This window comes from Tamandua tetradactyla, chromosome 5 (genome assembly GCF_023851605.1).
Source record: "Tamandua tetradactyla isolate mTamTet1 chromosome 5, mTamTet1.pri, whole genome shotgun sequence".
Taxonomy (NCBI): domain Eukaryota; kingdom Metazoa; phylum Chordata; class Mammalia; order Pilosa; family Myrmecophagidae; genus Tamandua; species Tamandua tetradactyla.
In genome coordinates, this window is record NC_135331.1 from 100,985,190 (window position 1) to 101,056,408 (window position 71,219).

Here is a 71,219-nt window from a genome sequence, read left to right on the forward strand (position 1 = left end):
ACTGTTTAGTAATTTGCAATTTACTCGTAGGTAGTCTGAGACTACATAGTTAGAAAATCTAGTTTTAGTCCATTCTTATCATTTGTCAGCCACGTGACTTTGAACCAAGTGCTTAACAACTACATCAGTTTCTTCATCTCTAAAGTGGGAATAAGTATAACGATTCCTGGCCTATTTTCCTAAGTTTTTGTTATGACATCAAATAGGATAATGTTTCAAAAATGCTTTAAAAGCTTTAAGCACTATACACAGCCAAGGTACCATTATCAATAATAAATAACTTAAACACACGCTTCTCCAGGCTGTGAAAAAAATGGGTATCACATGTAGTTATATAACATTACAATACACTTAAATCATATTTCTTAGGTTTTAGTTTCCCCCTGCTAATAGGATGTCTCTGGCTCCCTTAAAAGGGTCTCACAATTTTTAATTAATTAATTATTGTGAAGATTATATGCAAAAAAGCAATAAATTTCAAAGCACATTGCAACAAGTAGTTGTAGAACAGATTTCAGAGTTTGGTATGGATTACAATTCCACAACTGTAGGTTTTCATTTCTAGCTGTTCTAACATACTGGAGACTAAAAGAAATATCTATATAATGATTCAACAATCATACTCATTTGTTAAACCCTATCTTCTCTGTATAGCTCCACCATCACCTTTGATTTTTCTCCCACTCTTTAGGGGTATTTGGGCTATATCCATTCTAACTTTTTCATGTTAGGAGAGGCTGTTACTAATATGGGATAAGTATTGCAGGGTGTTGAAAATAGATGGTATATGGGGAAAAGTCCAATCAATGTAAGCTAGTGTCTATAGTCAACAGTAACATTGTAATATGCTTCCACTGAATCTAACAAAGGCATTATGCCAAAACTAAAAGTCAGTGGGGACAGGGAAGTGGGGGGATATTGGGAAAGGGATATGGATTCTTTGTGGAAGAAAGGGAACTGTCTTCAGATAGAGTATGGAGGCGAAGGCATGTCTATTACACTTTGGCTGGATTGTATGATGTGTGAATAAAACCGTTAAAAAATGGCCAGAGAGAAACAAGTGCTAGAGAAAATGCAGAGAAAGTGATGTACTGATTCAATGTTGGTAGGGAAATGAGAGATGCAGCCCCTTGGAGAGCAGTGTGGTGGTTCCACGGGAGACTAGGGGTGGGGTTGCCATATGATCCTGAAACCCTGTCGCTCAGTATATACCTGAAGGAACTGAGTGTGGGGCCATGAATGGACATGTGCACATTGCTGTTTCTCGCATCAGTGTTCGTGATCCACAATGATTGGAGGTGGTCTAAAGATACAACTACTGAGGAATTGAAGGGAGAACTGTGAGGTATGCCATACAATGGACTACTGAGCCACTGCTGCAAGAAGGAATGCAGTTGTGAGGCATGCAACTAGATGAATGAACCTTAAGAGCTGTATGTTGGATGAAAAATCAGGAACAGAAAGACAAATATTATCATGCTTCAATTATACGGGCTAACTATAATACAAAAATTTGGTGAACTAAAGTAAAGAGCATGGATTATCAGATTGGTGCTTATTGTAAAGGGTCCTAGATTGTAAGCTCTTACAGCAGTCACATGTATTCGGGAGGTGTAATTGTTATTTCTAAATTCTGAAATACTGAGCTGTTTGTATATAACCTGGTCTTTCCCAGAAACTTCAGGTATTTATGTGACACCTGAGACTGAGTCAGACTCTGAAGCTATGAAAGTCAGCAGTACCCCCTACAGGAACTGTTTAAAGGTTGAAAAAGTGATCAGACATCAAGTAGAGGCATGAATGAAGCTGATCTGAATAGGACTAAGGTAGATAAGAAGACTGGGTAAAGGATAATATCGCCCATATCTTAAAACTTCAACTTCTGTGTAATACTAAAGGGAGAGATGTTTATTTGGTGCAAAATTTATATTTAAATTAGTGCATTTCCTAATTTAACTTGTATGGTCAGTTTAGTTGAACACCATTAGTATAGGAAATCTTGAATAGGGCATGAGATTTTGTTGGTTTGTCCAGGTTAATGTGATGCCCTGATAAATCCCAGAGGGATTTAGACAGTGAATAAAGAAGTATTTGCAGGGCCCCCTTAGGGGAATGGGGAGAAAGGTGGAAAGACTCCACTTACCCATTTGGAGAATTTCTGATACTTTTGCAAGCTGACTCCCTGATCTTGGGGTTCACCCCTATGAAACTTATTCCTGCAAAGGACAGGATAAGCCTACTTAAAAATAGGCCTAAGAGTCACCCTCTCTTGTTGCTCAGTAGTGCACTCTCTCTCTAGCCAACATAGCAAGTGAACCCACTGCCATCCCCCGTTACATGGGAGATGATCCCAGGGATGTGAATCTCCCTGGGGAAGAGAGAAATGAGAAAAAATAAAGTGAAGGTGGCTGAGAGATTTCAAACAGAGTTGAGAGGTTATCCTGGAGGTTATTCTTATGTGCATTATATAGATATCCCTTGTGATGGTCAAGTTCATGTCTCACCTTGGCCAGGTGGTGGTGCCCGGCTGTCTGATCGGGCAAGCACTGGCCTGTCTGTTGCTATGAGGACATCTCATGGACGGAAATCAGGACCATGTTGGTAGAATCCACAGCTGATTGCAAATGAGAAACGCTTAATCTGAGGAGTGGAAGGCTTTTAAGGAGGACTCAGGAGAGACAGTCACTCTTCCTGCTTCAGTCAGTCTCTTATGAGAGTTTGTTGAGGCTTCATCAAGGACCCTTTTTTGTTGAGGACCTTCATCTGAGCTGCCAGCTCATGGTCTCCCCTACAGACCTTGGACTCTACATCCCCATGGTTATGTGAGACACTTTTATAAATTTTATATTTTACAGATATCTCCTGCTGATTCTGTTTCTCTAAAGAACCCTAGCTAAGACATCCCTTTTCAGTTTATGATGTATTTGAGTGGCTAAAGGGAAGTACCTGAAACTGTAGAGCTGTTTTCCAGTAGCTGTGTTTCTTGAAGATGATTGTATGAAGATATAACGTTTACAATGTGACTGTATGATTGTGAAGACCTTGAGTCTGATGCTCCTTTTATCTAGGGTATGGACAGATTAGTAAAAAATATGGAAAAAATAAATAATAGGGGGAACAAAGGTTAAAATAAACTGAATAGATTGAAATACTAGTGGCCAAGGAGAGGGAGGAAAAAGGAGTATGGTATGCATGAGCTTTTTCTTTTTTCTTAATTTTTTTGGAGTGGTGCAATAGTTCTAAAAAATTATTGTGGTGATAAATACACAACTATGTGATGATATTGTGAGCCATTGATTGTACACCATGTATGGAATGTTTGGATGCTAAGAATGTTCGTGTTTGTACGTTGTTTTGGTTTGTCAATTAAAAAACAACAACAGCAACAAATGCATGTTTGTTTGTATGTTATGTTCTTACAATTAAAGTATTAAAATTAAAAAATAATAATAATATGGCATGCGGGGATGGAATTAGTTGATGTTCTGGAGAGGCTGGCCCCTCTGCATTTCAGGATTTATCTAGTCCAGGGACCCATCTGGAGGTTGTAGGTTTCTGGTAATTTACCCTAGGGCATGGAACCTTTGTGGAATCTTATATAATGTCCTAGATATTCTTTAGAATTGGCTTGAATGATTTTGGTTGGGGGTTGGCAAGTTATGATAGGTAGCAATGTCTAACTGAAGTTGCATAAGAGTGACCTCCAACTCTTTCTGAACTCTCTCAGCCACTGATACCTTATTTATTACACTTTGTTTCCCCCTTTTTGTAAGCATGGTATTATTGATCCCACAGTGCCAGGGCCAGTCTCTTCCCTGGGAGCCATCTTCCAAGCCACCAGGGAGCCTTTCACCCCTGGATGTTACATCCCATGTAGGGGGGAGGGCAATGATTTCACTTGCAGAGTTGGGCTTAGGGAGAGAAAGGCCACATCTGAGCAACAAAAGAGGTCCTCCAGAAGTAATTCTTAGGCATACTTCTCCACTTCTACATAAGCTTCACAAGAGCAAGCCTCAAGATCAAAGGTTTGGTCTATTGATAAACCCCAAACAAGGGTTCCCTATGTTTGACACAGTATCAGGGGGTTGCCCCAGTGGTAAAATTTCATACTTTCATATGTCTTTCAACTGCCCCAGTGTCCAGTTCCTGTTGGAATTTCCTGTTGGCAGTGCTTGGAGATCCTCTTCCATCCACTGAGGACATTACTTCTGCTGTGCATTTGGAAAGTCCCCGGATGATGGCGTTGGCAAAAGTATGGCCAGCAAGGAAAATATATAAAATCGAAAATAAATTTACTTTACGGTGACGACAAATTGTTGCACCCAACACCCCCACCCCCACCCCATAATGGAAGGGGTCCAAGTTGTCAGTAGCCAGGTCCATCCTAGTGTGAGGAGGTTCATATTGTCAATCCCTTGTATAGCTCCCATCAATGGTCCATGGCTACTTTGTTCATGACCTTCAGACACCAGTGGTGCTAGAGACCCTGTGAGAGCAGATATAAGACTCTCAATCATCAATTAGTCTTTATACACTCCCAGAAGACATATTTTAGAGGATTGGGGGTAGGTAAGAATAGCTAAAGGCTTGGCAGTTTACCTTCAGGAGTCATTTTGCCCAGAGACAGAGAGTCCAATAATTGTTTAAGTCTAAGTTACCAAACAACCAGTGGGATTGAGACTGGTAAAGAAGATTTGATCAGTTATAGAAAATAAAGGAACGATATTTTCTTGGTACGGGTCATTATATAATTTTGTAACCAAACTACTATCATAAATGCATATTATTCTTATACTTTTCTGCCTCTGGAGGGAGCTTCTTTCACAATTATCCCCATTCTTTCATATTAATTTAAACGAGACCAGACTCTGTTAAAATGAAAGATCAGGCGGGCCGCGGTGGCTCAGCGGGCAAAGTGCTTGCCTGCTATGCCGGAGGACCTCGGTTCGATTCCCGGCCCCAGCCCATGTAACAAAAACGGAGAAACAGAATACAATAAAACAAGAAAATGTTTCCCTTCCTTCCTTCTGTCCTTCCTTCTCTCTGTCTTTCCTTTAAAAAAAAAAAAAAAAAAGAAAGATCAACCCGTCAGAGGTTTTTATGTTTTCCATTATGCCAATCATCCTCTTCTGATCTGATGAGACCATATTCATACTGTTAAGGAATATAGAAATGCCAATTACCACAGTATGATTAGGACAATAAATCAAATAAATGATCAAGCAAGAAAACTAATAAGAATTACAGATTTATTTTGAAAGTAATTTTCCCAGGAGATGAATCTTACATGACTCCTTTGTCCAAATTATTCTTCCAAGGATATATTTATATTAAGAAAGAACAGAGAAACTTGATAATAGTTTTGAATGATCACCAAGTCTCCATTTTGCACAGGAAAACAAGATTGGTATTTTTCTAATGTTCTCAATTTAACCCCTTATCAAATCAGATTCTTTGATATATATTTTTTTCTTTGATCTAGCTTTATAATGCTTGAAAATATTTCTCTCTCTGTTGCTCCCTTCCCCACATATCCTTCGTTTCTTTTACAGACATCTTTTCATTAATTTTCAGCACCAGGCCCTAGAATTTCACTAGTTAGCATTAAAAGCTAAATGCACCTTTGGATTTCAATTTGGCTGACTGAAAGGAAGAAAGAAATGAAAGGATTTTATTTAATAAGGAATGTATAGCATGGATCTTTCACTTAAATCTTCTGTGCTGGTTTGAAATGATGTATGTACCCTAGAAAATCCATGTTTTAATCTTAACCCCATTTTGTAAAGGCAGCCATTTCTTCTAATTCCTATCTAGTATTGAATCTTTGAAACTGTAATTAGATCATCTCCTTGGAGATGTGATTTAATCAAGAGTGGGTGTTAAACTGGATTAGCTGGAGGCGTGTCTCCACCCATTTGGGTGGATCTTGATTAGTTTTTGAGAGTCCTATAAAAGAGGAAACATTTTGGAGAAAGGAGGAGATTCAGAGAGAGCAGAGCAAAACGACAAAGCCAGCGACCGTTGGAGATGAAGAAGGAAAATGCCTCCCGGGGAGTTTCATGAAACAGGAAGCCAGGAGAAGCATCTAGCAGATGATGCCATGTCCACCATGTGCCCTTCCAGATGAGAGAAACCCTGACTGTGTTCACCATGTGCTTTTCCAGATGAGAGAGAAACTCTGACTGTGTTCACCATGTGTCTTTCACTTGAGAGAGAAACCCTGAACTTCCTCGGCCTTCTTGAACCAAGGTATCTTTCCCTGGATGCCTTAGATTGGACATTTCTACAGGCTTGTTTTTTTGTTTGTTTTTTTTTTTTTTTTTGGCTTTTAAAAGGGGTGATTTAATGAGTTGCTAGTTTACAGTTCTAAGGCCAAGAAAATGTCCCAATTACAACAAGTCTATAGTAATGTCCAATCAAAGGCATCCAGGGAAAGATACCTTGGTTCAAGAAAGCCTATGAAGTTCAGGGTTTCTCTCTCAAGTGAGATGGCACATGGCAAGCACAGTCAGGGCTTCTCTCTCAGCTGGAAGGGCACATGGCAAATACGGCATCATCTGCTAGCTTTCTCTCCCGGCCCCCCACTTCATGAAGCTCCCTGGGAGGCATCTTCCCTCCCCATCTCCAAAGGTCACTGGCTGGTGGACTCTCTGCTTCGTGGTGCTGCAGCATTCTCTGCCCTCTCTATATAGGCTTGTTTTAATTGGGACATTATCTCGGCCTTGGAACTGTAAACTAGCATCTGATTAAATTCTCCTTTTTAAAAGCCCTTCCGTTTCTGGTGTATTACATTCTGGCAGCTAGCAAACTAGTACATCTTCCATATTAGCTATTCCTTTCTTCCCTTTTTTATTGGCCTCTTTTTCTCTGCCTCAAAATGTGCAGATTTCATCTCAAAACCACCTGAATGTGATATATCCAAGCAATGGATTACACACAGCAGTGAAAGGAATGAACTACTGATAACATGCAACATTATGGATGAATCTCAAAAACATGGCACTGAGTGGAAGAAATCAGGTGCGAGATTATACACTGTGTAATTCCATTTATACATAACTCTAGAGAAAGGAAGAGACAGATATAATGACAGAAAGCAGATCTGTGGTCACCTTGAACCTGGGGTGGGGTGAGGGGCTGATTGAAAAGGGGCAAGGGGGAACTTTCTTGAAGGATAGGAAAGTTCTACATGTCGATTGTGATGTTATATCGATGTATACATTTGTCAAAATTCACCATATTATACACTTAAATTGGTGCATTTTTGTATGTAAGTTTATCCCTAATAAAGCTAATTTTAAGAAGTGAACTCTGGGGAGTATCATATGTTGGCATTCTCTGTATGGAGTCTGTATCATTTTCGTAATTGTCCTGTAAGTTTGAAAGTATTTTAGAATACAAAGTTTAAAAAAAGACATATGTACATTTAAAAAAACCTACATTTCAAGGTGACACATGGGAAATTAAAAATTTGATGGATCTGAAAGAAATGAACTGGAAAGAAATAGAAAAGACTAAAAGAATTACAAAAAGTTAAACTTCATTTATCTGACCCAGTGAATTAAGAGTCGAAGTTGAACTTTCTCACTGTAACAACTAAAATGCCATGAGAAACACTGAAAGAAAAATTTAAAACCCTACATAAAGAAATATTTCTTTTTGGAGACATGGAGGTGGAAGCTTCTCAGCATCTAAGAATATTCCAACTTATGAATCTCAGATGAGGCGGATCCCACTTCTTCAATATAGATTCTGAAAATGGCAATGCTTGTTTTCCCAGCCCCCTTTGTATCTAGGTGCTGACGCATGACCTTGGCTGGGTTAATCAGATGCAGCTATCCTAGACTCTGATTCTGGAATTATTGATGAAAAGAAGCATAGTCAATGGCAGAATGTTTCTGGTGGTGGAAACTTTGATTTCTGTGGCAAGTATGGCAGCAGTGCCAAATGCAGGGTGCTGGCCTGGTGGCAACGGCGATGCGAGGCATGGCATCTGGTGGTCAGCTCCGTCCTCACCAGAGGCTCTTTATGAAGTGGTTTTGGCTGTGGTTATAGCTGTTCAGTTTCTGAGCCTGGTTCTTCAGCTTTCCCAGGGATTTTGTGAGCTACCAATAGCTTAAGTGGGTCAAAATCTATTTCTGTTGCTTGCAGCTGAGAACTCTCCGGCAAATCTAACATTTCAGAAAACTGTTTTCTGTTCTTTCTTTCTTTATATCATCTAAAATCACACTAACCTCTTTATTTTGTAAACTTATCCTGCATTATTTAAGAATCAGTTTAGCACATTATCATTTATTATCTTATACTTTAATTTTTTTGTTTTCATGTATTTATTATGTCTGCTAGGTCTTTAAATTACATTTCTCCAACAATACCATTAACTACGAGAGCAATGAAATGCCAAATATATACCACTTTTCATACCACAGTATTTATTTTTTTAGGTTTTTCAAAAATTTTATTGTGATAACATAGTAACAACATAATATTTCCCATGTTAGCCACTTTGAGATCCAAGCACTAATTACATTTCACAACATTGTTGTCTCGGTCTGCTAAAGCTGCTGGAATGCAATATACTAGAAATAGGTTGGCTTTTACAACCCATTTTACTAGCTTACACGTTTGCAATTCTAAGCCCATGTAAGTGTTCAAATAAAGACATCAACCTTCTCTGAAGATTGGTTACTGGACAGCTTGGGCTCCTCTGTCAGATAGCAAGGCACGTAGTGATGGCTGCTAGTCCATCTCTCCTAGGTTTTGTTGCTCCCAGCTTATGGCTTCAGACTTCTTTTCAGCTTCTCTGGGGCTTTTTCTGTGAGCTTCTCTTAATTTCATCTCTTGGCTTCTCCGTGGCTTTTATCTTCTTATAAAGAATTTCAGTAGGATGACCAAGACCTTACCCTGGGGCACTCCTCAACTGAAATAACCTAAACAAAAGGTCCCACCCACAATAGGTCTACAGCCACAGAAAGCAATTAAAAGAACATGATTCTTTCTGGGGGACATATAGCTTCAAACCACTACAGTTATGCTACTATCACCAAGAACCACAACATTAATTTTTTTCTTTCATCGTTTATTCAATATTTTGAATACCTACTGGTATCAAGCACTGCAAAAAAAAAAAGATGAAGATGGAGATGGTCAAGACATATTCCTGACTTCAGGAACTTTGCTGTGGTGGAGGAGATAAACACAGACACATCACTAGAGCACAGGAGCTGGGCACTTGGGGTTGGGGTCAAAGTGCTGTGAGAGTCCACTGGAGGCTGCTGGGTGTGTCACTGCCATCAGGGAGCTGAGCTTCACCTTGGTCCCTTGGTATGTAAAGAATACAGGCCCACTTCAGGAGGGACACATGAGTTCAAATCCTGGCTCAACTACTTACTAGCTCTGTGACCCTGAGGAAAGTTATTTATCCTCTCTTCACCTCAGTTTCCTCATCTGTGAAATGAGGAGACAATAACCCCTATACTGCTAGGTTGTTTTGAATATTAAATAAGATAATATAGAAAGTACTTGGCACATGTGGGAAGGTCCTCGTGAATGTGATTATTCCAGTTTTTCTCCAGGAAACTTTCCCTGACTGCTGGCTATGCTCTCCCTCTTCTGAATGCCAGTAAAAGCCATGGTGCTGCTTACTTGGCTTTATTATCCACTGCTTTGCACTGTTAATGTAGTGGGTTTGAATCTCAGTAAATAAACTTTACTATGCCCAACATATCTCATGTCTTCATAGTCTATAAATCAAATGCACTTCCACCACTGGTCTCTATCTGCAGCAGATTGGATTACATCCTCCACAAAGACATGTTCAAGTCCTGTCTGTGTGAATTCATTTGTAAATAGGATCTTTGAAGTCAAACTGAATCAGGGTGGTCCTTAATGTGGTATGACTGGAGCCTTTACAAGCAAAGGAAATTCGGACACGTAAATACAAGACACAGAGAGAGCTGGCTGTGACAGAGGTGGAGATTGAGCTATGGATTGCTGACAAGCCACCACCAGAAAGCTACAGATTTTAGAGAAAGCACAATCCTGTAAAAAACCTTGATTTTGGACTTGCAGCCTTCAAAACTGTGAGACAATAAATTCCTGTCATTTAAACCAACCAGTCTGTGGTATTTGTTTTAGCAGCCCTGGCAAACTAAGACATTATCCCACCAAAATGGCTGCAAATTCAACCCTGTGGGTCTTCTCTGGATTATGCCAGTGTTCTGAGAAATGGCATTAGGGGACCCTAATGTCCATCCAGGTTACCACTGACGGCCCCAGCCCCTATACCCTAGGCTCACAGCCTTGCTGTGTTTCCTGTTGTACCTGAGGAATCTTTGAGGCTGGGAGAGCCAGGCATAGGATTCAGCCTCTCTGGGGGACTACACGGCCATCCACTCTGGAGTCCGGCCACATCATGGTGTCCAGTCAAGGAAGAGAGACTAGGATACAGGTCTTCACATCTCATAGCCCTGCAGACAGCTCTCTCCTCCTCCCTTCCTGAAGGAATCTCTTCCTAGCCTATGTGGATGTCTCTCTCTCCTCACATTCTTCCACTTAAGGTGATGTTTACAAACATGGGTTTTCCTAATTCCCGAGCCAAGCTGACTTCAGCAAGGCCACATTTTTGCCTGGAAGGAGAGAGCAATAGCAGAACCTTGAGGGCCCCAGACAAAATCCTGGCCTCTAGGATTTCTGCTCCTGGAAAGCTCCTCTCCATGCAGCAGCATCATGGGCTGCTCAATCAATGTTCGTTGCCTATGGCAACCACGTTTCCCAACTCTAAGGGTAAACTTGCTTATTGGATGAAAGGAGGAGCCAACGAGATGGAAAAGGGGTCCTGAAAGGAAGAACAGCATTTTTCAGCAGAAAGAAGCAATCACTAGATAGTGTATAAAATATGATCTAGAGAATTTGTGACCAAGAGACCAGCTCTGCAAGAAATACTAAAGGGAACACTAGAGGCAGATACGAAGACAGAAGAGAGAGGTGTGGAGAAGAGTGTAGAAAGGAAGACTATGAGTAAAGGTAAAAGGAAGGAAAATTAGATATGAGATATAAAATCCAGAAGGCAAAATAGTAGAAGAAAGTACTACCCATACAGTAATAACACTGAATGTTAATGGATTAAACTCTCCAATCAAAAGACATAGTCTGGCAGAATGGTTTAAAAAACAGGACCCAGGGACTTCCGGAGAAGATGGCGGCTTAGTAAGACGCGCAGGTCTTAGTTCCTCCTCCAGAAAAGCAACTAAAGAAACAGAAACAATATGAAACAGCTCCTGGAGTCACAACAGAGACCAAAAAGACAGTGTACCCCATTCTGGAACGGCTGAAGGGGCAGGGAGAATCCGCTGCGGTGAGATACCCGAGGGGCGCACATTTTCCCGGCCGGGGCGGCTGGCGACTGGGGTCCCCTCCACGCACGTGGCTCCCCGGTCTGACTGGGAACGTTGGATAGCGGGGCCCTCCCGTCACGCTTGGCGTCTAAGGCCAGCTGGGCAATTTGGACCGGCACTCCCGCAAGCTGCAGTGGCCGGCGACACCCCCCTCCACGCGCGGTTTCCCGGGCCGACTGCCCCGCAGACAGACGACCGCCACAAGCGCCACCTACTGGGCAGGAAAAGAAAAACAGAGCCCAGAGGTTCCACAGAAAAACCTTTCAACCAGCTGGGAAATCTGATCAAATGCCCAGACACCAGCAGAAAATAATGGATGATGCTCGGAAAATTGAAGATATGGCCCAGTCAAAGGAACAAACCAATAGTTCAAATGAGATACAGGAGCTGAGACAACTAATGCTGAATATACGAACAGAAATGGAAAAACTCTTCAAAAACCAAATCAGTAAATTGAGGGAGGACATGAAGAAGACATGGGCTGAACAAAAAGAAGAAATAGAAAATCTGAAAAAACAAATCACAGAACTTATGGGAGTGAAGGACAAAGAAGAAAAAATGGAAAAAACAATGGATACCTACAATGGTAGATCTAAAGAGACAGAAGCTACAATTAGTGAACTGGAGGATGGAACATCTGAATTCCAAAAAGAAACAGAAACTATAGGGAAAAGAATGGAAAAACTTGAGCAGGGGATCAGGGAACTGAATGACAATATGAAGTGCACAAATATATGTGTTGTGGGTGTCCCAGAAGGAGAAGAGAAGGGAAAAGGAGGAGAAAAACTAATGGAAGAAATTATCACTGAAAATTTCCCAACTCTTATGAAAGACCTAAATATACAGATCCAAGAAGTGCAGCGCACCACAAAGAGAATAGACCCAAATAGGCGTTCTCCAAGACATTTACTAGTTAGAATGTCAGAGGTCAAAGAGAAAGAGAGGATCTTGAAAGCAGCAAGAGAAAAACAATCTGTCACATACAAGGGAAACCCAATAAGACTATGTGTAGATTTCTCAGCAGAAACCATGGAAGCTAGAAGACAGTGGGATGATATATTTAAATTACTAAAAGAGAAAAACTGCCAACCAAGACTCCTATATCCAGCAAAATTGTCCTTCAAAAATGAAGGAGAAATTAAAACATTTATAGACAAAAAGTCACTGAGAGAATTTGTGACCAAGAGACCAGCTCTGCAAGAAATACTAAAGGGAGCACTAGAGTCAGATACGAAAAGACAGAAGAGAGAGGTATGGAGTAAAGTGTAGAAAGAAGGAAAATCAGATATGATATATATAATACAAAAGCCAAAATGGTAGAGGAAAATATTATCCAAACAGTAATAACACTAAAAGTTAATGGACTGAATTTCCTAATCAAAAGACATAGACTGGCAGAATGGATTACGACCCAGCAATACCACTGCTAGGTATCTACTCGAAGGACTTAAGGGCAAAGACACAGACGGACATTTGCACACCAGTGTTTATAGCAGCATTATCTACAATTGCAAAGAGATGGAAACAGCCAAAATGTCCATCAACAGACGAGTGGCTAAACAAACTGTGGCGTATACCTACGATGGAATATTATGCAGCTCTAAGACAGACTAAACTTATGAAGCATGTAATAACATGGATGGACCTAGAGAACATTATGCTGAGTGAGTCTAGCCCAAAACTAAAGGACAAATACTGTATGGTCCCACTGATGTGAACCGACATTCGAGAATCAGCTTGGAATATATCATTGGTAACAGAGACCAGCAGGAGTTAGAAACAGGGTAAGATAATGGGTAATTGGAGCTGAAGGGATACAGACTGTGCAACAGGACTAGATACAAAACTCAAAAATGGACAGCACAATAATACCTAAGTGTAATGTAACTAGGTTGGAACACTGAATGAAGCTGCACCTGAAATATGGTTTTTTGTTTGTTTGTTTGTGTGTTTGTATCTTTTGTTTTTGTTTTTTTCTTTTTCCTTTTTATATATATATATTTTTATTAGTGTTATTATTTTAATTCTCTTCTCTATATTAACATTCTATATCTTTTTCTGCTGTTTTGCTAGTTCTTTTCCTAAATCAATGCAAATGTACTAAGAAATGATGATCATACATCTATGTGATGATACTAAGAATTACTGAGTGCATGTGTAGAATGGAATGATTTCTAAATGTTGTGTTAATTTCTTTTCTTTTTTTTGATTAATAAAAAAAAAAAAAACAGGACCCATGTATATGCTCTCTCTACTCAAAGGTCGCGAGGCCAAGGACACAAATGGACATTTACATGTTTATAGCAGCATTATTAACAATTACCAAGTGATGGAAACAGCCAAAATGTCCATCAACAGACAGTTGACTAAACAAACTGTGACATTTACATAAGATGGAATATTATGCAGCTGTAAGACAGAATAAAGTTATGAAGTATGTAACAACATGAATGGACCTTAAGGACATTATGCTGAGTGTGATTAGCCAGAAACAAAAGTACAAATACTGTATGGTCTCACTGACATGAACTGACGTTAGTGAATAAACTTAGAATATTTCCTTGGTAACAGAGACCATCAGGAGATAGAAATAGGGTGAGACATTGGGTGATTGGAGCTAAAGGGATACAGATTGTGCAACAGGACTGAATATAAAATCTCAGATATGGACAGCACAATACTACCTAACAGTAATGTAATTATGTTAAAACACTGAATGAACCTGCATGTGAGAATGATAGAGGGAGGAGGACTGGGGACATAAATGAAATCAGAAAGAAAGACAGATGGTAAAGATCGAGATGGTATAATCTAGGAATGCCTAGAGGGTATAATAATAGTGAAATGTACAATGTACAAATTTAAGAAATATTTTTGCCTGAGGAAGAACAAAGGAATGTCATTATTGCAGGGTGTTGAAAATAGATGATAATTAATACTTTAAAATGTCACCTTATGTGTGAGACTAAAGCAAAAAATGTTTATTTGTTACAAAATTTATATTTTGACTAGAGCATTTCCTAATATAACTCATGTAGATAGTTTGATTGGATGTCATAAGTACTTGGAATCTCAGGTAGCACATGAGATTTTGTTGGTTTGTCCAGAGTGATGCCCTGATGAATCCCAGAGTGATTTGATCAGTGCCTAGAAAAGTATTTGCAAAGCCCCCTTCGGGGAATGGTAAGAACAGGGAGAAATGCAACTACCCCAAGTTGAATTCTTGATATTCTCACAAGCAGTGTGGACAACCAAAGCTATAGGCTGAGCCCCCAGGCTTGGGGTTTGTTCACATGAAACTTAACCCCACAAAGGATAGGTCAAGTCTACTTAAAATTTAGGCCTAAGAGTCACCCCCAGGAGAGCCTCTTTTGTTGCTAGATGTGGTCTTTCTCTCCAGCCAACACAACAAGCAATCTCACCACCCTCCCCACTCTGCGTGGGACATGACTCCCAGGGGTGTGGACCTTCCTGGCAACATGGGATGGGGATCCTGGAATGAGCTGAGACTCAGCTTCAAGGGACTGAGAAAAACCCTAGAATGAGCTGAGAATTAACATTAGGGGATTGAGAGAACCTTCTCGACCAAAGGGGGAAGAGTGAAATGAGACTAAGTGTCAATGGCTGAGAGATTCCAAACAGAGTTGAGAGGTTATCCTGGTTATCCTTGTTGTTCAAGATGTAGTGGAGAGGCTGGAGGGAACTGCCTGAAAATGTACAGCTGTGTTCCAGTAGCCATGTTTCTTGATGATGATTGAACAATGATATAGCTTTCACAATGAGACTCTGCGAATGTGAAAACCTTGTGTCTGATGCTCCTTTTAGCTACTATATCAGCAGAAGAGTAGAACATATGGAATAAAAATAAATAATAGGGGGAACAAATGTTTTTTAAAATAAATTTAATTTGAAATGCTAGTGGTAAATGAAAGCAAGGGGTAAGGGGTATGGTATGTATAATCTTGTTTTTCTCTGTTATCGTTTTATTTCTTTTTCTGTTGTCTTTTTATTTCTTTTTCTAAATTGATGCAAATGTTCTAAGAAATGATGAATATGCAACTATGTGATGATATTAAGAATTACCGATTGTATATGTAGAATGGAATGATCTCTTAATGTTTTGTTTGTTAATTTTTTTAATTAATAAAAAAAGTTAAAATAAATCAATAAATATGATCTGAGGCCACACCGAATCCTTGCTCGGTCCTTTATCAGTCCCCTGCGTGATCACAAGCACATCACTCCACCTCTCTGAGACTGGGCTTCTTTATTTGCAAATGACCACAGCAACAGTTATTAAACAACTATTATATTTCAGGCAATTTGCTAGATGTTTGGCATACATTATTTCATTTAACCCTCTTGCCAACTCTGTGAGAGAGACAGTCTATTAATGATCACACTTATAGATGAGCAAACCAAGATTCTTCAAATTCAAAGAACTTCCCAAATCACAGAAGTAAGGTCCAAACCCTTGTCTCTAAAGCCTGGTCTACTAACCATCATGCTCTATACCTGCTTTGCAGGGTAGTTGTAAGGATTAGAGATAATTCATGTGAAAGCACCAAGAACAACACTGGGCACATAATATACATTTAATCAGGTGTAGACATCACTGTTATTATATGTCAAAAGTGATCCTTCTAGCTGCTGATGTGGGTTGCCCAATCTCCCATTACAGGGCTGTTGAAAGAATGGATGGGAGCAAGGAAGTATTTTACATGTTGACCCAGGTTTCCCTATTCAGTCACTCGTTCATTCATTCATTCATTCAACAAATAATTTGTTGAGCACTTACTGTGTGTCAGACACTTTTCTGGCACTAAAGATGTGATGATAAGCAAAAATAATAAAATCCCTTCTCTTACGGGGCTTATGTCTAGTGGGGGAGGGAGACAACAAACAGAAAATAAAGTAATAGATATTACATCAAGCAGTAATATGTGCTTTGAAACAATTAAATTAGTTAAAGGGATAGAGAGTGATGGGTACAGATATACGCCTATTTGTATGGGTTAGGAAAGGCCTCCTTGATAAAATGAGGTTTGGCAGAGATCTGAAGGAAGTGAGGGATGAGCCATGCAGATATTTGGGGGAAGTGTGTGAGAGGCAGAAAGAAAGACCCTGAGGTGGGAAGGATGCTTGGTTTGTTTGAAACACAATGGAGGCCTAGGGAATAAGTATAGATAGAAGAAAGAATAGTAATAGTGTTTTAAATCAGGATTCCTAGAAGCGGAGCCTGAGGTGGGGATTTGGATTGCATGTGATTTTTTCCCCCACATTTTAAAAATATATTTTATTATGAATAATGACCCAACATACCAACATTCTTGACATACAAACATTCTTGACACGGTTACAATCAATGGCTCTGTGGTAGTTAGATTCAGTTGTCAACTTGGTCAGGTGAAGGTGCCTAGATCTATTGCTGTGGGCATGAGCCAATGGCATGTGAACCTCATCTGTTGCTGATTACATCTGCAGTTGGCTAGGAGGCATGCCTGCTGCAATGAATGATGTTTGATTTAATTGGCTGGTGACTAAATGAGAGAGCGCAATGTAGCACAGCCCAAGCAGCTCAGCATACCTCATCTCTGCACTCGCAGCTCAGCCCAGGCCTTTGGAGATGTAGAAAGAAATCACCCTGGAGAAAGTTGTTGGAACTCAGAAGCCTGAAGAGAAGGCCAGCAGAGATCACCCTGTACCTTCCCATTAAGAACGAACCTGAAGTTAGCTGCCTTTCCTCTGAAGAACTAACTAAATAAATCTCCTTTTATTAAAAGTCAATCCATCTCTGGTGTGTTGCATTCTGGCAGCTAGCAAAGTATAACAGGCTCACAATATCATCACATAGTTGTGTATTCATTACCATGATCATTTTTTTGAACATTTGCATTTCCCCAGCAAAAGAAAGAAAAAATAGGAAACTTGAACATACCATATCCCTTATCAATCCTTTTCATTGATCACTAGTATTTGTCTATACAACTTATTTTATCCTTTGTTTCCCCTCTTATTTGTTTATTTTTAATTTTTTTCCCATTGGTTTTTTATATTAATTTTTAATTAAAAAATATAACAGCAAACAAACACAAACATTCTTAACATATGATCATTCCGTTCTGCATATATAATCAGTAATTCACAGTATCATCACATAGTTGCATATTCATCATGATCATTTCTTAGAACATTTGCATCAATTCAGAAAAAGAAATAAAAAGACCACAGAAAAAAACTCATACATACCATAGCCCTTACCCCTCCGTTTCATTGATCACTAGCATTTCAATCTAAATTTATTTTAACATTTTCCCCCTATTACTTATTTATTTAAAAAATTAGCAACAAATGAACAAAAACATTAACATATGATCATTCTGTTCTACATATATAATCAGTAATTCACAATATCATCACATAGTTGCATATTCATCATTTCTTAGAACATTTGCATCGATTCAGAAAAAGAAATAAAAAGACAGCAGAAAAAGAAATAAAACAATAACAGAAAAAAAGATTATACATACCATACCCCTTACCCCTTGCTTCCATTGATACTAGCATTTCAAACTAAATTTATTTTAACATTTGTTCCCCCTATTATTTATTTTTATTCCATATGTCTTACTCATCTGTTGAGAAGGCCAATAAAAGGAGCATCAGACACAAGGTTTTTTCAATCACACAGCACATTGTGAAAGCTATATCATTATACAATCATCTTCAAGAAACGTGGCTACTGGAACACAGCTCTACATTTTCAGGCATTTCCCTCCAGCCTCTCCATTACATCTTGACTAACAAGGTGATAGCTATTTAATGTGCAAGAATAACCTCCAGGATAACCTCTCGACTCTGTTTGGAATCTCTCAGCCATTGACACTTTATTTTGTCTCACTTTGCTCTTCCCCTTTTTGGTCGAGAAGGTTTTCTCAATGCCTTGATGCTGAGTGCCAACTCATTCTAGGATTTCTGTCCCATGTGGCCAAGAAGGTCCACACACCTGGGAGTCATGTCCCACATAGCCAGGGGGAGGTCGGTGAGTTTGCTTGTTGTGTTGGCTGGAGAGAGAGGCCATATCTGAGCAACAGAAGAGGAGCTCTTGAGGGTGACTCTTAAGACTGCTTTTAAGTAGGCTTGACCTATTCTTTGTGGGGTTAAGTTTCATGTGAACAAACCCCAAGATTGGGGACTCAGCCTATTACTTTGGTTGTCCCCACTGCTTGTGAGAACATCAAGAATTCAACTTGGGGAAGTTGAATTTTCCCCCTTTCTCACCATTCCCCCAAGGGGATTTTGCAAATACTTTTTTACTCACTGTTCAAATCACTCTGGGATTTATTGGGGCATCACTCTGGACAAACTTACAAAATTTTATGCCCTACTCAAGGTTCCATGTACTTATGATGTTCAATTAAGCTGCCCACATAAGTTATATTAGGAACTGCACTAGTCAAAATATAAATTTTGTACCAAATAAACATTTTTTGCTTTAGTCTCACATATAAGTTAAAATTTTAAAATAAGAATTACCATCTACTGCCTGACTTTAAGGCATACTATGAAGCCACAGTGGTCAAAACAGCATGGTACTGGCATAAAGATAGATATATTGACCAACGGAATTGAATAGAGTGTTCAAATATAGACCCTCTCATCTATGGACATTTGATCTTTGATAAGGCAATCAAGCCAACTCACCTGGGACAGAACAGTCTCTTCAATAAATGGTGCCTAGAGAATTGGATATCCATATGCAAAAGAATGAAAAAGGACCCATATCTCACACCCTATACAAGAGTTAACTCAAAATGGACCAAAGATCTAAACATTAGGTCTAAGACCATGAAACAGTTAGAGGAAAATGTAGGGAAATAGCTTATAAATCTTATAATTGGAGGCGGTTTTATAGACCTTACACCCAAAACAAGAGCACTGAAGAAAGAAAGAAATGGGAACTCCTCAAAATTAAACACTTTTGCGCATCAAAGAACTTCATCAAGAAAGTAAAAAGACAGCCTGCACAATGGGAGACAATATTTGGAAATGACATATCAGATAAAGGTCTAGTTTCCAGAATTTATAAAGAGATTGTTCAACTCAACAAAAAAGACAGCCAATCCAATTACAAAATGGGAAAAAGACTTGAACAGACACCTCTCAGAAGAGGAAATACAAATGGCCAAAAGGCACATGAAGAGATGCTCAATGTCCCTGGCCATTAGAGAAATGCAAATCAAAACCACAATGAGATATCATCTCACACCCACCAGAATGGCCATTATCAACAAAACAGAAAATGACAAGTGATGGAGAGGATGTGGTGAAAGAGGCATACTTATTCACTGTTGGTGGGAATGTCAAATGGTGCAACCACTGTGGAAGGCAGTTTGGCAGTTCCTCAAAAAGCTGAATATAGAATTGCCATATGACCCAGCAATACCATTGCTAGGTATCTACTCAGAGGACATAAGGGCAAAGACACAAACGGACATTTGCACACCAATGTTTATAGCAGCATTATTTACAATCGCAAAGAGATGGAAACAGCCAAAATGTCCATCAACAGATGAGTGGCTAAACAAACTGTGGTATATACATACGATGGAATATTATGCAGCTTTAAGACAGAATAAACTTATGAAGTATGTAACAACATGGATGGACCTTGAGAACATTATGCTGAGTGAGACTCGCCAAAAATAAAAAGGACAAATACTGTATGGTCCCACTGATATGAACTGACATCAGTGAATAAACTTGGAATATTTTGTTGGTAACAGAGACCACCAGGAGATACAAATAGGGTAAGATAATGGGTAATTGGAGCTGAAGGGATACAGACTGTGCAACAGGACTGAATACAAAAACTTAGAAATGGACAGCACAATACTACCTAACTGTAATACAATTATGTTAAAATACTGAATGAAGCTGCATGTGTGAATGATAGAGGGAGGAGGTCTGGGGACATAAATGAAATCAGAAAAAAAGATAGATGTTAAAGATTGAGATGGTATAATCTAGGAATGCCTAGAGGGTATAATAATAGTGACTAAATGTACAAATTTTAAAAATGTTTTTGCATGAGGAAGAACAAAGGAATGTCATTATTGCAGGGTGCTGAAAATAGATGGTAATTAATATTTTAAAATGTCACCTTATGTGTGAGACTAAAGCAAAAAATGTTTATTTGGTACAAAATTTATATTTTGACTAGAGCATTTCCTAATATAACTTATGTAGATAGTTTGCTTGAACACCATAAGTACTTGGAATCTCAGGTAGGACATGAGATTTTGTTGGTTTGTCCAGAGTGATGCCCCGATGAATCCCACAGTGATTCAATCAGTGAGTGGAAAAGTATTTGCAAAGTCCCCTTCGGGGAATGGTGAGAACAGGGAGAAATGCAACTACCCCAAGTTGAATTTTTGATATTCTCACAAGCAGTGTGGACAACCAAAGCTATAGGCTGAGCCCCCAGTCTTGGGGTTTGTTCATATGAAACTTAACCCCACAAACAATAGGTCAAGTCTACTTAAAATTTAGGCCTAAGAGTCACCCCCAAGAGAGCCTCTTTTGTTGCTCAGATGTGGTCTCTCTCTCCAGCCAACACAACAAGCAATCTCACCACCCTCCCCCTGTCTACGTGGGACATGACTCCCAGGCGTGTGGACCTTCCTGGCAATGTGGGACAGAAATCCTAGAATGAGCTGAGACTCAGCATCAAGGGATTGAGAAAAACCCTAGAATGAGCTGAGACTTAACATCAAGGGATTGAGAAAACCTTCTCGACCAAAAGGGGGAAAGAGTGAAATGAGACAAAGTGTCAATGGCTGAGAGATTCCAAACAGCGTTGAGAGGTTATCCTGGAGGTTATTCTTATGCATTAATTAGATATCATCTTGTTATTCAAGATGTAATGGAGAGGCTGGAGGGAACTGCCTGAAAACGTAGAGCTGTGTTCCAGTAGCCATGTTTCTTGATGATGATTGTATAATGATATAGCTGTCACAATGTGACTGTGCGATTGTGAAAACCTTGTCTCTGATGCTCCTTTTATCTACCTTGTCAAGAAACGAGTAGAACATATGGAATAAAAATAAATAATAGGGGGAACAAATGTTAAAATAAATTTAGTTTGAAATGCTAGTGATAAATGAAAGTGAGGGGTTAGGGGTATGGTATGCATAATCTTTTTTTTTCTGTTATTGTTTTATTTCTTTTTCTGTTGTCTTTTTATTTCTTTTTCTGAATGGATGTAAATGTTCTAAGAAATAATGAATATGCAACTATGTGATGATATTGAGAATTACTGAATATGTATGTAGAACAGAATTATATGTTAATGTTTTTTGTTCTTAATTTTTTTAATTAACAAATAAATTTTTAAAAAAGAATTACCATCTACTTTCAACACCCAGCAGTAATGGCATTCCTTTGTTTTTCCTCATGCAAAAACATTTTTAAACTTGTACATTTAGTCACTATCATTATACACTCTAGGCATTCCTTGATTATACCATCTCAGTCTTTATTGTCTATCTTTCTTTCTGATTTCATTTGTGCTCCCAGCCCTCCTCCCTCTATCATTCTCACATTCAGCTTCATTCAGTATTCCAACTTAATTGTATTACAGTTAGGTAGTATTGTGCTATCCATTTCTGAGTTTTTACAATCAATCCTGTTGCACAATCAGTATCTCTTCAGCTCCAATTACCTAATATCTTACCCTATTTCTACCTCCTGATGGTCTCTGTTACCAATGAAATTCACTAATGTCAGTTCATATCAGTGAGACCATACAGTATTTGTCCTTTTATTTTTGGCTAATCTCACTCAGCATAATGTCCTTAAGGTCCATCCATGTTGTTACATACTTCATAACTTTATTCTGTCTTACAGCTGCATAATATTCCATTGTATGTATATACCACAGCTTGTTTAGCCAATCATCTGTTGATGGACATTTTGGCTGTTTCCATCTCTTTGCGATTATAAATAATGCTGCTATAAACATTGGTGTGCAAATGTCCATTTGTGTTCTTGCCCTCATGTCCTCTGAGTAGATACCCAGCAATGATATTGCCAGGTCATATGGTAATTCTATACTTAGCTTCCTGAGGACCCGCCAAACTGCCTTCCACGGTGATTGCACCATTTGACATTCCCACCAACAGTGGGTAAGTGTGCCTCTTTCTCCACATTCTCTCCAGCACTTGTTGTTTTCTGTTGTATTGATAATGGCCATTCCGATGGGTGAGAGATGATATCTCATTGTGGTTTTGATTTGCATTTCCCTAATAGCCAGGGAAGCTGAGGATCTTTTCATGTGCCTTTTAGCCATTTGTATTTCCTCTTCTGAGAAGTGTCTGTTCAAGTCTTTTCCCCCTTTTGTAATTGGGTTGTCTGTCTTTTTGTTGTTGAATTGAACAATCTCTTTATATGTTCTGGATACTAGACCATTATCTGATTTATCATTTTCAAATATTGTCTACCACTGTTCAACAAAGACAATAGGCTGCCTTTTTACTTTCCTAAAGTTCTTTGATGCACAAAAGTGTTTAATTTTGAGGAGTTCCCATTTCTTTCTTTCTTTCTTCAATGTTCAGGCTTTGGGTGTAAGGTCTAGGAAACCGCCTCCTAGTATAAGATTTATAATATATTTCCCTGCATTTTCTTCTAACAGTTTTATGGTCTTAGATCTAATGTTTAGGTCTTTGATCCATTTTGAGTTAATTTTTGTATAGGGTGTGAAATATGGATCCTCTTTCACTCTTTTGCATATGGATATCCAGTTCTCTAGGCACCATTTATTGAAGAGACTGTTCTATCCCAAGTGAGTTGGTTTGACTGCCTTATCAAAAATCAATTGTCCATAGATGAAAGGGTCTATATCTGAACACTCTATTCGATTCCATTGGTCAGTATATCTATCTTTTGCATTTGATTTTTGAGGCACAAAAGGGAGCAAAGAAGCAGGATAAGGCAGGGGGGATAACTAGGTAAGAAGATGGTCTCAGCTGGAGTCTATCTAGCTGTAGCCTGATCCCAAGGGAATTCTTCAGCATGAGTTACCCCACAGAGCTGGTTCCACCTTGGGATAAGGAGTTGGACATTTGTACCTCATTCAGTCATTGCAGGCTGGGGCTAGGGTGGTGAAGTGGGGGAGTGAGGGGGTGTGGGTGGGGGGTTGCGCGTGGTAGGCAGTGGTAACATTCCAAGCAAGACAGCTCCAGGTTGTGGAAAGCAATTCTCCGGAAAGGGGAAAACTGTGAACCATTAATAGCAAGCACTCACAGCAGCTAGGGGGTGAGTGCAACTATTCCCCAAAGGGGATCTAGGTGGGGCTTCAACAGCATCCATTACAAATGAGAAATCAGCCCTAAAGCACTCCAACAGTTTGAGATTAGGAGAATGAGGAGGAATCAGCAAAGCAAACTGAGAAGCCTCAATCAATGAATAAGAAGAAAAAAAGAAAGTGTGGAATCCTGAAAGTCAAGAAATATAAGTGTATTAAGAATGAGGGAGCAATAAGAAAAAAAAAATTGAGGAAGAATTCAACTGAATCATAGACCACTGTAGCAGCCAGCCTTCAAGATGATTCCCAGTGGCTCTCACTTCCTGGAATCCACATCCTTATGTAATCCCTTCCCACAATGAATACGGCTAACCTCTGTAACCAGTAAGATATTTCAGAAATGTGATTTAGAAGGCTAAATCATAAATGATGTTTCAACTTCTGCTTTGCTCTTTCTTAGATCGCTAACTCTGGGATAAGCCAGCTGCCATGTTGAGGGAATACTTAAGAAGCCCTTGAGGAAGTCTACACAGTGAATAACCAGGTCTACTACCAACAACCAGCATTAATTTGGTTATATAAACCAGGCATATAAATGAGCCATATCAGAAGTGGGTCCTCCAAACTCATTCAAGCCTTACGTTGACTGAAATCCCAGCCAACAGCTTGACTGCAACTTTATAAGAGAACCTGAACCAGTGCCACACAGCTAAGGTATTTCTGGAGTCACGACCATTCCAGCCCAGCACGACCCCGAGACCAAAGAACACGCTAGACAGAAGATTACCCATGAGTTTAATTACGGGCTTATGGACAGGAGGAAGATCTTACCCAGTGGCGGTCGGTTGGGAGATGAAAGTCTGCACTCCACTCACAACCAAGAAAGAAAAAGAGAGAGAGAGAGACGTGCCCAGGAACAGCTTATAAAGTTTAACGGTCTCCTGGGATTTGGTAACCATGGAGTTTAAGCAGACTCTCCTGAGATTTGGTTATTAGGGAAGGGAGTTGGTTTACATTCTTTGGCCTTAAACATCTGTCCAGGTCATGTAGGTGTCTGTGTGACTTTCTCTCAAAATACAGGAGGTAGCGGAGGAGGGAGCAGGCCCTGGGTACTTGCAATGACCTATAGAAACAGTGAGATAATAACTTATTGGTTTAAGCCACCAAATTTGGGGGTGATTGTTACACAGCAATAGATAACCAATTAACCAAAAGACTGTTAGGCGTGAAGCAGGCTGTATCAGGGAGAGAGGGGAGGGGAAAAAAACATGAAGGAGCCCTTGAACAAGAACGGTTAATCAAGGTTAGAAGGGCCCATGTCCTGGTCAGACAACCTGCCTGGGCTACCCACTTATGGGAAACACCTGGTGGCAGCCCACCCACCTAGATCAAACGACCCCCACCTGATGAGTCATCTCATGGTAGGGAGTCAACCAACCTACCCAGATGCACTATCTCCCACGAGATACCGTCCAGGAGAGAAGGGAGGGGAAGAGAAAGGCTGGATGGAACAAGGAAGTGGGGCGGTGTGTGTGTGTGTGTGTGTGTGTGTGTGTGTGTGTGTGTGTGTGTGTGTGTGTGTGTGTGTGTGTGTGAGTAAAGCTAACCTATAAGAGGAAATGGTCCCACATTGATTATTACCTCTCACATTTCTCACCTCCGTCTTTGTGATAGTGCCCACATGTCCTTTCACATGTGTTCTCAATAAATTTTCTGCCTGCTTACTCTATACTGTGTCCTTGGATTGTTTCTCATGGCATGGTGAAGAACCTGGAAGCTGAAATCTAACAACAGGTGAGATAAGGCCTGAGGGGTGACCACTGAATTGAAGAACATGAAGGCATGGGTGACCTTGAAAAGAGCAATTGCAGCAGAGTGTTGGGAGTAAACGTCTAATTGTGGTGGGTGTACAGAGAATGAGAGAAGAGAAAGACAGAAAATACAGAGAGTTTCTTCAAGAAGTTTTGCTGTAAAGAGGAGCAGAGAACTGAGTCAATAGTTGAAGAGGAAAGAGGGGCTGTTCTAGTTTATAAGCAGGTGGAATGTGATATACCAGAAACGGAATGGCTTTTAAAAAGAGCAATTTAAAATTAAAGCAAGCTGTGAAAAATGCCCCAATTAAAGCAAGGCTATAGAAATGTGCAATCTAAGGCATCCAGGGAAAGACACCTTGGTTCAAGAAGGCCGATGACGGTTGGAATTTCTTCTTCAGCAGGAAAGGCACATGGCGATGTCTGCTAGCTTTCTCTCCAGGCTTCTTGTTTCATAAAGTTCCCCCAGGGGCATTTTCCTTCTTCATCTCCAAAGATTTCTGGCTGTGTGGGTTGTAAACTTTTTCCAAAATGGTTCCCCTTTAAAAGGTTCCATTAAGCAACCCTATCTTGAATGGATGGAGACACATCTCCATGGAAATAATCCAAAAGCTCCCGCCCTACAAATGAAATCAGAAGGAAAGACAGACAATACAGACTGGGATGGTATAATCTAGGAATGCCTAGAGTGTAAAATGATAGTGACTAAATGTTTAAATTAAAAAATGTTTTTGCATCAGAAAGAACAAAGGAATGTCAATATTGCAGGGTATTGAAAATAGATGGCAATTCATATCTTAAAACTTTAATTTATGTGTAAGGATAAAGCAAAAAATGCTTATTTGGTACAAAATTTATAATTTGACAAGTGCATTTCCTAATATAACTTATGTGGACAGTTTAATTGAACACCACAAGTATATGGAAACTTGAGTAGGGCATGAGATTTTGTTGGTTTGTCCAGAGTGATGCCCAATAAATCCCAAAGTGATTTGAACAGTGAGTAAAAAAGTATTTGCAAAGTCCCCTTGGGGGAATGGTGAGAAATGGGGAAAATTCAGCTTCCCCATGTGGAGAATTCCAGATATTCTCATAAGCAGTGGGGACAACCAAAGCAACAGGCTGTGTCCCCAATCTTGGGGTTTGTTCACATGAAACTTATCCCCGCAAGGATAGGCTAAGCCTACTTAAAATTAGGCCTAAGAGTCACCCCCAGAGAATCTCTTCTGTTGCTCAAACGTGGCCTATCTCTCTCACCTAACATGACAAACAAACTCACTGCCTTCCCCTTCCCTACATGAGACATGACCCCAGGGGTATAAACTTTCCTGGCAACATGGGACAGAAATCCTAGAATGAGCTGGGACTCAGTATGAAGGAAATGAGAAAAACTTCTAGACCAAAAGGGGGAAGAGAGAAACGAGACAAAATAAAGTGTCAATGGCTGAGAGATTCCAAACAGAGTCGAGAGGTTATTCTGGAGGTTATTCTTACATATTATATATCTCTCACCTTTTTAGTTAAGGTATATTGGAGAGGCTGGAGGAAACTGCCTGAAAACATAGAGCTGTGTTCCAGTAGCCATGTTTCTTGAAAATGATTGTATAATGATACAGCTTTCACAATGTGACTGTGTGATTGTGAAAACCTTGTGTCTGATGCTCCTTTTATCTATGGTTGACAGATGAGTAAAACATAGGAATTAAAAATTAATGAATAATATGGGGAACAGATGTTAAAATAAATTTAGTGGGTTGAAATACTAGTGATCAATGAAAGGGAGTGATAAGAGTTAGAGAAAAAGATAGGGGAAACAAAGGCTAAAATATATTGGATAGATGGAGATACTAGCAATCAGTGAGAGGGAGGGGTAAGGGGTATGCTATATATGAGTTTCTTTCTTTTTTCTTTTTATTTCTTTCTCTGAATTGATGCAAATGTTCTAAGAAATGATCATGGTGATGAATATACAACTATGTGATGACATTGTGAGTTATTGATTATATACCTGGAAGGGAATGATCATACGGTAAGAATGTTCGTATTTGTACGTTGTTGTGTTTAAAAAAAAAAGCTCCTAAGCAATACTGAACGAGGATTAAAGAACTTGGCTTTTCACAACAGATTCAAACCAGCACAGGGGTTAAAAGGATTTTTTTTTTTTTTTTTTACTTTTGATTTATTTATTTATTTATTTATTTTTACATGGGCAGGCACCGGGAATCGAACCCGGGTCCTCTGGCATGGCAGGCAAGCATCCTTGCCTGCTGAGCCACCGTGGCCTGCCCTTGATTTATTTTTAAGATGGCAAATAGTATAGCCTGATTTATAAGCTGATGGGAATGAACTGATAGAGGGTATACAGGAGGGAATGGCTAGCAGGCCCAGAGTCCTCGAATAGTTGAGAGGGGAAGAAATCTAGTACCCAAGTCACAGATTTATATGTAAAATGTAAAACTACAAAAATTTAGAAGAAAACATAGGAGAAAATCTTCAGGATCTAGTGAGGAGTTCTTAGATTTGTTACCAAAAGCATGATCCATTAAAGAAAAAATTCGATAAATTGGACTTCATCAAAATGAAACATTTATGCTCTGTGAAAGACCCTGTTGAGAGGATGAAAAGAAAAACTACAGACTGGGAGAAAATATTTGCATAGTACATATCTGACAAAGGATTTATAGCTACAATACATAAAGAACTCTTGCAGAAGTCAACTGTAAAAATCAGTGTAGTTAGAAAATAGACAAAAAAAAAAAAAAAGAAGAGCCATTTCACTGAAGAGGATATACAGATGGCAAATAATCACAAGAAGATTTTCAACATCACGAGCTACTAGGAAAAAGCAAATTAAAACTGCAGTGAGAAATCACTACACATGTATTAGAACGAATAAAATAGAAAGCTGTGATAATACCAAATGCTAGCAAGGATGTGGAGAGACTGATCTTTTGTACATTGCTGGTGGGAAAGTAAAAGGTTATAGCCACTCTGGAAAAGAGTTTAGCAGTTTCTTAAAAAAAAAAACTATACATACCCTTACCATATGACCCAGCAATTGCACTCCTAGGCATTTATCCCAGAGAAATGAAAATTTGTATCCACACAAAAACCTGAATACAAATGTTCACATTTTTTATAAGACCCCCAAACTGGAAATAACCAAAATGTTCAATAGGTAAATAGTTATTCAAACTATGGAACATCTAGAGTACTGCTCAGCAATTTAAAAATATGAACTATTTGTGAGAGCCCAGGAGCCAAGCTGTTCCCTGAGTCTTTGTGAAACTCTAAAGCATGCAACTGGTTGCATGACCTTGGTCAGTTAATCTTTAAGCTAACCTCTTTACAAAGGAAGAGTGTTCAGATGGTCAATGTACATAAGAAGCCAAACCCCTCTCTGCATAAGATGTTACCCTACATCCTACTCCCCCTTCCCAGAATCATATTTACTCTAAACATATAATGTGATCTTTTTCACCAGACCCCTCTTGCTGTCCACTCTAACTGGCCCTGTCGATTCCCACCAAATTGCAGAACACTTTCACACTGAGCTCTGCAGCGGCTGCCATCAGAGCAGCTTGATTCCCTGATTGACTGCCTTCTTTCACTCCTGTAAGTAAGTTCCTATAATAAAGTTTCATGTCTCAGTCTGTGCCTAGCGTATTCTTTGGTCTCTCAGCTGGAAAGGCTCCTGCGGGCTGGGACACTATTGAGGCATGCAGAAAGCCTATCTTAAAAGGTACACAATTGCATTTATATAACATTTCTAATATGACAAAATTATAGCCATGGAGAATGGATAATGGATTGCCAGGAGTTAGGAATAAGTGGTTTAGGTATATGGTTATAAAGGAGTAGTGTGAGGGAGATCTTTGTGGTGATGGAATAGTTCTTTACTTTGCTTGCAGTGGTGGTTACAAATCTACAGGTGCTAAAACAATGTAGAACTTTATGCACATATTGTACCAAGATCCGTTTTGTGGCTTCAATATTGTAACTATAGTTATATAACATGCAACCATGGGTTCAAAAAGAGTGGAGAGGCTACTCTGGAGGTCACTTTTATGCAAGCTTCAGTTAGACATTGCTACCTATCGTAACTTGCCAAACCCCAACCAAAACCATTCCAGCCAATCCTAAAGAACACCTAGGGCAATATATAGGTGTTCCATGCATTAGGGTAACTTTCCAGAAACCTACAACCTCCAGATGGGTCCCTGGACTAGATAAGTCCTGAAACCTAGAGGGCCCAGCCTCTCCAGAACATCAGCTAGTTCCATCTCCCTACCCCATATTATTGACAACCCCTTCCAACATGAAAAAGTTAGAATGGGTATAGTCCAAACACCCTTAAAGAATGGGACAAAGACCAAAGGTGATGATGGAGTTTTACACAGAAGGTAGGATTTAACAAACAAGTATGATTGCTGAATCATTATACTGGTATTTCTTTTGGTCTCCAGTATTTTTGAGCAGCTAGAAGTAAAAACCTAAAATTGTGGAATTACAACGTAACCCACACCAAACTCTGAAATCTGTTCCACAACTAACTGTTGTGCTGTGCTTTGATATTTATTGCTCTTGTGTATATATGTTATTTTTCACAAAAAAGAAAAAAAAAGTCGATTGCGATGATAAAAAAAAAATTATCCCTTCTAGCCTCCAATATTCTGGAGCAGCTAGAAGGAAAGATCTGAGATGTTGGTATGGTAGCTCATGACAAACTCTGGGATCTGTCCTGTAATTACTTGTTGAAGAGTGATTTGAATACAATTGCTTTTTTTCTTTTTTGCTTTGTACATATGTTATATTATACAATAAAAAAAGTAACAAGAACAACAAAAAGATGCAACCATGGGGGAAACTGGGTGAATGGTACATGGGACCTCTGTACCATCTTTGCAACTTCCTATGAATCTACAGTTATTTCAAAATAAAAAGTTGAAAATTAAAACAAAAAGTTGAAAATAAAAGAGAAATGCAAAAAAAAAAAAGCAGGAAGGTAGAAAGGAAGGAAGGATAAATGAAAGAAAGAAAAAGGCAAAAAAAGAGAAAGAAAGAAAGCATAATTCCCTGGTGTGAAAAATTTCTGAGCAAGAAACAAAGCATGTCCTTTATTCCAGGCATCATGGTAGGAATTCACGTCTCTCCCCATCTTATACGTGTTTCTGTCATGAGCAAGCATGACTAGGAATGGACTATTTTGGCCTGTGTTTGTATCTTCTGAATTCAGGTATGTTATAGAGTGTGGCTGAAATGATGGTAAGTTTTACCTATTAACTTTCTTTCTTCTGCTCCCTGACTGCCATCAAAGAATGCATTGCTCCTGAGGGAGAGTCTCAGGAAAACAGAGCAAAGAGAAGGCAGACAAGTAATACAGCACATGAAGTTGCCATATTGCATTTAAGGACAAACTCATAGGAAGACTTCATGCCTTATCTATTTGGAATTAAATTTCAGAAATGACATGTTGTCATCAACTGGGTTCACATTAATTTGTTTATTTGAATTGAGAGATCTGAAAGTATTTAACAAAGAGGATTTTGCCAATGAGCTTATATGCCAGACACTTTTCATACATTGAATTGACTCAAATATGCAGCTCGAAAATTTTTGAAAAAAGATACATTTAAAATACAGCATAAAACATAAGTATTTTGTTAACCCAACTTTAAAATGGGAAATATACATTTCATTAATGAAGATATATGAATGGCTAGTAAGCATATAAATCAAGCAACATCATTATCCATTACAGTTAATCTGTGCACCTTAAAACCGCAAAGAAATATTTCATACCCACTAGAATGGCTAAAAAATAGACAGTCAATACCAAATGCTGGATAGGATGTGTAGACATAGAAACTCACAGACATTAGTAAAGTAAAGTGGTACAAGAATTGGGAAAACAGTTTACAATTTCTTAATAGGTTAAACCATAACACCTAGCAATTCCAAAACTAGGTAGCTACCTAAGGAAAATGAAAACCTATGTCCATGCAAAGACTTGTACATGAATGTTCATAATTACAGGAATTACCTATAACACCCCAAACTGGAAACAACACAAATATCCTTTAACGGATGAATAGATAGACAAAATATGGTATATACATACAGTGGAATTCTATTCAGGAATAAAAAAGGAATGAAGTATTGACCACTCTACAACATAGCTGAACATCAAAAAACATTATGTTAAGGGAAAGAAGCCAGACACAAAAGACCATGCATTGAATGATACCATTTAAAAGAAATGACTGCTTTAGGAAAGAGGAGATGGCAAGTGGCCTGAGCAGGCCTAGTATCTGTTCCCTTCCCAGCCTTAAGACCAGCACCACTCCAAGTTACCTCTCAATATGGTGACCTGGCAGGAAGATGTGAGCAGGAACGCTGGGGCGTGACGGGGGTCTGGCCCAGCCCAGCCCAGCCCTAGCCAGGCTTGCCCCCTTGCCCTCTAGCAAATCACCTTACTGATAACTATGGAGCAAAGTGCAGACAGAAAGGAGAAAGTAAACCAAGAAGGGATCTGGGAGACAAACCAACTGCTTTGGAAAGGCACCGTGCCGAAACAACTCTTCATCCTGAGGTACCTCTTACTGCCCTCCCCACCCTCTCACCCCTTCCCTGCACTCAACTGAATCTCTCACCTTTGCTCCTGTCATCTCTATGAGCTCCTAGTCATCCATGCTCAGTTCCCATAAGATGTGGGTCTCCTGAGCCTGAAATTAGTTTTCAAAGTTGTAGAATCTTCCTTTGACCATCTGGGTTTTGGAGAACAAGACTAGCCTTCCACTTTGTGTTTGTGAATTATCCAGTGGCCAAGGCTTTCCTCCTCTCCTTCTTCAACTCCTCTTCCCACCTGGCTGTACTCCACTTACCAACAAATCCCCACAATAGAAGACAGGGATAAATTTAGACCTTTGGCCTATTTTTCAGAAATTGCAGCATGCAATTTCTCTGGGAAATTGGGTGAAATTCAGGAGCAAAATGATATTGGATGAAGGAATTATTTGTTTCAAATTATCTTTCCTCTTCTATGTCCTGGGAAAATGTTGGTTGTTTATGACCATCAGAAAGGATCACACTGATGATACGACGCCCTTATCAAACTTCTTATAAAAAATTAGGACGAGTGATAGAATGCTCGCCTTTCATGCAGGAGACCTGAGTTTGATTTCCGGATCATGCACCACCACCACCCAAAAAAATCAGGACAGTAGAATGTTATGAAAATGAGGGGACCACATCTTATACCACTTTCTTCAGATGGCTGATGGGAACTTGGGTTTTCCCAATGCGCCTGAGGACAAGTTGTCCATATATTGGTCTGGAAGGTGGCAAGTGTGTGTGTTTGCATGTGTTTAGGGGTGTGTGAAAGAATCTTTAACAAAATCATTAACAGGTAGTCTTACCTTCCTTTGAGAAGCAGCCTCTCTAAAGGGCCCCCTTATTCCCTGGCTCTTAGATCTCCACATTTAACTTTACTCAATCCTGCTTGTACATATGCAATGAAACACAGGCCTCTGTGTATGACCGTGTGTTTGTCTACAGTGGCTAATGTAAACTTGCAAATACCCATTTGCCAGGCAAAGTTACAAAAGATTGATTTTTCTCATCTTGCCTTTTATCTCTTGGGCTAAGCTAGAGTTCTTAAAATCAACCTGCCTGTCTGTAGGATTTCCCAGGCATGGAGGAAGCCAGGGAAATTACTCTGAAGCCTGGGAAATTAGATAAGGGTAGAGATGGGGCTTAGCACACAGAGAAAATAGTTGTCAGCACATATGCTAGCCTCAAAAAATATATATTGATATTAATCATTAACTTGTCAGAATTTACAGGCTACATCAGGGTACATTTTACATGTCTACTTTCATTGTGTGTGCAATTGTGTGGCCGAGAGGGTGTCTGTGAGTGAGAGGACATGTCCAAGATTTACTAAGAGGAAGGACTGTGAATCCACCTACACTCTCTGCCCTCCTCTTAGTGCCAGAAGAAATAGTAGGCCCAGGCTTTCTATAGGAATAAGTGGTGAGGGCAGTCAGAAAGTGGTGGGATGTCTCCCTTCCTTAACTGGCTCTTGCTTGAAATTCAGCAATTGGCTACATACACACCTGGACATTTTAAATTTCTTTTAAAACTTTCCGTATCTCTACATTTTCAACAAGTGTTACTTTTAATTTTTTGTGTGTGTGCTGTATGGCAGGAGGTCTCATTTCATTTCTTTTCAGGTGAGTATTCCCTTATTTCAGCACCATTTGCTGAATTTTTGTTTGTTTGGGAAGTGCATGAGCTGGAAATCAAACCCCGGTTTCCCTCATGGCAGGTGAAAATTCTACCACTGAACTACCCTTGCAATCCCAACAAGGTATTATTTTTATTTTCTATTTTATTTATTTATTTATTTTTGCACGGGCAGGCACCGGGAATCCAACCCGGGTCTCCAGCATGGCAGGCAAGAATTCTGTCTGCTGAGCCACCGTGGCCCACCCGGTATTATTTTTTTTAAAAAAAGTGTGTCTCCTAATGAAAAATTAAATATTCTTGTCCCCCCCCCCCCAAACCTAACCTAAATACTAACATTTTAGTATTTAACAGTAGTTCAAATGCAAAGTTTTGGGGGATGTTCCTGATCTAGAAGTTAGACCAGGAGGCTCTGTATTAAGAAGCGTCGGTTTGGATATCACGGTCCCTGGCCTGGAGCATGGGCTTTGATGTGTCCTAGTCCTGTGATCCTGGAGGAGGCTTCACATCTATAGGGCTTAAACTCGAGTGTAAGAGTTCCCTGAGCAGATTGGTGGGCCCTTCTCCCAAAGATTCTGCTTCTGCAGGTATAGAGTAGACTCTGGAATCTACATTTTAATGAACAGCGCAGGTAAATCTAATGCAAGTGATACAGAGAGTACTTATTCAGAAACACTGTCCCAAACTCTCCAAATGTCCATTTTAAAAACTTTATTATCAATTCAGGCCAATCTTTTTTTCAACTATACCCCCACCCACTCTCCCAATCTCAAGTGATTTTGCAGTAAATCCCTGATATCATATTACTTCATTGATAAGCATTTCAGTAAATACCTCTAAAGAATAAGAAACAACCACAATACTATAATCACATTTTTAAAATGCTAAAATTAATTTTAAAAAGCATCCAAGATCCAGACAGCATTAAAATCTCTCTGATGGGCTCATAATTTTTAAAAATAATTTGTTCAAATCAGGACCACCCTAAGGTCCAAACCTTTACAGTTGCCTACCTTATTTCTTAAATTTCTTCTAACTCGTAGATTCCCTTCTCCATCTTTTTTCTCTTGAGATTTTTTGTTGTTGTTGAAGAAATTGGTTTGTTTGTTCTATACAGCTTTTCCCAAACTAGATATTGGTAGCTTCATCACTATTGTAGATTTTCAGAAGCCCAAAAACAACTATCACGAATTGGAGGCAAAATTGTGTTCAACAGTTGTGGTATTGCTTAACATGTTCTTATGTCCCTTATATTTCTTGCGAGTTGACTATTAGATCTGGTGGCTTTATCAGATTTAGGTTAGGTTTGGGGGGGCAAGAATATTTAATTTTTTATTAGGAGGCACACAGTGTCTGGTTATCTCTCTTTTTTTGAGTCAGCAGCTGTGATCATTTCGGGGATGACCCATTTATTAGGGTTTGCAAAATACAAACCTCTAATTCTTAATTTGTGAAAATAGGAACATTAATTCTGGCCATTGGGAGACACCTGGGTGCTGAGATCAAATGGGATAATTAGTCGCTATTTGTTGATTTCCTACTTTATCTCAGGTGCTGTATACACTTGTGTGAGGTAGGTACCGATATTATGCCTGGTGGATATTAAAACTTAACGATGCAAAAATAACTTTCTCAAGATCACCCTGCTAGGAATTTGAGGGGTCAGGGTTCTAAGTCATCTACCTACAAATCTTATGTTTTTCCCACTGCTTGCCTAAAGGATTTATTTATTCGGGGGACTACTCGTAGCGAGATACTTGCTCAAAGCAGTGTAAAGTAATTACCTCCGTTAGCACTCTGGACAGTACTGTGGTATCGATATCATTGCATCTCACCTAACATATAAGAAAACGGAAGACTAAAGAGGTGAAATAACTTGTTCCAAGATCATACAGCATTGGAGTAAGGAAGAAAATGGTGTGCAAGTGTCCCTGAGCAGTATTACTCGCCCACATAGCACGCATGTTTGGCTTCCTAGCGGTAATGCTTGAGTTAAGAACAAGAGAGTGCAAGGCATGTCGGCTAGCGAGTGCTACATGGGGAAAGTATCCTGTGCCTGAGTGACGCTGCACTTGAGCCTCAAGCAGAGACCCGTACGGCCGCCCGGGAGCCCGCCTAAGCCCAAATACAAGGGTGAGGTTGCGGCGGCGCGTGCGCGTACGCTTACTCAAGGTTTTCCGGGTGGATGGGCGGGGCAAAGCACCTAAGAAGTCTTCCCGCATCTAGGGGGCGCCAAGCGAGCCTGGCCAGCACCCAGGCCCGGGAGTACGCTCCTTTTGCATCTACCAGTGCTCGGGATATCAAGATCCGGTGGAAAGCAGCGTCTTCAGGTTAGAGGTTCCGGATTCCTGGGGGAGGGGAGAGGGGAAGGGGAAGAGAAGTGGCAGGTGGGCGATCAGAAATTCGCGAGCCCGAACAAGAGAAACCTTCTTTCCTGCCCCGCGAGGTACCGCGACAACGGGGCTGGTTCGGGGCGGAAGCGAGGGGAGGCCCCGGCTCGAGGGCGGGGTTGGAGGCGGGGAGGCCAGCCTGCCACTGGTAGCTGATGGTCCAGCTCCACTCCCCGCCCTCTCCCCCTCTTACCCCGCCTTCCTGGCAATGTCTCGTACCCCAGGGCACCGGCTCTCTTCTTGAGCCTCCCCTTTGGCGACCGGGATCTCTACTCTCATTGAATGCTCGCCTACCCACCCACGCCTTTTCCCGCAGGTTAGGCCTTCATGGACCAGCTCCTGGCCCAGCTGTGCGGCACCAGCGTGGCGCGGCCGCTCCCGGTTTGGGAGGGGGACACTACGGGCCACTGCTTTACGCAGCTGGTGCTCAGCGCCCTGCCCCACGCGCTCCTCGCTGTGCTCAGTGCCTGCTACCTAGGCACCCCAAGGTGGGTAGAGTTGAACCCAAGGCTACGTGTGCCTACAGATTTCATCCGCAATCCGTAACTCCCCGGCGGGGTCACCAGAATAGCGAAGTCTCTAGAGTAGAGCAAGAGTGGAATAAAATGTGGGCTTTGCCACCTACCAGCCGTGTTGCTGTTCTTGCGTGAATTATCCATTTTCTCGGAGCCTCATAGCATTGCTGGAGGTTTAAATCAGATAATGTATTTAAACATATAGAGCAGTGTCTGGGAAATTTTTTATGGTCCAATGCATACTAGGAATCACTCCTACTGTAAATTTTCATGTTCCCAAAACACAACGGTTATGAGTTGGAGATGAAAAATGTTTTTAATCAAAAAGGATGACTTGTGTTTAGGTTGTAGGTCCAGTTTCTCACCACTTCCATCCATGAAACCTCCGTATTTCTGGGCAAAGAAACGCATATTAGACTCAGCTGGAGAGGAAGCAGTAGGTAAAAGAAAGAAAAGAACAAAATCAAAACCTTAAACCTTTCCAAATGTAGGGCTGTAAAGCGGAGTTAAACGTGCCTTGATTTCAAACGTAGTTATTATATGGCTAGGGAAGGCTAGCTAAGTTTAGTCTCACTCAGGTTGCTGCGAAGGCAGGAAATAAGTCTAGTCTCCACTTTTTGGAGTTCCTGCCCTGATCGGGGAGAAAGTCCCTGTCAAAAGGAATTAGACTGTCTTCTTGGGCAAGAAAAGTTTAGGATCTGCTTGGTCTGGGCAGAATCCTGATTTGTCTTATTAGAGTGAGATGAAAGTCCAGAAATATTAGCCAATTAAGACATACATCCACAGGAAGAGGAATATATGTTAAAAATTGACACAGTTCTTTGGGAACCCATAGTCTAATGAGAAGGCAAGAAAGACCAGTGTAATCAATAGAAGTTAGGTTTATCTCACTTCACTTATGAGATTTTGTGTGTCACTCACTGAAATGGGTTATAGAGATCCAGAACATCAGACAAAGATCTCAGATAGGTTTGTACCCAAACTCATAACTGTACTGATGAAAAAAGTGAGATGCAGAAAGGGAAAAAGATTTGCCTAAGGACATGAAACTGGTTGATGGCCAAGTTGAGGCCAGTATACTGACTTCCAGGGGCCTAGTGTTTGTTTTTAGGGAAGTGCATGGACTGGAAATTGAACCCGGGTCTCCTGCATGGCAGGTGAGAGTTCTACCACTGAACTACCCTTGCACCGCCAAGGCACTCTTGTAGTGCTGCTGCAGGTGTACTTTTTTTTTTTTCCTGTACTTTATTTTTACTGCAGACAGATCATTCTTTTATTTATTAAAAGCTTCTTGCATGCCAAAAAGATATAGATAAATCTATAAAAAGGTTTTTCTTCAGCTAAAGGAGTCACAAAAATGACCTTTCCCACCTTCTACAATCATTGGAGAGACATAGGATAGAATATTGTGAGGCTTCATAAAATGTAGATTTTAGTATTAGAATATAGAAACTTTATGTGAGTCAGAATTTTATTATCTAATAGTGCTTCAGATGAATTTTAGGATTATCTTAGGTGGATACTTGTCCTTCATTAATGGCTATCTGTATGAAATTTTAGGGTTTTTTTTTTAGGTTAGAGTCTTCATGTTAGGTATAGCCCCTTTACTCCACTTTTTAATGCCTGTGGAGAAAGAATGAATTAGAAATGGTGTAAGTAGATTAGAAATACATTAGGTAAACCTGGGAAGACTTCCTGGGGGAAAAGGCCCCGGGTACCAGGATAAAATGGGTTAGGGATACTATGTGCAAGGCAGGAAAGGGATTTGATTCTGTCTTGGTAAATGAGTTGTTGGAGGTGAGTAGTATGTCTGGGCCCTGAGTCAGCCATGATGTGCCTCCTTTTCTCTCTTCCCTCTTTTTCCCAGGAGCCCAGATTACATCCTACCCTGCAGCCCTGGCTGGCGTCTCCGACTCATAGCCTCCTTCCTGCTCTCCATCTTCCCACTGCTAGACCTTCTTCCAGTTGCTCTGCCACCAGGGGCAGGCCCAGGGCCCATAGGGCTAGAGGTGCTGGCAGGGGGCATAGCAGCTGTGGCCTGGATCAGCCACAGCTTGGCCCTAAGGGCATTGGCCCATTCCCCTAACACCCACTCCCGGGGACCCTTGACCTTGGCTCTGGCTGCCTTCCTGCCAGCCCCAGCCCTGGTGCTGACCCTGCTATGGCACTGCCAGCGAGGCACAGTTCTGCCCCCCTTTCTCCCAGGACCCCTTATTCGCCTATGCCTTCTTATCCTGCAGCTGGCTGTACTCTTGGCTTATGGACTGGGCTGGGCAGCCCCTGGGGGACCACGGGAACCCTGGGTCCAGGAGCCTCTCTTGTCTGAGGAGCAAGAACCTGAGGTGGCTGAAGATGGGGAGAGTTGGCTATCTCGCTTTTCCTATGCCTGGCTGGCACCTCTGCTGGCCCGTGGGGCCCGTGGAGAACTCCAACAGCCCCAGGATACTTGCCGCCTCCCCCACAGGCTTCACCCAGCCTACCTGGCCTGCATCTTTCAGGCCCACTGGCAGGAGGGGACTCAGCTATGGAGGGCTCTGTTTGGGGCTTTTGGGTGGCGCTACTTGGCACTTGGACTCCTGAAGCTTGTGGGGACCATGCTGGGCTTCTCAGGGCCCCTGTTACTATCCCTACTGGTGGGCTTCTTGGAGGAGGGGCAGGAACCCCTAAGCCAGGGCCTGCTCTATGCTCTGGGACTAGCAGGTGGGGCTCTGCTGGGCGCTGTCCTGCAGAATCAGTATGGGTATGAGGTACAGAAGGTGACACTTCAGGCTCGTGGGACTGTGCTTCACATCCTCTACCGCAAGGCTTTACATCTGGGGCCCAGCCGCCCTCCTGTTGGAGAGGCCCTGAACCTATTAGGCACAGACTCTGAGAGGCTGCTCAACTTTGCCGGGAGCTTCCATGAAGCCTGGGGCCTGCCCCTGCAACTGGCCATCACCCTCTACCTGCTATACCAACAGGTGGGAGTAGCCTTTGTGGGTGGTCTGGTCCTGGCACTGCTCTTGGTACCTGTTAACAAGGTGATTGCCACCCGCATCATGGCCAGTAATCAAGAGATGCTGCAGTACAAGGATGCACGAGTCAAGGTGAGGGGTTACTTGGGGTCTCCCAGTTATCTGGAGAGTCTATCCATCATCCCAGTCCCCAGGGACTTCCCATACATATTACCTGAGGGAGTGAACACAATATTGAAGTTAAGAGCTCAGACTTGAGAAAGTCAGATCTGGATTCAAATTCCAGTTCTATTATTTACTAGTTCAATCTCCCCAGATAAATCACTTCCCTCTCTGGGACTCCGTTTCCTCATTTATGCAATGAGAATAATAGCTCACCCCATAGAATTGATCATATGAGAGAATACTTAACAGAGTGCCTGTCACAAATTAAGTGCTAAGTAAATGTGGCCCATTAGTAGTATCACAGTATTACTTCATGTGGGCCTAAGCAGAAACCCCAGGAAATTGGAAATAACTTCTTTGGGACCAAATGGATTTTTAGTGACAGAGCCAGGACCCAAGTCTCCCACCTCCTTGTCTTGTTTAGGGCACAGACCACTCTATGGTTGCATGTGAAAAGGCCTTGGGGAATCCCACCTCCCTCCTAGGGGTGGGCAGGAGAGGAAGGAGTGAGTCATTTTCCTGCCTGGGCCAATCTAGGTGCTGAGGGTCTGGCTGAGTCAGGTCTAAGTTCTACAGTGATTGTGGACACCTTTACGGAGGGGATGGCAGTCGGGGGGTCCATGTGGCATAGTTGTCAACCTCTTACTGGAGCAGCTCAGAGTGCTGTTGGGGAGGGAACTAGTTTCATAATAAGCCTTACACTGCACCCCTGTCCCCTATGACAGCTACAGAATAGGTCTCCAGAACTATCCAAAGAGGCTCCCAGTACCTCCTTGGACTATAGGTTGGGGAGGGGTGAAGGTCAGGGTCCATGGTATTCCTCCGGCCCTTGCCCATCTAGCCTGGACCTATTGGCCTGTCTGGCCCTGGGCTGTAGTAGGCCCTCCTATAGTTCCAATACCACTCAAGCCATGGGCCAGGACTGTTGGCCAGAATCTAAAGCCTATATCTTTTGGCTTTTGGAAATAGTTTTTTGCCCTTCATTTAATGGGAGGAGTGGTGACCCACCTGCACCTTCTACCACTTCCTCTCCTAGGGAGGTGGAGAATTCCAGCTCCAACCTATCCCCAAGTGGAGCATGCAGAGTAGGAGTAAAATAGCCTGGCAGGGGAAGCATCCAGGGGTGAGATGAGTTTAAGGGGTGGGGCTTCCAGAAAGGATGAGGTGAGGCAGAAAAGCAGACTAGTTCAGAGTGCTTGGCATTCTCTGCCATGAGCTTAGACTATGCAAGGGAAAGATATAGCAACAATATCTCCAGTTCACACTGCTCCCTTGTCCTCTGTTCCTAGCTCATGACAGAGCTGCTGAGTGGCATTCGGGTCATCAAGTTCTATGGGTGGGAGCAGGTGCTGGGGGCCCGAGTAGAGGCCTGCCGAGCTCGAGAGCTGGGGCGACTCCGGGTCATCAAATACCTGGATGCGGCCTGTGTATACCTGTGGGCTGCCCTGCCAGTTGTCGTCTCCATCGTCATCTTTATCACCTATGTCCTCATGGGGCACCAGCTCACTGCCACCAAGGTGAGGACTGGGATGGTTGAATAGCACTCTGGAAGACATGGAAGGAAGCGGCAGCAAGGAAACTGCAGTGGGGTAGAGGGGTGGGTTCAGGCCCCATCGTGCTGGCTGGGAAGGAGGGGAGCAGGATCCCTAACTACTTTATCCTTTCTTAACCAAGAAGAAATTTTCTGAAGGAACCTCTTTCTGGGGCCTTGCATATATAATCCTCCCCTCTGTGAAAGAATTCCTCTTCTCTCTTGAACTTGTGGTCAGACCCATGCTTGGAGTTAGAGGCCCCATACCCTCATTTTGATGACCTTGGGAAAATATCCATAATCCAGTACTATGTCTGGCCAAGGAAAATGATGTTGTTACTTAGAAATATTGAGGAGTCTCAGATGAGGTAGGCCTTTGCTCTTACCAGGATGCAACCTGGATCTGGAATTTCTAGGGTTCTTTGAGTAGCCACCTCTGCCACCTTCAATCCAAGATCGTGCAGCCATCCCCTCAGTTTTGCTGCTGCTCTGTTCTCTCCACAGATCTGTCCACAGGGACATCCATAGAGCAGGTCCTCAGATAGCTCCTTGCCCTGGGTTTCTGGTAATACTTCACTCTCACCCTGCTTCTACTCTACTTAGGTATTTACAGCCCTGGCACTGGTGAGCATGCTCATTCTTCCCCTCAACAACTTCCCTTGGGTGATCAATGGGCTTCTAGAGTCCAGAGTGTCCTTGAATCGGATCCAGCATTTCCTCGACCTTCCAAACCACAACCCTGAAGTCTACTACAGCCCAGGTAATAGGAAGCTAGAGAGCAGAGCCTGGCATAGTATGAGGAGGGGACTTTAGCCACTTGGGCATTGTATATAGATCCTATTAAGAGAAGGCAAAAGCAGCAGAATCAAGGCAGAGCAGGTGGCCAGTTTCTGCAGGAGGACCCTCAGGTCCAGACTGAGGCTGAGTTAGTTGGCTCTGGGCAAGTAGATACGGGGCAGATGAGCTAATGACATGCCCCTGGCCTACCCTCCCCAAGCAGGTAAGTAGTGGAAAAGGAGCCCACATCGAGTGGTCTCTTCCCTGTTCAGATTCCCCCTCAGAGCCATCTACAGCATTGGAGCTGCATGGAGCTCTGTTCTCCTGGGACCCAATTGGAGCCAGCCAGCAGACCTTCATCAATCATCTCAAAGTGAAGAAGGTTCGTGGGACAGACCCCCTAGGAAAGTCCCCAGACTAAGTGGGGAGATGGGGACTCAGTGGCATAAACATGGACTGAGCTGGTTATAGCCTCGCCTAATTGCTGAGGTGGGGACTTGGAAGCGTTGCGGTGAGCAGGTTATAGTGTGAGAGCAGACGACATCTCATCTCTGAATCTCATTCTTCCATGCTGCGTTTTTTTCTTTTTTTTTTTTTTCCAGAGTGGTCACCTCTCTCACTGGCATTTAGGCAGCCTGCATCCATCCAGTCTAGATTAATGGGTTTGTCTTTCCGTATCCTTCAGAGGTTATAGCATTCAGAACAGACCCCAGGTCTTATCTAGTATCTGTACCAGCACTGGGCACTGGGGGAGATGCCTGACAGACCCTTCCAAGCAAGGTCTAAAAGAATCACACCCCATGATTCACAATCACAGCATAGTCAAAGAACTTGAAAGGAAACATTTCTGGCAGGAAGGTTACTCCTGTTCACCCCCAGTCCTGAATTTTCACTCTCTCCTGACCTCTGTCCAACCCTTTGCCCTACAGCTCGACCCCGCTTTCTATAGTAATGGCTGAGCTGCCTTTACCACATTTGGCTCACATTTCTGGCTTGGGCAGTATGTTTTGTTTTTCCTCTTAGTTCAGGCAAGACAAGGCTGGAATTTTTCAAAGGAATTTTACTAATGTGTTAGTTGGGACTTTTTTGGATATAAGTCATAGAAACCCACTGGAGCTAGCTTAAGCAAACAAGAATTTATAATATGGATATAGAGATGAGTTACAGAGTGCAAAGACCAGTTCTTGGAAACAGCCCAGAATCAGGCCTTGACTTGCAGAGTTGTTTGCCTTATGTCTGCTTCTCTCTCGGTGTTTGCCTCATTCTCTCTCAGTGGCCCCACTCTCCCTTGAGCAGAAGCCATGATTATAAGAGAGCCCTCTCGTTTACAGGCTGCTGCCAATATAAGAGAGATACTGCCTATTGGGCGTACTCCCAAATTCCCAGGGAAAGGTTTCGCATTGGTCTGGTGCCCACTCATGGATGGTTGACCTGGCCGGTAGGGTGGGGGCATCATAGACAAACAGAGCTTCTGGGAATCCCACCCTGTTTCTAAGGAAGGGTTTTTTTTTGTTTTTTTTTTTTTTTTTTTGAGTGGGAGATAACTCCTTGAATGTATGTTACATCTAAGAAATGAAGGGAGAATGGAAAATTTTAAATGCAAATCGCAGAAATGGGCACCTACACAAAGCACTGCTTTTTGCCTTGAGACAACAGAAGTTTGGCCACAGGCAAATTTAGCCAGCTTGGCATCCAGGCTCCAAAGCCTAAATTCCTTCATGCCCTCTGCCTTTTTGAGGATGTCTGCCTCAGAGCTTGCCTTGGAAGTTCTTGGACAATTTTCCTCCCATTCTCAGAGGTCCTTCACATGATGTTGCTACTCTGATTGGAGTAAAGCACCTCACTTCTCAAGATCCAACAAGGCATCAGTCACTGAGGCATAATTTAGCCTGTGGAATGAAGAATTCTTTCCCTACAAACTCATGGAGTCTAGAGGAAAGAAACCTCACTGGGATGATTGGCATTGTGGAACCTCAGAAGGGAGACAACTGCCCCCTCTTTCCTTCACTCTGTGAGCAATGGACCTTATTGTGGCTTCCTTGCAGGGTTTCCTGGTGGGCATCGTGGGGAAGGTAGGCTGTGGGAAGAGCTCACTGCTGGCCGCTATAGCCGGGGACCTCCACAGGTAACCACCCTCCAGTGCACCCCCATCCTTGGCTGGGTCATTTACCAAACCCTGAGCCTCTGCCATTGTTCATTGTGTCAGATACCTATTTAGGGGCCAGGGATACCAAGAAGAACAAGACATGCTTTCTTTCATAGAGAAGCCTTCAGTCTAGTAAGGGGGAGGTAGGCAAGAAAGTGAATCATCCTAATCATTACACCAGCGAGTTATAAGTACTTAGTAGTGAGTTATAAGTACTTAGTAGTGAGGGGAGAAATAAAATAGCCACATCCATCATCAGCTGCTCTCAGAAAATGTGGTCATAAAGGGAAGGGATCCAGAACAGAGTTTTGAGGGAAGGCTCTTGTTTTAAGGTGAGAATGAGTGCCATGTGTGGTCACCACACTCTCTGAGCTCCTGGGCACACCTAGATATGATACTGCTTGGCTGTAGCCAAAGCACAGCTTCTTTCCTTCTTAGTCCAAAGTGAGTCTACAGCCTCATTAGGACCCCTTGACCTCAGTGCTGCCAATTCAGAGAGGCATGTTATTTGAAGGAAAATCCCATGCAGTCTGGGGAGGCTTCCTGGAGGCAGGGGCTGGGTGAGGGGGATCCAGTGAGGAGCTGACTCCAATATTGCTGGCCCTGGTTTTCTACAGGCTACGTGGGAGGGTGGCAGTGTGGGGGCTGTCCAAAGGCTTTGGCCTGGCCACCCAGGAGCCCTGGATCCAGTTTGCCACCATCCGAGACAACATTCTCTTTGGGAAGACATTTGATGCCCAGCTGTACAGGGAAGTGCTGGAGGCCTGCGCCCTCAACGAAGACCTCAATGTGAGTGCCTAGCTTCTTGGCCACTGGCTTCTCCATGTGTCTCTAATATGTCAAATCAGAGACTTGCTTCTCTTGGAAGAGTTTCCTCCAACCTGGGCATAGTTTACCTAGGACTGGCAACAGGCTTTGGTCCTGCCCAGTGTGTCTGCTTGGTGTTCCCTTCCCCATAGGACCTGGAGAGGTGGTGGTGGTTGGGTGTTCACCCAGCAGCTGGGAGAGCCTTGAGGCCTCTGGGACTAAGGAAGTGTTCCTATGGGCCTTAGCTCTGCATAGGTCTGACTTGTGGTCTGATTCTTCCTCACCTTCCAAGGTCTCATTTGGTTGCAGGTGACTCTAGAGGCTTTGCCAAGCCCAGTAGTTCTCTCCTTTCCCCTCCATTCAGACTACTAAATGTAGGGGGGGAGGAGATTCCAGATTTGTCCATGACTGCCCCACCCAACCCTGATGCCCCATCCGGGACCATTATCACCACTATCCTGCCCATGTAAACTTAGAACTTTTCCTAGGAAAAAGGACCTTTGACTATGATCATGGGGCATCCAGTGTCCATTTTTCATTTGTTTCTGTTTCAAGTATTTATCAAATGCCTACTAGGTATCAGGTACCATTCAAGGCAATAAGAAAAGAAGCGACTAACAAATATTTCCATCAGGAGGCTCACCATCTAGTGGACCACCGGTGCTTTCTCTGGATATGGAAACCTCTTGGCCAAGGAAACCACTCCTGAGCCACAGGAAGGCTCAGGGTACATTCCTTCTCTAAGAACCTCTGAGACCTTCACACCAAATTTGCCCATCATCCTTGCCTGTTAAAATGGGGCAGAGTGGGCAGGCCATGGTTGCTCAGCAGGCAAGAGTTCTCGTCTGCCATGCCAGAGACCCAGGTTCGAGTCCCAGTGCCTGCCCATGCTAAAAAAAAAGAAAGAAAAATGGGGCAGAGTGGCTCTGGGTTTCAGTCCTGCATCTTATTCACTGTGGGACCTTGGGCAAGGTTATCTGGGACTTGGTGTCATCTGTGAAAAGGAACTATAGCCAACTTCACAAAGTTGTTATGGGGGTTAAATGAGGCACTATCCGCAAAGTGCTAAGTACTTAGTAAAGGTTTAATAAATACCAGTGTTGTTTGGAATTATGGCTTGACCCTTATGGGACTCACACCAAAATGAAGTCTAGTTTTCCAGGCTCCCTGGTTCTTTTGACCCCTGCCGTCTCCTCCCTGCAAAGGGATGGGGTATGGAGTGGACAAAATTTGGGGGAGCTCTCTAACCAATTTCTAACTGTTGGGGGGGATTCTGTTCCATAAGATTCTGCCTGCTGGGGACCAGACAGAGGTGGGGGAGAAGGGTGTGACCCTCAGTGGCGGGCAGCGAGCCCGTATTGCACTTGCTCGTGCTGTCTACCAGGTAAGTTAAAGGTGAGGGTGGCAGGGGCTAGAGGTGGGAGTTGGAAGCCTTGGAACTTGGCTGAGAGAAAGGGGATAGGGATATTTTCATTAGCATCAGGCTTCTCCTCCCACTGTGCCCCTACCCGGCATGTTCCTGAGGCATTGGTCCTTTGGGCATCCTATCCCCCATTTGTAGATTTAAAGAAGAATTAATGGCCTATTAAAAATCATTTTGTATATTGAGGAACCAGGACCCAGTATAGCTGAGCACTGGCCTGGGCACTGGCCTTTATTGGGGGGAAGTCCCACTCACAGGTCTCACTTCCTTCTCTTCTGCTGCAGGACTAGTCCCAGAGTTCCCCTCATGTGTCTTCTCTGACTGCCTCAAGATCAGTTCCCAGGGGAGTTTGGGTTCTGGCCAGAGGACTTAGAGCTTGGTGCCCACGGTACCCCCATCTCTTCCTAGGAAAAGGAGCTCTATCTCCTTGACGACCCACTGGCCGCTGTGGATGCAGATGTGGCCAACCACCTGCTGCACAGGTGTATCCTGGGAGTCTTGAGCCACACCACTCGGCTTCTTTGCACCCACCGCACCGAGTTCCTGGAGAGGGCTGATGTGGTGTTGCTGATGGAGGCCGGACGCCTCATCCAGGCTGGTAATGCAGGCAGCCAGGCTAGAGCCTGGCCAAAGGGATGAGGTATCTGCCAGGGTAGTGACAGAGAGAGAGAAACAGATGGGTTTCCACCTGCAGACTCCATCACCCCATCAATGTGTGGCCTGGGCCCAGACACTGCTTCCTTCTGTATAATGCGAGGCCCATCCCTGCTTTTATAGAGCTGGTGTGCGGAATCGGGAGAACAGCATGGAAAAGGAGCACAAACCATCAGATTTGGTCCTTGTGGGCCTTGTGACTGAATGAATGCTATTGGGAACTTAAAGGTCTAGGATCTCTGAGAACAGCTTGATGACCTAAAAAAAGGGAAAGCAGTCAGATTTAGAACAGTCCTTTTGTAAAAAAAAAAAATCTGAAAGATTATCCAGAGGGACATGACCATGTGCAGGTTCATGGAGAGGGAAACAGGAAGGAATGAGGCCCACCCGGAGTGCTAGGAATTTAGAGAAAGAAGCATGAGGAAGAAGCCCAGCAATAATGAGGTGACTGGACAGGAAACTCACAGGTGACTCTGACTCTGCTTTTAGTGATGAACACTTGTCAGCCTGTGCTGGTTGGACTCCAGATGCAAAGAGATGGACTTGATGAGTCCTATTCAGAGTCGGGGTATCCATCCCCGGGCTCTGCTAGGGGAGGCAAGAGGGAGGTCTAAAAAGGATGGGAAATGGGATCTGCAAGATACTTAGAAGGATAGGGTATGTATCCAGAGCAGACTCCCCCTGATTTCCCTTACTACCTTTCAGGGCCTCCCTCTGAGATTCTGCCATTGGTACAAGCTGTCCCCAAAGTCTCAGCTGAGGATGGAAAGGAGTCTGTCTTAGGTATGGGCCAGGGTTGGGCTTGCTTTACCACCAAACTAGAAATATGTTTCCACAAAGCTTACCTACCCATCTTGTGTCCTGCAACCTTAATTCTTCCTTGGCACCTGCCCCCTATTCCTCCCTGACCCCCGCCCCCCACCCCCCACCCCCGCTTTCTCCATTCTTGCAGCCACAGGTCAGCCAGTATGGAACCCCCAGAAAACAAAGGAAGGACTAGAGGTAGAGGAGAGCACTTCTGGCCACCTGCATCAGGAAGAAAGAAAAAAGACGGGTGCTGTGGCATTCCACGTATACCGGGCATACTGGAAGGCTGTGGGCCAGGGGATGGCCTTGGCCATCCTCTTCTCTCTGTTCCTCATGCAAGGTGGGAGTATACCCAGGAGCCCCTGTCCCTACCCACAACCCTGCCCTCAAGGTGCCCATTACATCGATTGCTTTGTGCTAATCAACAGAAAGTGGGCAGAGGACAAACTCCATAGCTATCTTCTGATCTGCCTTCCAGGCTACCTCCCTTTCTGTAAATTCAAGACCATCCTCTCCTCAGAGCTGAAGGGTGATGTGTCTAGGAAAGAAGCACACACTAGGGAGGACATGGGACAGTGGCAAGGTGGGGAGGGCTGGGTGGATGGAGGAGGGTGGGTGCCAGAGCTGTGGACAGAGGAAGGGGGTGTTTGACTCGAACAAAGTAGATGGGCCTCTTTCATGGCTTCTTCTTGTCCCTACCTAGCCACCAGGAACGCTGCTGACTGGTGGCTCTCCCACTGGATCTCTCAGCTGAAGGCAGACAAGAACAGCTCGGAGGAGGCACCAGCCCCCACCAGCCCCATCTCCTCAGGGCTCTTCTCTCCCCAGTTGCTTTTCTTCTCCCCTGGAAGCCTCTGGTGAGTGACTGAATGGGAGGAGACAGGGTGTTCTCAGGCAGGGATGAGGGTTGGGGGTTTTGGCTCATGGAGGGGTAGGGAGAGGTGGTATAGGGGAGGGGAGAGGACCCCTGAGTGGCCCTATTTTTGGTTACCCACAGACCTCTCCCCACACCCAGTGCCCCAACGCTCCCGCTGCTCAAAGCTGCCCTCAATGGCTCCTCAGACTTTCGTTTCTACCTCACCGTATATGCGACCATTGCCGGTGTCAACTCCCTCTTCACCCTTCTCCGGGCAGTGCTCTTTGCGACTGGCACCCTCCGAGCAGCTTCCATCTTGCATCGCCGCCTGCTGCATAGAGTCCTAATGGTGAGGGGCTGGGGAAATAGGGGAAGGGAAGTGCAGCTCCTGTCCAATGGTGGTGGTGGTGGTGGGGTATCTGCTTAGCACATGGGCTCCACCCTACACCTCTAGTCTTAGGGATAAAATATCTCCTCCCAGATGGGTGCAGCTCTTAGTAAGATCTGAGTGCTGGAGAGGCCCAGTTTGAACTGTGTTCATAGCCATTTGCTGAAGCCTATAGTGTTCTCATCTGCAAAATGGGGAGAATAAGAGAATCTACAGGTGCAGAGTGTGAAGTACTTATATCCCTCATTTCATGCAGGCGGGCCCCTTTTTGTTTTTATAAATAATACTTACTTATCCCTTTTTATCTCTATATCCTATTTCCATTTCCCCTCCCTTACATGATAAGTAGCTATTCTAAGTGTGTTTAATATTTATCTTTTTGTGTTTTTACAAAATGCCTATGTTTTTGTGTGCATGAATTTCTAATTTATGTAAATAATAATATTGTGTTAGATCTCATTCTCTTTCTTACTGTTCTATTTAGAGCCATTTCTAAGATCCATCCCTGTTGCTACATGCGTATCTAGTTTATTGCTGATTCCATAGACTTAATATGAACAAAAATTAGGACATGGAAAGCACCTAGCATAGTACCTGGCACACATAAGTGTTCAATTAACTGTTCTTACTATTGCAAAGCTTTACAAAAGACCTCATAGTCACCTTGTGAGGTAGGATAGTTAGCCCTATTTTATAGTCGAGGAAACTGAGACTCCAAGATTTTAAGTGACCTGGCCAAAACTAGTTCAGTGCAAGGCACTGAACCCAGCACTGGTGGGTCTTTTCACAGTGTGTCAGGGAGCCACCACCCCTATTCTGCCTCCTCTCCAGGAGCCACAAGGGGGGACATCTTCATGCTGTGAAGGAATTAATTCCTTCTAAGCTGATACTAAGTGGTGATTCCTAAAGTCATTCAGCCTCATCCTCTGCCTTATGATGAGGCCTGTTCCCAGAGGAGTCAGAGAGTCAGGAGATGGGGATGGTGGGGAAAGGGAAAGGACTACCTTTGAGACTATTTCCTAATTGTTCTCCTGGTAGCTAGCAATTATGGAGCATTTACTCTGTGCCAGGCAAACTATGCTAAGCACTTGACTGCTATATAAATGGCCTTTAATTCTACTAACAACCCTGTGAGGTACTGTTCCCTTATTATCCCCCTTTTTCAGATGAGGAACATTTGAGAGATTAAGCCCTTTTTTGGGGGGGTCTAACATCTAGTAAGCGGCAGGAACCTGAGCTCTTAACCAGGAGATGTTACTGACTTTGACAGCTGCCTTCACTAACTCTGTCCCAGCCACTGGCAATCAGGTTGCTCCTTCTGACACCCAACAATCTCATTCGTTGGCTCGAAGTCTCCATCTTCTGGAAGAGAGATTAGCTCCTTACCCTTGAAAGGGGTAGGCATGTCTAGCCCAGCGCAGCGGAGTGGCCAGTGTGGCCTTTTAGGGTTACCAGTGGCCAAAGGGATGGGAGAATCTGTCTTTCCTATCCTGGCATAGTCTTTCTCCAAGCCCTGCCACTTCTTCCTCTCTGCCCCTAAACCCTGGAAATACTTTATCCCTTTCCTATTCACTGCCTTAGGCCTTCTTCCCCACTCCACCTCCCAAAACACTGCCCACAAACCCCTTTTCTGCCAGACCTAGCCCTTGCCCAGCGACATCCCCTTTCCCAGGCACCAGTGACTTTCTTCGACTCTACGCCCACTGGCCGGGTCCTAAACCGCTTCTCCTCCGACATGGCCTGTGCAGATGACAGCCTGCCTTTCATCCTCAACATCCTCCTGGCCAATGCTGCAGGCCTGCTGGGCCTCCTGGCTGTGCTGAGCTCTGGCCTGCCCTGGCTGCTGCTGCTCCTGCCGCCTTTGAGCATCATCTACTACCGCATGCAGCGCCACTACAGGGCCTCCTCACGGGAGCTGCGGCGCCTAGGCAGCCTCACCCTGTCCCCCCTCTATACCCACCTTGCTGACACCCTGGCTGGCCTCTCCGTGCTCCGGGCCGCCGGGGCCACTCACAGGTGTGTGAAGTCTGCCTCTCAGTCAGAGCCCACGGCATGAGGTGCTGGAGTGGGAACGGGTGGAAAAAGAGAGACCCTCGAGAAAAGGAGCCTGTGGAATGGGGGGCATTGCAACCCTAGGGGAGAAGGAAAGGGTGAGAGCACTAGGGAAAAGAGACGAAAACAACAACAGAAAAAAAGGGATGGTGAGGCAGAGCAGACTCTTGCTATGAAAGAGCCCATGGCATCTCTGAATCCCTGAGGAGGGTGTACAGATGGCTACCAAGGAGGAGGTACTCTGTAGGGAAGGAGTTTGGGTAGCCCCACTCCCCACCTGAATGCCCGCAGGTTTGAGGAGGAGAACCAGCGGCTCCTAGAACTAAACCAAAGGTGCCAGTTTGCTGCCAGAGCCACTATGCAGTGGCTGGACATTCGGCTACAGCTCATGGGAGCTATGGTGGTCAGCGCCATCGCAGGCATCGCCCTGGTGCAGCACCAGCTGGGCCTCGTTAATCCAGGTGCCACCCCTGGATCCCTCACCCTCACCCCGGAAGCCAGTCATCCCAACCTCTGCCCCAAACCTCTCCCTGTACTGCTCCCCAACATTTTCCCCTCTGATCCAAAGTTCCTGGGAAGGATATGTTACAGTCATCACCACCCCATTTTAGATTTGGGGGATCTGAGTCTCAAGGAGTGACTTGCCCAAGTGATGGTGGACCTGGGACTAGGAGGCTTTTGAAATTCTGATCTCAGCCCCTTCCCTGCTCCCACCTCCTATTCCTACCACTCTGTCCCCAATCCCCCTTGGCCTTACTCCCATCATCCCTCATAGCTTTCCCAGGCCCTCCCCACTCCCTTGCCTTTAGCCTGCTATGGTCCCAGCCTAGGTCCTGTCATCTTTCTCTGATGACTGCCTTTAAAGGCCCACAGGCCACAGACTTGTGAGTGTCCCATTCTGTTCCATCCCCTCCCCACACAAGAACCAGTGTCCAAGCCTAGCACTGGTGATCTGCCCCCCAGGGCTAGTGGGCCTGTCGCTGTCTTATGCCCTGTCCCTGACGGGTCTGCTCTCGGGCCTGGTGAGCAGCTTCACCCAGACAGAAGCCATGCTGGTGAGCGTGGAACGAATGGAGGAGTACTCCTGTGACCTGCCCCAGGAGCCCCAGGGCCAGCTGCTGCAGGTAAGCCTGTAGCCTTGCCCCAAGCCAGAGCTCTGGAAGCCTAAAGGGCCTCCAGAACCCCCACTGTACCCCCAACCCTGTTCCTTCCTTCCTTTCTTCACTATCTTTCTTGGCTCCCCTAACCTCCCTGCATGGCTTCTACCATTCTTCATTGTGCCCCTCATCTTTCTCCCCACCTCTCCTGCTCTTCCCTTTATTCCTCTCACCTACCATTCTCCCTTCCTTCTACCTTCCAACCCTGCTTCTCACCTTCACTCCTCCCTATCTCCCTCCCACATACCGTACCAGCGGGGCATTGGCTGGCTGACCCAGGGGAGCATAGAGTTCGAGGATGTGGTGTTGACGTACCGGCCCGGGTTGCCGAATGCCCTGGACAGGGTGACCTTCCACGTGCAGCCTGGGGAGAAGTTGGGCATTGTGGGCCGCACAGGCTCTGGCAAGTCTTCCTTGTTGTTGGTGCTCTTCCGGTTGCTGGAGCCTAATGCTGGGCGAGTGCTGTTGGATGGCGTGGACACCAGCCAGCTGGAGCTGGCTGAACTCAGGTCTGGAGGAGTGGAGGTGGGAGAGCGAGTGGGCAGGGAAGAGGGGAACCAGAGCCACCTTTACTTTGAGGAGGGCTTGGCCAGGAAGGCATGAACAAGAGGCTCCCAGGGTTGTTCAGGGGGGTGAGCGATGGAGGACTAGACAGGCAGGTGAGGACAGCATCGTAGAATTCAGATCCAGATTCCGAGCCGGGGTCTCAAGGCCCTTCTCAAGCTGTCACTGGCCTACTTTTCCAGCTTCACCTGTCTTGTAATTTGCAGTATGCACCCTCCACTTTAGACTGGCCTTCTAAACAGAGCCTTCTAGACACTGTGCCCCAAGATGCATCTCCAAATACTGTAACCCAAGCCTCAAGATACAGCCAGACAGTGCTTGGGAAAGCTTGAGGCCTGAGCTAGTTGCCCTTGCCCACAAGTGGCCTCATCTGGGGCTATACACCACCCACCACACCTCAGGTTAACCTGGTATGTTCTTTGAGTCCCATAACATGGACAAGGTGGGGAAGCTCTGACCTAAAGCCCCATGCACATTACTGACTCCTAGTCCTGGTCCTGTCTCTCCCTGTGTTCCCTTCTAAGCTGTGGTGGCCTTACTGTTTAGCTTTAAGGCTGAGCTCAGGACCCAGTTCAAGGCCCACTCCCAACCTTGAGGCATCCTCTAATGGTTCAGCCTCTCTGGTCATTCCTTGCCCAACCACTGCTGTTCCTCGAGACAATGCCATAGTTTAGCCTGTTCTTTTCATACCTCAGTGAAATGTAAGCTCCTTGAAGAAGGAGTTCCAGGTGTTTCATTTCTTTAGTATTGCCAATAGCATTGGCACAGTTCTAGGCACATGGTAGGCTAACTCTCATTTGGTGGGGTCAGTATGACAGGGTAGAGACATGTTTAGGTCTTATCCCCAGGCTTTCCTGGAGGTGCTAGTCCCTTAAGGTAATATTTATAGCTAAAACCTGGGCTGGGAGCTTAGTGCCTACCTCTCCAGCCTGGGTCCCATGCCCTGTCCCCTTTTTACCTCCAGATCCCAACTAGCCATCATCCCCCAGGAGCCCTTTTTGTTCAGTGGGACTGTCCGGGAAAACCTGGACCCCCGGGGCCTGCATGAGGACAGGGACCTGTGGCAGGCCCTGGAGCAGTGCCACCTGAGTGAGGTGATCGTATCCATGGGTGAGTGTTAGGCCTTGCCCTGCAGGGTGGCAGGAGTGGAGGCCAGGCTTGTCCTGGCCCTGGCCCTGGCCCAGACCCAGACCCTGAAGGGGAGGCAGTAGGGAGAGGCCTGGGACGTGAGGATGCAGATACTGTCTGCCCTGCAGGTGGCCTGGATGGTGAACTGGGTCAGGAGGGCCGGAGCTTGTCCCTGGGGCAGAGGCAGCTGCTTTGTCTGGCCAGAGCTCTCCTCACAGATGCCAAGGTAAGGTGAAAAGGGGCCAGGACCATGTTGATGGGTGAGGAGGTTTCAGGAACCAAGTCAGAGAATATTCAGAGTCCTGTGTATCCTTTCCCTTTTAGAGTTGGAGGTGGGAAGCTAGAGGGTGAGCTGGGCCAGGAACTGGTGTTTGGGTAGGAGCCAAGGCTTACCCTCTCTTCCCTCCTCTTTCCCACCCACCCACCCTACCCCCATTCCTACCCCTGCCCCCACCCTTACCCCCCCATCCCAGATCCTATGTATTGATGAGGCTACTGCAAGTGTGGACCAGAAGACAGACCAGCTGCTCCAGGAGACCATTAGTAAACGCTTTGCCAACAAGACAGTGCTGACTATTGCCCACAGGTGTGTAAGCATCCAGCGTGAGCATCCAACATAGACCCTGAACCTCCATTCCTTCCAGGGACTCCAGGGGTCAAGACTCTAGAGACTACCCCAAGCCCCCTCCTCCTCCCAATGATTCTTAACTCCAACCTGCAGGCATTGACAAAGCCTTTATAGCACGTTATCTGAGGGCACTTTGCTGTCCAGGAGGGGGAGAGAAGGGGAGATAGGTCCCCAACGTACTCCTTCAGAGCGTTGTCCTCCATCCCCCTCATACTGACGGTCTTTTTCCACACAGGCTCAACACAATCCTGAACTCAGATAGGGTGCTGGTACTGCAAGCAGGAAAGGTGGTGGAGCTGGACTCCCCTGCCGCCCTGCGCAACCAGCCCCACTCGCTGTTCCAGCAACTGCTGCAAAGCAGCCAGCAGGGAGCTCACTCCTCTCCCTGAGGCCTTGAGCCTGGGTCCCCACCATGCAGGGTTTCTCCATCACATTTCCACAGTCTGTTCCAGCTGCTAGGCCAGCACAGAGGTGATAGCTGCTTTCCATTATCCTTGGTTGGTTCTACCTCTCCTTCACTTCTCTCAGAGTGGGAAAAGATCCTCTTTGGGAATCACTCCTTCTCGGTGGATGGAGTCACAAACTTCCTCAGAACTAGGCCTCTGCTTGGGCCCTCTTGCATGTGGGACTCCAGGCAGGTTTTTCTGGGATAGGACCCCACTTGCATTTTCATCGTTTTATTTGATAAAATTCCTATCTTACATTCTGTGTATTAAAAAAATAATATTTCTGGTGTGAGGCTGAGGTGCCTCGGTGTGTTTACCCCAGCTGAGGTGGCAAGGACCACCACAGTCTGAGGGATGGAGGGGGTGAAGAAAGGGGTGGGGATGTCCCCACATCCATCACAGTGCTGTGGTCTTTCCAGGCTCACAGGGCAGGGCAGGTGGCAGAGGGCTCCCAGCTGGCAGCATGCTGACCTGACACTCCTGGTCCTGGCGTGCTGGGACATAGTGTGGGGCGGGGTAGCAACAGGATCCAGGGGGGCACATGCCCCGGCGCCAGGCCCTCAGGGTCAGCAACACAGTGGCCAGGACCAGGGCAGCAGTGAGGGCCCCAAACACCACCATAGCCACCAGGGTGGACTCTCCTAGCCCTGCCTCTTGCCTCCTCACCACCTCCTTCACAGAGATCCGCAGGAGACCAGCCCCTGCACTGTGGGGGACTGGCCCTGTGGCAGGTACCACCACAGCTGAGGTGGGCCCCAGGGGGGTGTCCAGTGTGGTGGGGGAGACTGAGACTGGTAAGACAAGCTCACAAGTCTTGCCACCATATCCATGGGGGCAGAGACAGTCAAAGTCATGGACACGGTCCCGACAGCGGGCCCCTCTCTGGCACGGGTGGCTGGCACAGTCATCCAGGTTGATGGTGCAGAAGCGTCCAGCAAAGCCCTCAGGGCAGAGGCAGGAGAAGCGGTTTATGCCGTCAAGGCAAGTGGCACCGTTAGCACAAGGCCGCATCAGGCAGTCATCTACATTCACCTCACAGCGGGCGCCCACAAACCCAGCCAAGCAGCGGCACGTGAAGTTCGGGGCAAAGCCCTGGTCGTCCTGGCACTGCCCACCATTCCGGCACGGAGAGCTGGGATGGGGTGGGAGAGGGTCTTGATACCAGCTCACTGACACCTGCAGGATAGCCTAGCCCAGCACCCTGACCACAGCCGTCCACCCACCTTCAAGCTAGATCTTTTTAGGCCAGCGTCCCTGAATCTCAAGTATGTCATTCTTAAAATGGTAATAAAAATAGTACCCAGCTTGCCAAACTGTAAGGGTTAGATGAGATAATCCAACATGAAGCACTTAGCACAGGGCCTGGCCTAAAGGCAGGGCTCAAGATGAGTGTGCAGTTATTATGCTCACAAGTTTTCAGACCTGGAGGGGAAATGAGGGCAACAAATTTAGCCCCTGCTTGCCCATCTCTACCATACAAATTCTAGGGGCTGCAAGCCCCAGTTTTTGTGGGATGGTGAAAAGAGTCCTAGGGCCCCCAGCACCCCCAGATACAACCCCCTCCAGCCAGTGAAGTCATACATTTATCTGTATGTCCAGCTCCTATAGTTTTGTGGGGCTTTATTTTTTTAAGAAATGTCTAAGAAGGACAAAAAGTTGAAAAACCGTGGGCTAAGGACACTTTGGCATGCTGGGGTTTTATCCTAATGTGCCCTGATGCCATTCTTCTGATGCTCAGCACCAGTACCCTCACCACCACCCTCTCGACAGTCCTGCCTCCTTGCTCATGCCTTGCCACCACATTCTGATCTAAGCCCCAACTCATCCCACGGGCCCAGCACTCACCCTGCCTGCTCACAGGGTCCAGCCTTGCGCTCACAGTCATGCCCATGGAAGCCTGGAGGGCACACACAGTGGTACTCACCGCCCCCATCATACACACACTGGCCTCCATTCCGGCAGGGGGACTGCGTAGTGCAGATATGCTCATCTGGAGAGGAGACAGGGCAGGCTCACACTGAGTCCAAGGCCTGCTCAGGCCCAACTCTGCCAAGTATCCCAGACCCAAGGTGGGTGTGGCTTGAACGACAAACCCACTCCAGGCTGGCATGGTCTAGAGGGGGGAAGACAACACTGAATTTGGAATTAGAAGGCTGCTGGTCCTGACCCTGTTGGTCTGTTCTCAGAATGGCTTTGGGCAAGTTCTATCTCTCCTGTGAGCCTCAATTTCCTCATCTGTAAAGTGAATATAATTTTTAGCAGCTGCTTTGCGTGCCTCAGGAGGTTATGTCAAGGATTACTCGGACAATGGATAGGTATAAAATCAAAATGAAAAAATACCATGTATTTGAGCAGGGTTTGAGCAGGACACAATAGGTGCTCAATATATACGGATGGATGTTTTCAGGGCATATGGGACCCCTCCCCTTACCTTTGTCACAGAACTTGCCTGCCCAGCCACTGCGGCAGATGCACTGCCAGGGCTGGTGGCAGGTACCGTGCTGGCAGCCAGGCATCCTCACGCAGCGCTCGCAGTGCAGCCCCTCCCAGCCTGGGTCACACCTGACAGGCAGAGGCACTGGATCAGGGACCTGAGGCTGGGGCTGGGGGTGGGGGTGGGGGGTGGAGGCAGGACCAGTGCAGAAAGCTGTCTTTACGGGAAAGGAAAGCAAGTCTGTCCTGGTAGGTGGTAGTGCTGTGGCAGAGTCACAGGGCACATATGGAATCAAACCATCAGACACCAGTGCTCAAGTCCTGGTTCTGCACTTTGTCTAATCTTTCTGAGCCTCAGTTTTCTCACTTGTAAATTGAGCATATACCTTGCAGGGTTGTAATGAGGAAGAAATCAAATAGGCTGATGTCAGTAAATGCCTCCAGTACCACACTTGGCATGTCTGAGGTACTCAGATATTTAAAAAAAAAAAAAAGAATGACCTTGAAAGGTCATCAAGCCTATCATTCCACCCCTGATTCTAGGGCAAATTCCTGACCTATTTTTTAAAGCCCTCTAAGGATGCAGATTTCCAAACACCCCAAAGCCCCCTGGCAGCCTGCCCTGTAGCTCATGTCTTATGTCCAGAAATACTTTCCTCCTACTATAGAATCTGCCCAACCCCCACCCCAGGGAGTCAATCAAATTCATGAAAGAAATTCTTCCTCATCCCATGAACTTCTCTACAGCAACCTTCCTGGCAGTCTTTCTTTCCCAGACAGAACCATTTCTTCTCTTTATCTTTCCTCCTGGTCCCCAGCTCTCAAACTCTGGCAAGCTTCAGGGCATTCTCCTCTCCCTCTCTTTCTCATACTTTAATAGGGAGGTTCTAGTATCTTAAAGAATATTTTGGAATCCCTGGATCATATTTGGGAAAGCAAAGAAAGGGGGAGAGGCAAAAGAGAAGTAAGGCAAAAGAGAACTTGGGAAGAGGGATGACAAGACCGCCGGGGTACCGTAAGAAGGGATGGGAGTAAACATTAGGAGCTTACACCCCTAGACGCTATGCCCTGGGGCTTGACCTGGCTGTGGGTGTGGCAGGCTGAGAAATGGGTCCAGTACCCACCCATACATGGGGAGCAATGGGTGTGATGGCTCGCGCTCAGAACGGGTACCTGCAGGAGCCGTCTGGTGCACAGCAGCCGTGGGCCAGGTCACAGTGAGAGCTGCAGTCATCGGCTGTAAGAGTGATGTGGAGGGGTGAGCCCCGAGTCGGCGTTCGGCTCCCTGGGACGCAGGGCTCGTCGTGGGGGCCCAGCAGTGGGGCGGGCTCAGCTCGGGAGCAGAGCAGCACACAGGTCCACCCCATTCGGAAGGGGCTAACTGGGTCTCGCCCGCCCCGCTGGTGGGTGCGACTGCAGTGCCGTCTCTGGTCGGCAGGGGTCAACATGCAAGCGAGGGACTGCCGGACAATGTCGCGGCAGGAGCCCGGGGGAGCGCTCACCTCGGACAGGCTGACCCGGTGTCCCCAGGATGCACAACAGGCATACGAGATGTAGGCAGCGGCAGCCGCTCGGCATGGTCAGCTTCGGCCCCAGGAGGGACGGCCGGACGTGCGGACACCTGTGGGATGGCACCGGCTGAACGCAGAGACAGGGGGGCACCAAGTGGGTCTTCGAGGCTCTTCGAAAGACCGCAGCCGGGGAGAGAGGGGCGTCGGGACAGGAGGAGGGGGTGGGGACAGCGGGAGGGCGGGGGAGGGTAGAGCGGGCGAAGGATTGGAGACAGGAACCCCGGAGCGGGAAGTGTGGGAAGAGGGCAAAGGATGGGCAGCGCCGAGCGAGGCGAGGGTGCGGGAAGGTCAGGGGATGGGAGTACAGCCGGGGAGAAAAGGGTCCGAGAGGCTGTGGACAGCGCGGAGTGGAGGCTTCGAGCATGGAGGGGACGCTGGGGCCGGAGGGAGGGACCATTCCCGGTAAGGAGCAGTCTCCACACCCCTCCCCCGGGTCCCCCCGGACTACTCCCACGTCCACCTCTTATCTCCGCCGCGCTCGGCTTGGAAGCGGCGCAGGGCCTGGAGTTCCCACAGCGCCCCTACTCCCGCGCGTCTCCCCTCCGGGTCCTCACCTCCGGCTGGGAGGCGGCGCGCCCAGGGCGCAGAGCGAGACGGGATCCGACGGGCTCCGCCGAGGGGGGCCGGGAGGGGACGCGAGGCCGCCCTAGAGGGCCACGGGGAAGGACGCCAAGGCGGCTGCCATGCGGGCGGAGCGCTCGGGAATCTGGGGCTCGAGGCGACCCCGAGCGGCGGCGGCGGTGGCGGCGGCGGCGGCGGCAGCTCCTCGCGCGCGTGCAGGCCGCCTGCCAGGGGTGGCGTGTGCCGGCGGAGCCCGCCCCCCACCCCGGGCCGCCGCCGGCCAGCCCCTCCCGTCTGCGTCTGGCACCCCCCCTACCCCCACCCCCACCCCCGCAACGCGCAGCGCGCACCTCGCCGGGCGCTCACCCCTTTTCTCCGCTGTCTGGCGCTCCCCTGGGCGACTGCGCTTCCCTGGGTCCCCACCCACCACTGCCCAGTGCCGCCACCTAACCTCTCCGAACCTCGCTTTCTTCATTGAAAGGAGGAGATTATGGGAGTAAACTGTAAAGTACTGGCCAAAGGTGCATGGCTCTGTTATTCTTCCGCCTCGCATCCCTGCTTTCCTCACCCGCGCCCCTCACCGAGCCCCACCTCTGCTCTTACCGGTTCCCTTCCCATCACGCTTCTCATACCTATCCTTCGCACACTCAGGGCACGGTTGCCGCTCGCTGGCTTTCTTCTGTCACCTCCCGCGTCTCTACCGCTGGTCAAGCCTTCGTCACCGCTTCCTCTGTCTGTTCCTCTCTTCCGCCGCGCCCTCGGCTTCTTTCTTATTGCCACCCACAGCTTTCCAGGATCGACCCCTGCTATCCAAGTGTCCAGTCTGTTCCGTCCGTCTCATCCCTCTCTCCTCCGTCACATTTTAGTTTTTTCCACTCCATTTCTTTATATGGCTGCTACTGGGAAGGTGCTCTGGACTGAGAACGGTCCTGACTGTAAATGTGCCCCTCAAGTTCCCACTTCTGTACCCCATCACTTCCCGCTCTTGGCCTCAGGTTAGTCTTCAGCTGCCCAAACCCAGAGCTCAGATTGGGAGAGTTATGCAGTGGGGGATGGCGGGAGAGGGCTATTACCCTTCCAGGCCTCTTACCCCTCCGGGCTATGGCGCAAAGAAACCTGTGTAAGACAAAGACAAGACGTAAGCAGGGCGCACGGGCAGAGGGCAGACAAGCCACTGCCCCATTTGTAGTATTTCAGATCAAGATTTTGTCATCTTTAAGCTCAAAACATTGGAAAGAGAAGTCGTCTGGTGCAGGTTCTCACAGATGCCCTAAAAGTACAAAGCCAGTCCATGGGTAATTTTTCCTTTAGTTTCCATGGAGCATAATGTCAGCACCCTCCTCAGCTCTCCAGCAGCTTCCGAATTTCGCTCTAAGCATTTATTTGGTTTGAAATTTTGTTTTCAGTAAAAAATTGCAAACGGTTTACAGTGGCCAAGATTCCTATAGGTTAAATAGATTATTGTATGTTGACACTATACAGCTATTTAAAAGTCACCGTTTTGAAGACTAAAGACGTCAAAAAGCTAAGAATATGTTACTTGGTGGTGGTGGTGGTCAGGTGGGGAGAAAAGCAAGAAACAAACCAGAACCTACTTTGAGATTGGCAATGATTTCTCTGCATGATGGAATTACAGGTTATTTTCTTCATATAGATACTTTTCAGGAGTCCCTCCTTTTCCACAGTGAATTTGTACAGCTTTAAAAACATTATAAAAATTCAATAACATTAAAGCAGTTTTAGAATAAAATTTTTAAAATCACTCATAATCCAACTAGCTTGATAAAGCTACTATTAATGTTCTATTTTCCTACCCTTGTATATATATATATTTAATTTTTATTAATAAAACCAATCAACATACAATATGAACATTCTTTTTATCACATAGTTGCATATTCATCATCATGATCATTTCTTAGAACATTTGCATCAATTCAGAAAAAGAAAACAGAAAATAATTTCATGCATACCATACCCCTTACTCCTCCCTTTCATTGATCACTATACCCTTATATTTTTACACCAGTACAATAATGTACCACTGTATACTGCTTTTTTAAAATTCAGTCATATGTTGATAGTCTTCAAATGCATAATGTTAAATGGCAGCAAGATATTCCACTAAATAGATATACTATAATTTATTTAACCTAGCCTTCGTTATTGGATACTTTGTGTTTTCACTTTTTTTGCCATTTATATCAACGGATATTTATTGAGTACCTACTCTGTGCCATAGGCACTGGGGATAAGCTCATCGTAGGTACTGGGGATAAGCTCCCAGGTGATTAGTAGTGCCACAGATTTTCATACACATAGTTTTTCCCCCCCATGCTTTAGGTTCCTTCCTTAGGATAGAATCTTGAAGAGGTAAGTGACTTAGTTAAAGAAGTTGTGAAAAATAAACAGGTCTTTTTCAATGATGAAATTCATTGAAATTCACTGATGAAACGATACAAATATCTGAAGCTTTTGAAGTCGATGGCATCAAACTATATCACTTACTACCCTCTCAAGCTTTGAAGGTTTTGGCATCTGCCTGTTGATACTCTATTCAATACTCCTGCTTCTGCCTACTTCTTGATGATTATTTGGTGATTCAATACCAGACTGATAATTCCAAAGCTCCATGTGATATTGTTTTGTTTACAAAGACAGCCACACACTTCCTCCTATCCCACAAGACCCTTTGCAATGACTTTGCTCCTCCTCCCAGCAAGAGTAGAGTCTCTTTCACAGCCCCCTGAGTCTGGGCTGGCCTTTGACTTGCTTTAACCGATAGAATGAGGTGGAAATAACACTGTGTGAGCTCCGGAATCTAGGCTTTAAGAGACCTGGGTGCTTCCACCTTTGCCCTCTTAGAATACTTCCTCCATCATGTAAAGAAGCCTAGTCTAGCCTATTGGAGGATGAGAAGGAAGCCCCATGGAGGAGAACCGGGTTGTCACCAGACACATGAAGCCATATTGGACTATCCAGCCCCAGTAAAGCTTCCAGGTGCCTGGAGCACTTTCACCATCTGACATATTTATCTATCAGCTTATTTAAGTATTGACCAGTTCCCCCTACTGGATTGTAAGTTCCAAGAGAACAGGAACTTTGTTTTGTTGAGAGCTGTAACAAGCTCTTGATTTCTCACCTCATCTTGCTATTAGCATTTAATTTTGCACTCTTACTTGTCTTAGCTTCCCTGCTTTTATTGAGACTTGGGTCTGTTTCATAGCCAGGGTGAAGGATTTAAGATAGTATGGTATGTTCATTGTTTTTTTCATAAACTGTGGGGGGGGGTGGGGAGAAAATAATGAACTTCTAGGCCAGGTCACTCCATTTAATCCTCACTACAGCCTTTCAAGACAGGCATTATTATTTTGGTTTTATACATAAGGAAGGAGAAGATAAAAGGAATTAGGTGACCTGCCCATGGTCACGAGGTTAGTAAATAATGAAGCCAGGGTTCAGACCCAGGCCTGTCTTTCCCCTGTGCTCTGCCATTGATTTAGGCAACTATGCAAGGGGGTGGCCAACTGTGTTTTCCAAAGATGGCTATGACAGAACGTCCCATCTCATATGCTCTTCTTGCAATGTGACTTTGACACTGCTCCCTTTGAAAGGTGGTGTTTACATTCCCTTCCTTGACTTTAGCTCAGTGGTCTTGTGATTATGGTGGAAATGATGGTATGTGACTTCTGAAGCTAGAACATGAGCGGTTTTACAGATTTCACCTGAATCTCTTGGAGATCCGAGTTGTCTCGTAATGTTTGATTTTTCCTGAGGTCGCTATGCTATAAGGAAGCCCAAATTAGCCTGGGGGAGAGACCACATGGAGAGAACCTAAGACTATATGAAGAAAGAGAGATCCTAGCCCCCAGCTACTCTAACCCCTGCTGTTCCGGCTCCTGCCACTGACTGATTGCAGCTGCGTGAGGGAGTCAGAAACTGGCTCCCAGCCAAGCCCTTCTCAAATCCCTGAGGCATGGAAACCTGAGAGCTAATAAAATGATTGCTGTTTTAAGCCACTAATTTTTTTTATTGTGGTAACATATATAATGCAAAATTTCCCATTTTAACCATTTTTAAGTGTGCATTTTGGTGATATTAATTACATTCACAATGTTGTGCCTGCATCACCACCGTCTGTTCCCCAGACTTTTTTCATGACCACAAACAGAAACTGTATCTATTAAGCATCACCTCCCCTGCTTGTCCTTCCCCGTGACCCCTGATATCCTCTAATCTACTCTCTGCCTCTATGTATTTGCTTATTCTAGATACTTCATATAAGTGGAATCATAGAATATTGTTCTTTTGTGTCTAGTTTATTTCACTCAACTTAATGTTTTCAAAGTTCATCCGTAGTGTAGCATGTCTCAGAATTTCATTTCTTTTTACAGCTGAATAATATTCCGCATTGCCAATATACCACATTTTGTTTATCTGTTCATCTGTTGAAGGACAGTTGGGCTGTTTCCACCTTTTTATTTATTTTTTACACAGGCAGGCACCGGGAACTGAACCTTGGTCTCCGGCATGGCAGGTGAGAACTCTGCCACTGAGCCACTGTGGCCCTGTTTCCACGTTTTTTTTTTTCTTCAATAATTTTTTTATTGAGATAAATCATCTGAAGTGTACGATCAGTGGTTCACAGTATCATCATAAAACTGTGCATTCATCATTACAATTGATTTTTGTACATTTCATTACTCCAAACACAATTAAAATTAAAAGTAAAAAAGAACACCCAAAACATTCCATAACTGTTTCCACGTTTTGACTACGTTATGAACATTAATGTACAGATATCTGTTTGAGTCTCTGCTTCTGATTCGTTGGGGTATATAGCTAGGAGTAGAATTGCCAGATCATATGGTAATTCTATTTTTAGCTTTTGAAGAACTTCCAATCTGTTTTCCATAGCAGCTGCACCACCTTTTCCCCCACTAACCATGTACAAGGGGTTCCAATTTCTCTACATCTTCACCAACATTATTTCCCCCTTTTAAGATAATAGCCATCCTAGTGGGTGTAAAGTGGTATCTCCTTTTGAGGCATTTCCGTGATGACTAATATTGAGTATCTTTTCATGTGCTTATTGGTCATTTGGTTAAGCCAGTACATTCTGGGATGATTTTTTACATGCAGCCATAGATCACTGGAACAAAGGGAGTCACAACCTCAGCAGTGTTCAGTGGACAAATCCCATCTTTGTGGGTGTCAGTTTCCCTTGCAAACAACTGAAGTTAACTCAATGGTCTCTAAGGATCCTTTCAGTCCTGATATTTGGTGCTTATCCATGATGTTGCCACATTCCCCACAGTCCATTTTTTTAACTTTTTTTTTTAATTGTGAAATAAATCATATATACGAAAAAGCAATAAATTTCCAAGTTATAGAACGGATTTTAAAGTTTGGTATGGGTTAAAGTTCCATGATTTTTTGTTTTTTCTTCTAGCTACTCGAAGACACTGGTGTCCAACAGAAATATCAATATAATGATTCAGCAGTCATACTCATTTGTTAAACCCGATCTTCTCTGTTTTACTCCACCATTACCTCTGATCTTTCTCCCACTCTTTAGGGGTATTTGGGCTATGCCCATTCTAACTTTTTCATGTTGGAAGGGGCTGTCAATAGTATGGGATAGAGGGATGGAACTAGTTGATGTTCTGGAGAGGGTAGGCCCTCTGCATTTCGGGATTTATCTGGTCCATGGACCCATCTGGGGGTGTAGGTTTTGGAAAGTTACCCTAGTGCATGGACACTTTGGAGAATCTTATATAATGCCCTAGGTATTCTTTAGGATTGGCAGGAATGGGTTTGGTTGGGGGTTAACAAGTTATGATAGGTAGCAATATCTAACTGAGGCCTGAGTAAGAGTGACCTCCTGTGTAGCCTCTCAATTCTATTTGAACTCTCTCAGCCACTGATACCTTGTTTGTTACATTTCTTTTCCCCTTTTTGGTCAGGATGGCATTGTTGATCCTATGGTTCAACAATGAAGGCCAGGCTTATCCCTAGGGGTCATCTCCCATGCCACCAGGGAGGCTTTCACCCCTAGATGTCATGTCCCACATGGGAGGGAGGGTAATGATTTCACTTGCAGAGTAGGGCTTAGAAAGAGAGAGGCCACATCTGAGCAACAATACAGTGCCTCCAGAGGTGACTCTTAGACATACCTATAGGTAAGCTTAGCCTCCCCACTACATACATAAACTTCAGAAGAGCAAACCTCAAGATCAAGGGCTTGGCCTATTGATTTTGGGTGTCCCTAAATTTTGGCACAATATCCAGGGTTTCCCCAATGGTTAAGTTTAATAGTTCCATAATTTTTCACCCATCTCTCAAGGGACATTGCCAGTACTTTTTAATTTCTGCTTAATATACTCTGGGATGTATCCAGGCATTACATTAAGCTATACAGGGTTAAAGGCCCTCATTCTTATTCTGGGCTCCCTGTGTTTGGATTGTTTAAATGATCTATCCAGACAGTTGAGGTAGAGTATGTGCTACAGAAAATTTAGGTTCTGGACCACTCTCCATTTTTGCTGTCACCGCAACACCCAATCATTATCCTATCATTTCATTATTCTCATAGAAAAAAATAATGCCCTCTGGACATCAAGAGATGTCTAAATGTCTACAAGGAAAAGGCGATGGGCACCTCTGGCTCCAATCTGCTTGAATCTCTTGAAGTGGAGGTGTGACATAGTGAAGTAAAATGAACAAGATTGGAATCTAGTCACTGATTGGCCTTAGCTGTATGACCTTGGGAAAGTCTTGTAAACTTTTTGGGTCTTAGTTTCCTCTTTTTTGTAAATGGAGAGAATAGTACCATCCCTACCCTCTAACAGAGTTGCTGTGAGGGTAGAATAAAATGATGTGTATACACTGCAGATATATGTATAGAGGACAGAGGTGAGTGCTTGCTGAGGCTTAAGGGATCCCTGGAAAAGTCAGTTTCCTGTCTTAAAGTAAGAGTGGGGCTTGGGGACAGCAACAATGATGGAAAGTTGAACTGGGTTATGCTGTGCTGTGCTGGGGCTTGTTTCTTAGCAACTGTTTCTCTTTCAATATCTTTGAGAGTCCACCCACGATAAGGGATAGGAGGCCCTGATGTAAAAGGCACCATTTAGTCCAGGCTTCGGTCTCTGAAAAATTGTTTCTGACAAACACACCTTCCCCCATTTAAATACCACCCAGGAAAGATGGTTTGAGTTACTGCTTGTATTTTAAGTACATCCTCCTCTCAATCTCTGACAGATGTGCCACCATTCTCCAGGTAACCGAGGCTTAAAGTCTTAAAGCTATCTTTGACTCCCTCTTTCCTCCATTTCCTTATTCCAGCTCGTCATCAGATCTGTCCGTTTCTCTTCTCCATGGTCCTGTGGTCCATTTTCCCCAGCCATTGTCAACACAGTCCTTACCACACCAGACTCATGAAAACCATCTCCCACTTGACCTCTCTGCCTCGATGTCACCATTTTGCAGTGTGCTATGAAGTTAAAAATCTTGCCATATCACATCAACTCAACAACCTGGGGTGGCTCCCATTACTTTTCAGGCAGTGCGTTGTCAAAGCAAGAGCTCTGGAAGCTACTTCAAATCCTGGCTCCATCATCCATAGCTAAGTGACCTTTAGGATACACCTAACTTCTCTAAACCTCAGGTTCCTCATATAGGATAGCGATCATCCTATATGCCAGGCACCATTCTAAGCATTTCCATGCATGAGATAATCTATCCCCACAACAACACTGTGAGGTAGCTACTATGCTTAACTTCATTTCACAGATGGGGAAACGAGGCACAGACAACTTGATTCATTTGCTCATATTCATACAGCTAGTTAAATGATGGAGCCAGAATATGATTCCAGGCAGTCTTCCTTAGAGACCTTGCTCTTTTTTTTTTAATTAATTAAAAAAAAAATACCAACAAACACCAAACAAATGCAAACATTTGTAATTTTTGATCATTCCATTCTACATATATAATCAGTAATTCACAATATCATCACATTGCTGCATATTCATCATCATGATAATTTCTTAGAACATTCGCATCTATTCAGAAAAAGAAAGAAAAAGAAAACAGGAAAAAAATTCATACATACCATAACCCCACCCCTTCCCCTCACCGAACACCAGGATTTCACTCTAAATTTATTTTAACATTTGTTCCCCCTATTATTTATTTATTTTTAATCCATATTTCTTACTCATCTATCAATATCGTAGATAAAAGGAGCATCAGACACAAGGATTTCACAATCACACCGTCACACTGTGAAAGCCATATCATTATACAATCATCTTCAAGAAACATGGCTACTGGAACACAGCTCTACATTTTCAGGCAGTTCCCTCCAGCCAGAGACCTTGCTCTTAACCATTGCCCTGTCCTTGGGAAAATGACTGGTACAGGCTAGGTGGTGAAAGTTCCCTAGCGGTGCTAATCAATTCTTGGCTTTAATTTCTGCCTCATGGGTAATTTAGTGGCCTCTTTGGTGGACACTCTGGGAACAGGTTGGGCTGGCAGCCTGAAGACTTTAGGGTTCTACTAATCCAATCTTTTAAAAATATATATTTTTATTGATAAACAGCATACAAACACTAACATTCTTAACATACAAACATTCCATACATGGTGTACAATCAGTGGCTCACAATATCATAGTTATATAGTCATCACCATGATCATTTCTTAGAACAGTTGCATCACTCCAGAAAAAGAAATAAAAAGAAAAATTTCATACATACCATACCCCTAACCCCTCCCTCTCATTATATATTAGTATTTCCATCTGCCTAATATATTTTAACCTTTGTTCCCCCTATTATTTGTTTATTTTTTTATCCATATTTTTTACTCATCTGTCCATACCCTAAATAAAGGGAGCATCAGACACAAGGTTTTCACAATCACACAGTCACATTATAAATGTTATATGTTCATACAATCATCTTCAAGAAGCAAGGCTACTGGAACACAGCTCTACAGTTTCAGGTACTTCCCTTTAGCCACTCAAATGCACCCTAAACTGAAAAGGGTTTATATATAATGTGTAAAGATAACCTCCAGAATAACCTCTCGACTCTGGAATCTCTCAGCCACTGACACTTTATTTGTCTCATTTCTCTCTTCCACCTTTTGGCCAAGAAGGTTTTCTCAAGCCCTTGATGCCAGGTTCTAGCTCATCCTGAGATTTCTGCCCACGTTGCCAGGGTGATTTACACCTAAGCCAATCTTAACAGTGGCCTTTTTTCTGGGGACCACTAAACATATACTCATTTTTCATTTTCACCTCAGATTTGAACAGTGACTCTGCTCTGGAACATCCCACTTTCCCAACCTTAGGATTCCCCACTTTCCTGAGTGCTTCTTTTCTGAACACTTGTCACTAAACCCCTCCTCTAAGACCTCCAACATGGATTCATCTCTTTGGCTTCCCTGCTCCTCACTTGGGGTAAATGTATTCTCAAGTTTCCCTGCCCTCTCCGTAGCTCTTTTCATCCAAAAAGTTTTGTGTATTGCCAACACCGAGTGAGGGTACAGAGACAAGAGAATAGGGAGAAGGGGAGTCACTCATTCATTCACCCACCCACAAATATTTCTCCTCCCTGCTGCCCGAGCCCAGCACAGTAGTAGGCTGTGCTTGGACATTGGGTGGGAAAGTACCCCAACTCCATGCTGGCTGCTCAGTAAGCTTGATTTGAATCAATGAGTGAATTGATTTATAAATTAAAGAAAAAGTGTTGGGCCCTGACTTCAAGCAGCTTAGTAGGGCAGCTACACCCATCCCCACCTCCTGCCAAGTATACATGGGGACCAGATGCATCTGTGGGCCATGGAACTCGTGGAGAAGCAGGGGCACACAGACCCAGCCGGTGACTTCTTCAGGTAAGAGGCTACCATCTATCTGCCTGTTCTGTCCTGTCACACCTCTCCAAGCCAGTCCTGGCCAGCCCAACAAGTAGGGCCCCAGGGAGGGAGTTGAGTCGCTGGAGGGAGGAAGTCAAGCATATCCAACTAGACCACCCTTATTGGGGCTTTCTGCCAGTGCAAGGGGCCTTTGGGTCCTGAAACAAATGTTCTTTCTCCCTGATATTTTTCTGTCCTCCACCCACACCCACCTCACAGTGAGAGTTGGAGCCAGCTGCTTGAGGGCTGAAACTCAAACCCAGCCATTGCTCTCCACATTTGGGTTGTATTTGACTGTGTGTGTGTGTGTGTGTGTGTGTTTAGTGCCAAGTGTCAGTCCCCGGATGTCATGCCCAGTGTACGTGGAAATATCTACTCAAGAAAAGGGAGGAAACTGGCCTAGGGTAGATGCTGATTGTTGGGTTTTGATTGAGATGAGAGGTAGCTGAGGGGGAGGCTTTGTCTGCTGAAGGACTGAGTGTGTAGTTATGTAGCTAGTACACAAAATGTCAAGACGGGAAACATGTCTATTTGAAATCCTAAAGAGTGTACAGACTAATGTACACAAGTCTAGAAGTGAAAGAGTGTCACCCCATATGCAGAACTATAAGTGTACCAAGTGTTCACACATTCACAGACCCAGAGAGTCTGGGAGCCCCTCAGAGTTGTCTTCTGGGGAGTCCCAGCATCATCCCACCTTGGAATTACCCAGGGTTAATGAGGGCGTGGTTGAAACATCAAAATCACAGGTGGGCCATGTCCCAAACACCTCAGCAGCTGCCAAAGGAGCCATCCTCAGAGATCGACTTGAAACTTCTAGAAGTTATAATTAGATTCCAGCCTACCTCTCATCTTAAACCTTTCAGTATAAGCAACTGTTTAGCCTATGGAGCAGCACATACACTCAAGGCTAAGTTACAGGTGCTGACCTGGGATGGAAGGAAGGCTTCTTAATGTAGCAAAGAGGCAGGGGACTGAAGAATTATAGAATAACCAGCATTTGTTGGGTCAGAGTGAAGTAGAGCCTGAAAAAACAGTCCCAGTGAAGTCCAGAAGAGGGAGGTAAACTATCTCTGCGGCATTTTCTGTGCTTCCCTAGAACTCAAAATCTCAATCTGAGGGAGGAGGTACAGGTCCTGTCCTTCAGGAGCCCACGCTCTGGGATTGGGATTGGGGGTAGGGGAGACAAACCCTGCCTTCAAGAAGTCATCCCTCTGAAGAGGGACATACAGACTGCTCTCAGGGAGACCCCGGTCTGAGACACCCCCAGTCCTTAGCGAACCCTTAGTCAGGGAAGTGGTAGAGAGCAACTTTAGATATGAGAGAAAAAGGAACCTACATGATGCCAAAGAACAGAACTCAGTATCATATAAAGAGTATGAGATGTACATTTTAAGTATCTTTTAAGAGTTAAGTGGTTTTTAAAATATGAAAGAATACAAGATTCCACCAAGTTTCAAGATCTTTAAAATCACATATATATATATTTTTTGCTCCTATCAAATTCAACATCTTAAATTAGGAGAAAAGACATTTATATAAATTGAAAAGCTTATCCACCAGTGTGGCTGTGTAGGTTTGAAATTA

General features: G+C 44.4%; 2 protein-coding genes across 4 annotated transcripts; one reads left to right on the forward strand and one right to left on the reverse strand.

The window, feature by feature from the left end:
• The first annotated feature begins 32,020 nt into the window (after nt 1-32,020).
• On the forward strand, nt 32,021-56,609 carry ABCC10 (ATP binding cassette subfamily C member 10). 3 transcript variants are annotated; one of them, XM_077161878.1, is made up of 23 exons: nt 32,021-32,103; nt 35,985-36,088; nt 36,465-36,636; nt 38,531-39,749; nt 41,072-41,299; nt 41,917-42,073; nt 42,363-42,472; nt 44,136-44,215; nt 44,854-45,025; nt 46,329-46,427; nt 46,875-47,064; nt 47,826-47,903; nt 48,073-48,267; nt 48,631-48,784; nt 48,943-49,132; nt 50,844-51,187; nt 51,515-51,684; nt 52,187-52,347; nt 52,636-52,889; nt 53,909-54,054; nt 54,201-54,298; nt 54,546-54,658; nt 54,936-56,606. In XM_077161878.1, the coding sequence occupies exons 3-23, from the start codon at nt 36,476-36,478 to the stop codon at nt 55,087-55,089; spliced, it is 4,473 nt and encodes a 1,490-aa protein (XP_077017993.1). In that variant the 5' UTR covers nt 32,021-32,103; nt 35,985-36,088; nt 36,465-36,475; the 3' UTR covers nt 55,090-56,606. The 3 variants fall into 3 exon arrangements, with proteins under 3 accessions (XP_077017993.1, XP_077017991.1, XP_077017992.1); XM_077161876.1 differs by lacking the exons at nt 32,021-32,103; nt 35,985-36,088 and adding exons at nt 36,095-36,204; nt 48,406-48,510 and having other exon boundaries at nt 54,936-56,608; XM_077161877.1 differs by lacking the exons at nt 32,021-32,103; nt 35,985-36,088 and adding an exon at nt 48,406-48,510 and having other exon boundaries at nt 36,221-36,636; nt 54,936-56,609.
• On the reverse strand, nt 55,138-59,695 carry DLK2 (delta like non-canonical Notch ligand 2). The gene is made up of 6 exons (XM_077161879.1): nt 59,611-59,695; nt 59,082-59,217; nt 58,753-58,816; nt 57,578-57,708; nt 56,992-57,136; nt 55,138-56,278 (listed from the first exon to the last, which is right to left on the reverse strand). The coding sequence occupies exons 2-6, from the start codon at nt 59,155-59,157 to the stop codon at nt 55,543-55,545; spliced, it is 1,152 nt and encodes a 383-aa protein (XP_077017994.1). The 5' UTR covers nt 59,158-59,217; nt 59,611-59,695; the 3' UTR covers nt 55,138-55,542.
• Between the last annotated feature and the right edge of the window lie 11,524 nt (nt 59,696-71,219).

Coding starts and splice junctions, on each gene's coding strand:
- DLK2 (XM_077161879.1), bottom strand. CDS start 59,157: ATGCCGAGCGGCTGCCGCTGCCTACATCTCGTATGCCTGTTGTGCATC. Junction 58,817..59,081: donor ACCGGGTCAGCCTGTCCGAG/GTGAGCGCTCCC, acceptor TCACTCTTACAG/CCGATGACTGCAGCTCTCAC. Junction 57,709..58,752: donor GCACCAGACGGCTCCTGCAG/GTACCCGTTCTG, acceptor TCTGCCTGTCAG/GTGTGACCCAGGCTGGGAGG.
- ABCC10 (XM_077161876.1), top strand. CDS start 36,476: ATGGACCAGCTCCTGGCCCAGCTGTGCGGCACCAGCGTGGCGCGGCCG. Junction 41,300..41,916: donor ACCAGCTCACTGCCACCAAG/GTGAGGACTGGG, acceptor TACTCTACTTAG/GTATTTACAGCCCTGGCACT. Junction 47,065..47,825: donor CGGACGCCTCATCCAGGCTG/GTAATGCAGGCA, acceptor ACTACCTTTCAG/GGCCTCCCTCTGAGATTCTG.